The sequence below is a fragment of the Dromiciops gliroides genome, chromosome 2 (genome assembly GCF_019393635.1).
Source record: "Dromiciops gliroides isolate mDroGli1 chromosome 2, mDroGli1.pri, whole genome shotgun sequence".
NCBI lineage: Eukaryota > Metazoa > Chordata > Mammalia > Microbiotheria > Microbiotheriidae > Dromiciops > Dromiciops gliroides.
In genome coordinates this window covers 204091870-204163958 of record NC_057862.1, presented here as the reverse complement: position 1 = coordinate 204163958, position 72089 = coordinate 204091870, and the positions used below count along the sequence as shown (strand labels likewise).

The 72089-nt window shown below is 37.2% G+C and overlaps 2 protein-coding genes across 2 annotated transcripts; both read left to right on the top strand.

Moving 5' to 3' along the window:
* Nucleotides 1-26513: 26513 nt before the first annotated feature.
* Nucleotides 26514-35862, top strand: LOC122738572. The gene is made up of 2 exons (XM_043980574.1): nucleotides 26514-26671; nucleotides 34798-35862. The coding sequence occupies exons 1-2, from the start codon at nucleotides 26514-26516 to the stop codon at nucleotides 35282-35284; spliced, it is 645 nt and encodes a 214-aa protein (XP_043836509.1). The 3' UTR covers nucleotides 35285-35862.
* A 19-nt stretch (nucleotides 35863-35881) lies between these two features.
* Nucleotides 35882-41325, top strand: FOXG1 (forkhead box G1). The gene has a single exon (XM_043986684.1). The coding sequence runs from the start codon at nucleotides 36248-36250 to the stop codon at nucleotides 37757-37759; it is 1512 nt and encodes a 503-aa protein (XP_043842619.1). The 5' UTR covers nucleotides 35882-36247; the 3' UTR covers nucleotides 37760-41325.
* The last annotated feature ends 30764 nt before the right edge of the window (nucleotides 41326-72089 follow it).

Sequence of the window (72089 nt, the reverse complement as noted above, 5' to 3'; positions counted from 1 at the left end):
GCCCCAATTAAAAATTGTTCCCCACAGTTTGAAGCAAGGATGCCCATTATCACCACCATTATTCAATATTGTACTAGAAAAGCTAGTTATTACAATAAGAGAAGAAAAAGAAATTGAAAGAATTAGAATAGTCAATAAGGAAACAAAACTATCACTTCTTGAAGATATTATGATAAAATACTTAGAAAATCCTAAAGAATCAACTAAAAAACTAATTGAAAAAATTAACAACTTTATCAAAGTTACAGGATATAAAATAAACCCACATAAATCATCAACATTTCTATATGGCCAACAAAGTCCAGCAGCAAGAGATAGAAAGAGAAATTTCATTTCAAATAATTGTAGACAATATAAAATACTTGAGAGCCTTGCTAGCCAAGACAAATGCAGGAACTATATGAACATAATTACAAAATACTTTTCATGCAAATAAAAGCAGAATGAAACAACTAGAAAACACATTAATTGCTCATGCATAGGCTGAGCCAATATAATAAAAATGGCAATTCCACCTAAATTAATATGTTTATTAAATACCATAACAATCAAACTACCAAAATTATTTTATAGAGCTAGAAAAAATAATTACTAAATTTATCTGGAAGAACAAAAAGTCAAGAATATAAAGGGAATCAATAGGGAAAAAATGCAAAGGAATCTGGCCTAGACATAACAGATCTCAAATTGGGTTACAAAGCAGTAATTATCAAAACAATTATCTACTAGCTAAGAAATAGAATGGTGGGTGAGTGGAATAGATTAGATATACAATACATTGTAGTAAATGACCATAATATTTTAGTGTTTGATAAATCCAAAGAACCAAGCTTTGGGGACAAGAATTCACCATTTAACAAAAGCTTCTGGGAAAACTGGAAAACAGTATGGCAAAAACTAGGTATAGACCAACATCTTACACCATATATCAAGATAAGGTCAAAATGGCTACATGATTTAGACATAAAGGGTGATACCATAAGCAAATTAGGAGATCAAGGAATAGTCTACCCATCAGATCTATGGATATGGCAAGAATTTGGGACCAGATAAAATATAAAGATTATGAAAAGTAAAATTGATAATTTTAATTACTTTAAATTAAAAGGGTTTTGCATAATAATAGTCAATCTTCTCCAATTAACAAAAGATCAGATTCTCCAAAGCATGAACCTGATACTATTTGTTTGTCACCCACAATTCCAATCATTGAGCCAGTATTGATCATTGAACTTTAAAGTAAAAGGGTTTGCATGAACAAAATCAATGCAACCAAAATTAGAAAGTAAGCAAAAAACTGGGGGAAGTTTTACAGCATGTATCTTTGATAAAGGCCTCATTTCTCAAATATATAGAGAATCAAATCATTTTCCAATTGATAAATGGTCAAATGATTTGAACAGACAGTTTTCAGACAAAGAAATTAAAGCTATATGAAAAAATACTCTGTCACTATTGATTAGAGAAATGCAAATTAAAACAGTTCTGAGATAGTACCTCACACCTATAAAATTGGCTAATATGACAGAAAAGGAAAATGATAAATATTAGAATGGATTTGGGAAAACTGAGACACATGCATTGTTGGTGGAGGTGTGTACTGATCCAACCATTCTGGAGAGCAATCTGAAACTATGCCCAAAGGACTATAAAACTATGCATATCTTTTGATCCAGTACTTACACTACTAGGTCCATATCCTAAAACAATCTCCCTCAAAAGGTAAAAGAATATACTTGAACAAAAATGTTTACAACATCTCTTTTTGTTATGCCTAAGAATTGGATGTTGAGGGGACATCTATCAATTTTGGAATTCCTGAACATGTTGTGGTATATGATTGCTATGAGTTATTACTGTGCTATAAGAAATTACTAGTAGGATGACTTTAGGAAAACCTGGAAGGACTTACAGGAACTGATACAGAGTGAAGTGAGCAGAACCAGGAGAACACTGTACACAATAACAGTAGTATTTTATCATGAATAACTGTGAATAACTTAGCTATTCTCAGCAATACAATGATTCAAGACAATTCAAAAGGACTCATGATGAAAAATGGTATCCAACTCCAGAGAAAGAACTGATGCTATCTTGTTTTGTTTTGTTTTTTAGTGAGGCAATTGGGGTTAAGTGACTTGCCCAGGGTCACACAGCTAGTAAGTGTTAAGTGTCTGAGGCCAGATTTGAACTCAGGTACTCCTGAATCCAGGGCCGGTGCTCTATCCACTGTGCCACCTAGCTTCCCTGAACTGATGCTATCTTAATACAGACCAACTCATACTATTTTTCTCTTCCTTACTTACTTCGCTCCTTCCTTTCTTCCTTCTTTCCTTCCTTTCTCTCTCTTCCCTTTTTTTAGTTCATTTTCTTTCAGAAAATGACAAATATGGAAAAATTTTACATGATTATACATGTATAACCTATATCACATTGCTTAAAGGGGAGGCAAAAGAGGCAGGGAGGGATAGAATTTGGAACTTCCAATCTTTTTTAAAAAAGAATGTTAAAAATCAATAGTACATATAATTGGAAGGGGAAATAGCATATTATTAAAAACTTAAATATTTAAAAGAGTCTAGACAATATACTTCAAGAAGTTATTTTTTTGTTAAATTGCACTGAAGTTTTAGAACAAGAGAGTAAAATAGAAATTTAAAAAATTCCACCCATCAACACCTTAAATAGATCCCACAATAAAAACTCACAAGAACATTGTAGCTAAGTTTTGAAGCTCCCAGGTCAAGGAGAAAATACTACAAGTAAGTAGAAAAAAACAATTTTATTTGCTGTATTTCTGTGCAGCTACAGTCAGGATACCACAAAATTTAGCAGCTTCTGCATGTAAAGACCAAAAGACATGGCCCATGATATTCTGAACAGGAAAGAAGCTGGGGTTTGCAACCAAGAATAACCTGCACAGCAAATATCAATGTAATCCTGCTTGGGAAAAAAGTGGATATTTAATAAACAGAAGTACTGTCAGGTATTTGTAAGGATAAAATCAAAACTGAAGAGAAAATTTGACCTACAAGAATCAGGAAAATATATAAAAATGTAAATATTAAAGATTGATAATAAGGGATTTAATAAAATCAAACAGTTTACTTCTTATATGGGAAAATGTCATCTGTTTTCTTTTTGTTTGTTTGTTTTTGCAGGGCAATGAAGGTTAACTGACTTGCCCAGGGTCACACAGCTAGTAAGTGTCAAGTGACTGAGTCTGGATTTGAATTCAGGTCCTCTTGAATCCAGGGCCAGTACTTTATCCACTTTACCACCTTGCTGCCCCCTGTCATCTTCTATTCTTTAAAATGTTATCTTTACTATGGCCAAAGGGCTATAAAACTATGCATATCCTTTGATCCAGCAATACCACTAGTAAGTCTATATCCCAAAGACATCTGAAAGTAGGGAAAATGACCTATTTGTACAAAAATATTTATTGCAGGTTTTTGTGGTGGCTAAGAATTGGAAACTGATGGGATGGACATCAATTGGGGAATGACTAAACAAGATGCGGTATATGATTGTAATGGAATATTACTGTGCTATAAGACATGACAAGCAGGGTGACTTCAGAAAAACCTGGAAAGACTTACATGAACTGATAAAGAGGGAAGTGAACAGAGCCAAGAGAATGTTGTACACAGTAGCAGCAATATTGGTCAATGAATTGTAAATGACTTAGCTATTCTCAGCAATACAATGATCTAAGACAATCCCAAAGGACTAATGATGAAGCATACTATCTGCCTCCAGAGAAAGAATTAATATTGTATCAATACAGACTGAAGCATACTATTTTTTTACTTTATTTCTTTTTCTTTCTTTTATTTGAGTCTTCTTGTACAAAACCACTAACATGGAAATGGTTTACTTAAGTGCACATGTATAACCTATATCTGATTGCTTGCTTTCTCAGGGAGGGGGGGTAGAGAAGGAGGAGGGGATAAAATTTGGAACTCAAAATTTTAAATAATTTTTTTTCAAAAAAGGAATAAAATGTTGTACATAAAAGTTTTGCCATTCCACGTGCAACTATCTTTTTTATTATACTGTTATGGAAATACTTGTTTTATTCCATAAATTAAAAATGAACATTATCCATACTTGGGCAGTTTGAAAAAGAATACATAGATGGAAGGTTTGGGATTGAGTTGAGTATGATGGGATGATTCTTTAAAAAATAATAAAATTGAGTAGGGAGAGAAAAAATGGAGCAATTCTCTCATAGAAATGAGGCAAGCAAGGAAGAACTATTACAGTGGAGGGAGGAGGGGGTAGAGGGCTGGTGATGCTAGAACTTTACTCCCATCAGAACTGGATTAAAGAGGGAATATAAGGATATAAAAGTGCTCTAAACTTGCAAGGAAATAGGAGGGTGAAGGGACAGAACAAGGGAGGGATTCTTAGAAGGATGTGCAGATCAAGAAATAGGAGGGTAAGGGGAGAGGTGATAGAGGGACACTTAAGAGTGGGTAGATGAAGGAATAGAAGGAAGGAGAACAAGGCAGAGGCTTTTAGAAGGAGTTCAGATTAGGGAGGTAGTGGTTGGAGATAAATTAGATGTTTGAGGAGGGATTGGTTAAGAAAGGGAGGAAAGGATAAACAGTGAGGAAAAATGGGCTTTAGGGAAAAACAAAACTAGTGATGATAACTTTGAATGTGAATAGGATGAACTCCCCAGTAAAACAGAAATGGCAAAATAGATTAAAAACAAGAATCTGAAAAATATTGTTTATGAGAAACATTTTAAAATCAGATATACACATAGAGTAAAATCAAAGGACTGGATTAGAACTTTTTATGTTTCAGTTGATGCAAAAAATCATGAGTAGCAATCCTGATTTCAGACAAAGTTAGAGCTAAAATAGATTTAATTAATAAGAAACAAATAGGGAAACTACATTATGATGAAATGTCCCATAGATAATAAAGCAATACCAATCCAAAAACTATGTGTACCAGATGCTATAGTACCCAAAATTTTAAAGGAAAAGCTAAATGACTTACAGGTAGAAATAGATAATATAACTATAATAGTGGGGAATTTCAACATTTTCCTTTCAGAACTAGATAAATCTAACCAAAAAGAAATAAAGAAGTCAAGGCAATGAATAGAATTTTAGATAAGGTAGATAAGATAGATATCTGGCAATAGTTGAATGGAAATAAAAAAGAATATATGTTTCCTTAACATGCATGTTTTGTTTACAAAAACTGATCACATATTAGAGCATAAAAACTTTATAGTTAAATGTAGAAAAGGAAAAATAATAAATGCATCATTTTCAGATGATAATACAATAAAGATTATATTTAATAAGGTACCACAAAAACATAGAATAAAAATAAATTGGAGACTAAACAACCTAATCTTAAAGTATTAGTTTGTTAAAGAATGTGTTGTAGAAATAAATAATTTTGTTAAAGAGAATGACAATAATGAGACAACATCCCAAAACCAATGGGATGCAGCAAAAGCAGTATTCAGAGGAAATTTATATTTCTAAATGTTTCCATCAATAAAACAGAAAAAGAGCAGACCAATGAATTGGATATGCAATTTTTTAAAAACTAGAAAAAGAAAAAATTAAAATTCCTAATTAAACATGAAATTGGAAGTCCTAAAATTAAAAGTAAGATTAATAATAATTGAATGTAAGGAAAACATTGAATTATTAAATGAAACTAAAAGCTTACTTTATAAAAATAATAAAAGACAAACCATTGGTTAATATGATTTTAAATGAGAGAAAAGAAAATCAAATCACTAATATCAAAAATGAAAAGGGTGAATATGCTATTAATAGAGATGGAATGAAAACAATTATTAGGAACCATTTTGCCCAATTAGATGCCAATAAATTTAACAACTTAAGAGAAATGGAAGAACACTTACAAAAATTTAAACTGCTTAAATTAATGGAAGAGGAAATAGAATATCTAAATAACCCTATTATGGGCAAAGAAATTGAACAGACTATAAATAAGCTTCCTAATGGAAAAAAGCATAAGGATTAGATGTATTTATAAGTGAATTCTGCCAAACATTTAAAGATAAACTAATTTTAATATTAAATAAATTATATGTAATAATAGGTAAAGGAGTCCTATTGAATTCCATTTGTGAATCAAATATGGTGTTGACACCTAAGCCAGAAAGAGCAAAAACAGAGAAAGAAAATTATAGGCCAATTTCACTAATGAATATGTATCCAAAAATCCTAAATAAAATACTAGGTAGGAAACTAAAACAATATCTCTCAAAGATTATACATTGTGACCAAGTGGGATTTAAACCAGAAATGCAGGAAGTGTTTAACAAAAGGGAAACTATTAACATAATTGATTATATCAATAACAAAAGTAACAAAAATCATATGATTATATCGATCAATGCAGGAAAAGCTTTTGACAAAATACAACATTCATTATTATTAAAAATATTTGAAAGCATAGGTATAAATGAATTTTTCCTTAAAATGATAAGAAACATCTACCTAAAACCATTAGCAACCTTATTTTAATAGTGATAAGCTAAAAGCCTTCCTAAGATTAGGAGTTTAAGAAGGATGTCCATTACCATCAATATTATGTTAGAGTGGGGCAGCTAGATGGTACAGTGGATAAAGCACCGGCCCCGGATTCAGGAGGACCTGAGTTCAAATTCGGCCTTAGACACTTGACACTTACTTGCTGTGTGACCCTGGTTAAGTCACTTAACCCTCATTGCCCTGCAATATACACACACACACGCACATATACATATATACATATGTATACATATATACATGTATATATGTATATGTGTATATATGTATATATATAAATGGTAGCAATAGCAATGAGAAGAAAAAAGAAATCGGAGAAATCAGAAGGGGCAATGAAGAAATAAAACTACCTCTTTTGCTGATGATATGATATTCTTGGAAAATCCTAGAGATTCAACTAAAAAGTTAGTTGAAACAGTAATTTTAACAAATTAGCAAGATAAAAATAAAACCAGATCAATCATTAGCATTTCTATATATCACCAACAAAACCTTGCAAGAATAAATAGTAAGAAATACTCCATTTTTTAAAATAAAAGTATTTTATTATTTTCCAGTTACATGTAAAGTTTTCGACATTTGTTTATATGAGATTTCCAATTTTGAATTTTTCTCCCTCCCTCCCCTCCCTTCCCCCCCCAGACAGCAGGCAATCTGATATAGGTTATATATACATAATAATATTAAACATATTTCTTCATTAGTCATGTTATAAGAGAAGAATCAGAGCAAAGAGGAAAAACCTCAAAACAAAAAACCAACAGCACCAAAAACAAAAGAAATAGTTTGGTCGAATCAGTATCCATATTCCACGGTTCCTTTTTTTCTGGATTTGGAGAGCATTTCCTTTTCTTTCCTTTTTCTTTCCTTTTCTTTTCTTTTTTTTTCTTTTGAGTTTGACATTTATTTATTTATTTATTATCCTTTGAATAGAATTTTATTTTCCAAAATATATGTAAAAACAGAATTTTAAGATCAATTTTTTTTAATTTTGTGTTCCAACTTCTCTTCCCCCCTCCATTACCACCTACCACCCACAAGAACTCAAGCAATTCAAAATAAGTTATACATGAGCAGTCATGGAAAAATTCCCATATTAGCTAGTTGTGAGAGAAAACAGTAAAAAAAAAAAACCCAAAACTTCAGATTAAGGAATTGTCAAAGAGGAAAAGAAAAAAACATTTTTAATGTGTTTCCATCTGTTTTCAGATACTATCATTTCTTTCTCTCCAGATGGGCTGCAATCTTTATAATTCCTTCAGGGTTATATTGGATCATTGCCTTGCTGAAAATAACCACATGCTTCCCAGCAGATCATCCCCCACTATTGCTGTTATTTTGTATACAGTACATTTCACTCTGCTTCAGTTCATGTAGGTCTTTCCAGGTTTTTCTGATAGTATCCTGTTCATAATAACCTGTATATAGTACCTTAAGCTTGATAGAGAATTTCCTTCATAAAAGCCCAGCAAGGTAGGTACCATATGTTTTGCCATTATAATCAATCATCATAACTATTTCCCTCCACCTCACTCCCTTCCCATGACATTTTACTCTATCTTCTTTTTACCTATTCCTCCTCAGAAATGTTTTACTTCTGACTATCTTCTCCCTTGCTCTGCAATCCCTTTTTTCACCCTTCCTTCCTTATCCTCTTCTCCTCCTATTTTCCTGCAGGGTTAAATAGATTGCTCCTCCCAATTGGGTATGAAAGCTATTCCCTCCATGAGCCCAATCCAATGAGATCAGGGTCCGTGAGCTAATTCTGTGTTCTAAATTTTTCTTCCTCCCTCCCTCCTCAACCCTCTCTATGAGTTCAAGCAATTCAATATGTCATACATGTGCAATAATGCAGAACATCTTCATCTTCCTTGAAAGTGTTTTGCTTTTTACTGCTCTCTCCCCCAATCTGCCCTTTCCTCCTTCCCTTCTTCCCCCCTCTCCTTTTTCTCCCTCCCCCCTCAGGGCAAAAATATATTATTATACCTACTTGAGTATGTATGTTAGTCCCTCTTTGAGCCAATTCTGATGATATTAAGGTTCACTCACTCCCCAACTTCTTCCCCCTCTTCTACTCTCCTCCATAAGCTTTTTTCTTATTTCCTACATGTGAACTGCCTCTCCCCAGACCATCTCTCCCCTTCTCCCTCCCCCAGTTTATTCCTCCTACACCTCAAGCCTATTTTAATGATGTCATCATGGATTAGTTAGGAGGCACAGTGGACAAAGCACCAGACCTGGACCCGGGTGGCCCCAAGCCCAAATCCAGCCCCAGACATAAGACACCCCACCTTGTCTGCCCCTCAAAAAACAAAACATAAATGCTTTACAGATATCATTGCTTCATATTCAGCTCATACCTGTGTCTTCTGTGAATTACTTACTGAGATAGTTCTTATGAGATACTCCATTTAAAGTAAGTGTAGACAGGGGGCAGCTTGGTGGTGCAGTGGACAAAGCACCAGCCCTGGATTCAGGAGGACCTGAGTTCAAATCCAGCCTCAGACACTTGACACTTACTAGCTGTGTGACCCTGGGCAAGTCACTTAATCCTCATTGTCCCACTAAAAAAAAAAGGTAGACAGCATAAAATACCTGGGAATATACTTGCGAAGCAAACCAAAGAACTATATGAACATAATTTTTATAAAACATTTTTATACAAAAAGTCATTTAAATAACTGGAGAAATATTAATTATTCAAGGATGGGCACAGCCAATATAACTAAAATGACAATTTTACCTAAACTAACATATTTATTCAAATTCATATTAATTGAATTACCAAAATACATATTTTATTAAGGTAGAAAAAAATAATAAAAAAATTCACTTGAAAGACTAAAAGGTCAAGAATATCAATGAAATTAATGGGAAAAAGAAAAGGAAGGAGGTTTAGCAATCCCCAATCATACACTATATTATAAGTATTTGTGTTGCCAAAGAAAGCACTACACTATATTATAAGGCAAATCAAAACTATCTGCTACTGGCTGAGAAATAGCTTTCTATTTCACTGGTTCAATGAAACAGAGCAGACATACAATTCACAATAGTAAATGATTACAGTTACCTTGTGTTTACAATTGTAAAAATTTAAGCTTTTGGAATGAGAATTCACTATTTCATAAAAATTGTTGGGAAAACTAGAAAGCTATCTGGCAGAAATTGAGTATAGACCAATATCTTACACCATTTGCCAAGATAAGGTCAAGATGAATACATGACCCAGATAATAAAGGAGATGTCATAAGAAAATTAGAAGAACATGGAATATATTACCTATCAGATTTATGGATAGGAGAAGATTTTATAAATAAGCGAGAGATAGAGAGCATTATGAGATATAAAATAGTTAATTTTGATTACATTAAATTAAAAAGGGTTTATACAAATAAAACCAATGTAATCAAGATTAGAAGGAAAACAGAAAATTGGGAAAACAGAAATAGTTTTTTAGATAAATGTTTCATATCTCAAATATGTAGAGAACTTTGACAAGTCTATAAGAATATGAGTCATTCATCAATTGATAAATGGTCAAAGTATATGAAGAGGCAGTTTTTTATGAAGAAAGCAGAACTATATATAGTCATATGAAAACATGCTCTGATTAGAGAAATGCAAAGTAAAACAACTTTGAGATACCACCTCAGACCTAACAGATTGGCCAAAATGATAGAAGGGGGAGATGACAAATCTTGGAGGGGATTTGGAAAAATTGGGACACTAATAGAATATTGTGGAAATGTGAACTGATTCAACCATTCTGAAGAACAATCTGGAATTATGCCCCCCAAATTAGAAAGCTATGTATATTCTCTGACCCAGCAATACCACTATTAGGTCTGTTTCCCAGAGGGTAAGAGAAAAAATAAAAATAAACTCTATATGTTCTAAAATATTTATAACAGCTCTCTTTGTGGTGGCCAAGAACTGGAAATTGAAGGAATGCTCATCAATCAGGGAATGGCTGAACAAGTTGTGGTATATGATTATGATGGAATACTTCTTTGCCATATGAAATGATGAGCTGGTTGATTTTAGAAAAACATGGGAAGATTTGCATGAAATAATGAAGAGTGAAATGGGCAGAACCAAGAGGACATTGTATAAAATAATGCAATATTGTTTAAAGAACAACTGTGAATGACTAAGTTATAGTGAGTATTATAAATACTCAAAAGAAGATGCTGCTATCCACCGCCAGAGAAAGAATTGATAAATAGAAGTATGGTTGGCATGCTTTTATATATACATGTATATATTTGTATGTACATACATATATAGGTATGCATTTATTGTGTATATATATTTAAATTCATGTATATATTTATATGTGTGTATAGATATAGATATAGATATAGATATATAGATATAGGTATAGGTATAGATATAGAGATAGATAGAGATAGAGATAGAGATAGAGATAGAGATAGAGATAGAGATAGAGATAGAGATAGAGATAGAGATAGAGATATATAGATATATAGATATATGTGCGTGTGTTCAGTGGTGGCTTTCTCTGGTGTGGGGTGGGGAGGAAGAGAGAAAGTAGTTCAGAGCCTAAAATGTTAAAAAAAATGAATAAAATTAAAATTTTAAAATATAGATAGATTTTTATAAAGGATTTAGTACTACAGGTAAAGCTAGAGATGGAATGGCAACTGAGAGAGAGGCTCACAGAAAGGTGTTTTTTATTTGTTTTAAGATTGTGATATATGAATATATATGTAGACAGATAAAAATTAGCCTGAGGTGAAGAAAATATATAAGATGAAGACTACTAAGTTACTGCTATACCACAGCTTGAAAGCTGTATGAAAGAATAGAATCAAAGCACACATAAAGGAATTATATTGGGAAATAGTGTTATCTCTTATGACCAGAATAAAGGAGAAAGAAGAGGAGATAATGACTGCTGAGAAGTTTTAACAAAATGGAGAAGTTAAGCTGAGGTAGCTCATCCCAAAAGACCTTAGTCTTCTCAGCAAAATAAGCTGTTTTCATCTGTTATAATGGATAGGTCTGGGTGTTAGTGGTGTGGAGATGTGCTTGAAGACACAGGAAGATGAAGGATACAGCTCTTTTCATTCATGAACAATTTATGTGAAACAGATGTTTGCATACAAACTGGCAGGGAACAGACTGGTTAATTGTGATAGTGATAACATAAATGCTGACAACTATGAAGACAATGATGATGGTGGTGGAGTTGACAACGATAGCTCACATATATAAAGCCCTTCATAACTATAGAACACTTGGTATGATCATTGCATCTAGATTCAGGAAATCTGGGTTCATAATCTTTGAAAATAACTGCCTAAGGGGCAGCTAGGTGGCACATGGATAAAGTACCAGCCCTGGATTCAGGAGGACCTGAGTTCAAATCCAGTCTCAAACACTTGACACTTAATAGCTGTGTGACCCTGGGCAAGTCGCTTAACCCTCATTGTCCCGGAAAAGAAAAAGAAAAAGAAAAAAGAAAATGAAATAAAATAACTGCCTGCTGAGTGATAATCAAGATAGAGAACTAGATATGTTCTCTTATCTCTGTGACCTCTCAGACCTCTCCCAAAAAGAAATTAGGCACCCAAGATAAAGCAATGTCAGGCCACCTGCAATCCAAAAGAAGATTTTAAAACACAACAAACACGACCATGAACTAATGTCTACAATGAACTCATGCAGCACCCCTCCCCTCCCCTCCCATCCATACTACCAGAATTAAAGGTTGTACTAGATGACCCACACAGGCTCACAAGAAAAGCACTCCCCCCACCCTGCACACACACACATTCCAGTCTCCCTTCCCTCTTTCCAGTGCCATGAAATCCTATATCCAGATTACCAAAGTTCACTGATGCCCCATAACTAGTATCACAGCAAGAAACATTCTGGGCTGCAATAGATCTCTGCAGGAAGAGAGGGGAAGGAACAGGACATGTGTCTGGCCTTGAAACACACCTCAATATCTTATCCCACTGACCTCTCCTTCAGAGCCTGAGACATCCAAAATACAAAAACCAAACCTGTAGTGCCTGAAAGAATTTCTCTGAACTGCCAGAGCTGGGACAGAGAGCTGAGGAACAGTGAGAATCAGGATGGGATGCTGAAATAGGATACTGTTTATGGAGAAGCTGTTTTATACTCTACTAAGACTGAGGAAAAGTGCTGGGGCCAGTTCTGTCCACCCAAAATCACTTTGGGCAGAGGCCTTGCCTAGTGTACCATGAATTGCTCAAAGTGGAAGGAAACTGAGATTCAGCAGACCCCAAGAAAACCACCAACATTAAGGAGAGATTTAGAGAGTCAGAAAGTGAGTAATAGTGGAAAGAAAAGGGGAGGGGGGAAATTAAAATTACCAAAGATTTCAGGAAGAAAAAAACCCTCAAAGACTGTATGTAAGCATATTGTTCAACAGGGAAAATATTAACAACAGAAGTAAATATAGCCTGCAGATCTATTGAGAATAAATACTGAAAAACAAAGGAAAATAATTCAATACTTGATGAGACAGAAGGCCTTGTGGAATTTGAGGAGAATATGGAACTACAGCATGCTTGTCCTGAGTGGTTTAAAAGAGAAATGAGAATTACCAGAGCAGAATTTATCACCTACACAGCAAAAATAATGGGAAAAATAGAAAGACTGAAATCTGTTATGACAAATCTCTCCCAAGAAACAAAAAAGAGAACAATAGATTGAAAATGAAAATACCTAGAAACGAAAGACAATCTAGAAAAAGAGAAGCAAAAAAAATGCTCTCTCTCTCTCTCTCTCTCTCTCTCTCTCTAAAAATATATATACAGATACATATATGCTCACTGAGCAAGGAAAACATACTGATCTCTAACATATGATGTGTAGATACAATCTAAAAATCATAGGTTTCCCAGAAGAACATGACAGGGCAAAAAACCTTAACGCTGGAATGCAGGAAATAATAGACAAGAACTGCCCAATACTCCTGAACACAGAAAAGGAAATTCCAATGGAAAGAATTCATAGATAATCTCTGTAGTGGCGGGAGCAGGAGAACCACATGGTTGCAAACTCCAAGATGCATAGTATAATTCACTGCAGAAATAACAGGGTCTGTAAGCAATCAGGAGAAAGACCTTTAAATACAAAGGAAAGAAAATTTGAACAACACAAGACTATTCTGAAGTTACCAAAAAATGTAGGATGGAATGGAATACTGTGTTCTGAAGAGCAATGGAGCTCATAATGTAGCCCACAGTTAAATACCGTACAAATCTGACCTTAATCATATATGAAAAACAGAAGGATATACAGTAATAAAGAGGCTTGTGAAACACTCTTAGAAAGAAAACCAGACCTGAAAAGATTATTTGTTTTTTATATACCTCAGACAACAGAAATATAGGAAGGGCGAATGACCGCAACAGTCAAAGAAAGCAACAGGAACAGTGACAGCAACAGTGACAACAAAGAGACCAGTAATTACACAGAGAGATAGAGGTAGAAGTAGAAGTCAAGTGGAGGTAGCAGTGAAGATATGGGCCTGGTGGATTATCAGCAAAACTTGGCATCACTACCTATGGCTGAATGTGTGTGTGTGTGTGTGTGTGAGACAGAGACAGAGACAGAGAGACAGAGACAGAGACAGACAGAGAGACAGAGACAGAGACAGACAGAGAGACAGAGACAGAAACAGACAGAGAGAGAGACAGAGAAATACAGACAGACAGACAGACAGACAGACAGACAGACAGACAGACAGAGAAACTACATTACAGAATGAGAGGGCAAATAAAAGGGAAGGAGGGGACCAGGGGAATAGAGAGGAAGGTGTGATGTGCATGGATCAAATCCATGATCATGAATGGGGGAGATGTGATCTCTGGAAGAGATGAATTTGAATGGAAGTGAAAAGAAAAGAGAAGCATTAAAAAGGGAAAGAAAAATAAGGGAGGCCTTTCTTTAGTAGTAGGAGAAGGTTTCACTGATGCAGACTTCTATGGGAGAAGAGAGGTGTTTTGTGAAGGGAAATGGGGCCTTGTGCTAGTTGTGGCCTCAGGAATTTGGCATTTGAAAAGGTCACTTGTCTTACCTCAGGAGGTAGGAAGTTGGATTTCTTGGGAGCAACTGGTACTTGGGAGAATGGGAGAGCATGGATTCCAGAAGGAGATTTTGAGGCAAATGGAGAAAATGTAACTATGTGGAGGATATCAGTGGTGGGCTGCATAATCAAGAAGATAGTAAGAGGGAGTCTGCCCATGGGGCACTATCTTCTCTGTCAACCACATGAATTGGCTTTGTTCTGAAAGCAAAACACAATGGAAAAGAGGAATCCTGGAAGAAAGCAGTACAAGGCAGTAGGAGAAACCTCCAAGAGGGGCGAGCCCAGAATAGATAATTTGGAAATTATGATTTCATGAGGAATACATAGAATAGAGACTAGATAATTAGAGGGGCCAGGAACCAGGGAATAGGGGTGTTGAATAAATAGATAATGAAGAGAGTAAGAGAATTAAATAGGTAGATTAAATCTGGAAAGAAAAAAAAACGAATAGGCAGAACTCCAAAGGGAAAAAGAGTAACTAATGGGAGGAGGAGTTCAGAGGTGGGAGGAAGAAAGTCATTGGGAAAAGGACGACCTTAAAAAAGAATAATCGAAAGGAACTTAAGGAACATAGCGCTGTGTTTACAGCAGAAGAGAGGGAAAATCATAACTTGAAAAATAGAGCTATAAATAATTCTCAGCATTATTAGGAATTTTACCAAAACTGGCCATATATTAGGACACAGAGATATTGCAAATAAATGTAAAGACAGAAATAGTTAATGAACCCTTTACAGACCACAAAACAATAAAAAGAATCATTGGCTCAGGGATCCCAAACAAAAGACACAGACCCATATGGAGACATAATGATGAAATTCTTAATAATGAGTGAATCAAAGAACATGTAATAAAACAATTCATAATTATATGAAATAAAATGATAATGATGAAACAACATACCAAAATGTCTAAAGCAGCTAAAGTATTTGCCACTAGCTGCTCTGCTTTATTTCCACGTCACTATCCATATTATTATATCTTCCTCCCTACATTCCCCCCTCCCCCTAGGATAAGCTTATCACCAAGAAACATGATTATGGAGATTATTTTAGCTGTGGAACTTAGATTTCATCAGTACCCTCAGTTGCTTCTGTCCCTCAAATTTGAGGTCAGGAGGGTGGAGCAAAATCTACCCCCTTCTACCCCATAGCCTTCCTTTATAGAGGTCTTGGAATCCTAGCCATCTCTTCATTTGTCATGAGCTATTCTATCTGGTTTTCAATCCACCACCATCCTCATGCAGGTATATGCTGGGACCAGGGAGCTACAATTATCTCAGTTATGTGACGGGACCTAGACCAGGATAGTTCAGACATCAGATGAACCTCACTCTTATCTCAAATGGACAAAATAGTTCAAAAACACAAGCACAGTTTGACATAGAAAAAGCCAAACTCAAGTCTAGGGATCTAAGGTTCCTTTCAGTCTGTTCTCAAATGGCATAAATGGTCTAGAAGATCCATCACTTTAAACATCAAAAATCAGAGAAGATATAACCCCTGAAGATGCAGGTTAGCCCAGGGACCAAGGAGACCCAGATAATGACCACAGAGCACCAAGCATCTCACCCTAAAATATACCTGGAAACAACTAACCTGGAAAACAAGTCAAAGGAAAATAATTTTAAAACATTAGATTTCCTAGAAACCATGATTTTTTTAAAAAAATGAATAATATATTTCAAGAAATCATAAATAAAAACTGTCAGATAACCCTGTCTTTAAGGGAAAAATAAATTATATTCAATTTACTTTGTTTAAGAATCTGGGGGAGTTGTATGATAAATTTGTAAAATTTTAAAGTTTTTGTACCACAAAGACAAACGATTAATTTTCTAGGGAAACTCAATTGTAAAAAAAAAACCCAACTCATTTTCCTGAGAGATTTTGATAACTAGAGTCACACTCAATTGTACTTCTCTGTGAAAATGGAAACTATATTGTTAATTCAAGTTCCTAAAACAACAATTTCAAATCTCTTGACTGAGTGGCATCATGGTATATTGGATAGAGAGATAGAGAGCTTCCCTCAGAGTCAAAAAGACCTGAATTCAAGTGTTACCTCTGATACATCCTGGTTATATGACCCTGGGAAAATCAGGTATGTATATTGTAAAGAAGGTGCCAACCTATATTAGTAGTAGAAGTTTTTTCATCCTTTAGTTCTTTATACCAGTGTAGTCAGAGGTCTAGCTCCTAACCCTTTCTCTACTTCTCAAATATGTCTATTGAGTCTCCACTTAACTACAGGATGAAATCGAAACTATTGGTCCTGGAATTCAAATCATTCTGTTCATTCTTTCTGTTATTCATTCAAAAAATATTTGTTGATCTCTAGTTCTGTGCAAAGCAAATTGCAGGTGCTGTGATGGATGCAAAGACCTGGTCCCTGATCATGAGAAACTAATTTCATAAGAGCACAGATTTAGAGGTAAGAGGGACTTCATTAGTCATGTGGTCCTACTATCTCATTTAACACAAGGAAATTGAAACCAAAAGAATCTAAGTGACTTGGACAAATTAATATAAATAAGCTAATTCCTCTGTTTTCAATATTTTGGCACTCTTCCCAGTATCCCATACTAGCTCTTGGTTACAGTGTGACTGGCTCCATTTTGCCTGTTTAAACTTCCTATCACAGCAGACAATGCGAGGTATTTAATAGTCAGAAAGACAAGTCCCACCTGAGGCATTTACTAGCTTGATCTAGGAAACATGGTCTTCTTTCTAAGGCAAGAGACTTAGGCACTGGATCATATGCATCTAGCTTTTATTGTGCACCAGGGCTGATGTGAAAGGAAATGTATACCCTTTCTCAGAAAGCATTATCTGTCATTAGTGGACCAAATTCTCTGTGATTTTAATAGTCTGCAAGGAAGAATCTTTCTTGGCCCCATGATATGTTGTGTATACACACACATATACATACATATATAAGTGTGTGTGTGTGTATATATACTTCCTACATACTACATAATACATACTTCTTACACTTCCTCTTATATATGTATACACACATACATATGTATACATTCATATATACATACATATGTAAGAAGAAGTATAGGAAGTATGATGGAAAACAAAGAACTAAGTCACAGACAACAGACCTCAGGATCTCCTATAATTCCACAGAGATCTCATAGTAGTTGATGAATGACTGGATGAAGTATCTATCATTATTTCTATATTAGGATGCAGAATATCTGGCTTCAAAACACTGTTCTATCACTAAATTAGCCCTGTGTGACCATTGGAAAATCATTTAATATCTATGGTCTTCTGGTACCTCGTATAAATGCACTTTTTGAATGCAAATGATAAGATCAAATAATCTCTAAGCTTGTTTCGAAATTTAAGATCTTTGAGGGATTCTATGATGATTATCAAACATTTGTTACTGTCTAATTCTCACCATATCATAATAGAAAGAGCACTGAATTAGATTCTGGAGACCAACTTGATTTCTAGTCGTGACTCTGCTACTAAGACTATGACTTTGGGCCTCAATTTCTTTATAAAGTGAAGGGATTTGATTAGAAAATCTTGTGCTCCTTCCAAAACTGAGGTTCTGTGGTTTTAGTCCAAACTTAAGTTTATCTAGAAATATGATTACCAGCACTGCCAAGGAGTCCATGGATACATTTCAAGGGGTCTGTGAACTTAAATGGTGAAGAAAATATATCTTTATTTCAATAATTGGTTTCCTTTATATTTTTATGGGTTCAAATTTCCAATATTATGCATTCAAAACAAATATTCTGAAGAGCTTTCTATTGGCTTTATGTGACTGCCAAAATGATCCATGATCCACACAAACAAAGGTTGAGAATTCCTGTTCTACAGCATCCTAACGAGTTGTCCTTCAGTCTGTACTTGAAGACCTCCATTAATTGGGTGCTCAGTATAAACTGGTGCAATTCATTGAATTTTGAGATACTTCTAAGTATGAGGAAGTTGGTCTTTGTATTGAGACAAAAATTGCTTTCCTGAAGCTTCTACCTCTTGTTTTCCCTCTTGTGAGAGGCATTGGGGAAAGGAATAAAGAAAAGAAAAAAATAATCTGTACAAATTTGCTGGACCAAGGGCAAGATGAAGCACTACATGCTGGATGATTGATGGTGTTTTTAACATATGAAATGGAATTGAATCTGAATGCTATTGTCAAGCATTTCTCTGGGTCAAGTGTCAAGAAATAAATATCAGCTTTAGCTGTAGCTGGTTCATGTGATATTGACTGGTGGCTATACAAGGAAGATATAAGGGGTGGTGGAGAAGGAATCAGGGTATCTAGGGGAATAAAGCTTTCTACAGACAGAATAATAGTTTGGTTCTGCCCTTTAAGGGGGTTCCAATGCTTCTGTCATTTGGGGGGGTTTGTTGTCTAAGGATAGGGTTTTTCCCCTTCTCATTACTGTGCCATTAGCCTTCTTAGAAGTCCTTGTGAAGAAATAAATATGCCTTTGTTTTATGTAGAGGAAATTGCATGTAATAGCACTCTTATGGATCACAAATCCATGAGATGGCTTTTCTAAAGCTATTTCTTTTGAGTAGGTTGAGCTAGGCAAATATGACAATCGTAGCTACCAAAGTCTTTCCTACAAGTTAGTTGTGGAGAAGGGGAGAGGGGATAGGATAAGCGTGAGGGTGACATGGGGGAAGGGCTCAGAGTGTTAAGAAGAACAATGGATTAAAATGGGAGAAAGGAATACTCTTATACATATGTCGGTGAGACAAGATGACCTTTTTATGTGGACCCAAAGCTTTTGAGATGGCAATGTAGGTTTAACTATTAAATTGACAGATAAATATGTATACATAGATTAAAGGGCCTTACAATGCACTCTTAGTACATTTTAATCCATATATGGTAACCATACAACTAATATCTGTCATAATTAAGAATCAAATTCAGATCTCTCTCACTGAAGTTGAAATGTTAATAGTTTAATTAATATTTGAATGGAAAGGGTTTGGATGTGTGGCAGCATGACATAGTCAGGGGCATAGCTCTGAGTTAAGTCATTTAACTTCCCTGTGTCTCATTTTCCTCACCTATAAAATGGGGATGGGGGCAGCTAGGTGGTGCAGTGGATAAAGCACCAGCCCTGGAGTCAGGAGGACCTGAGTTCAAATCGGGCCTCAGACACTTGACCCTTACTAGCTGTGTGACCCTGGGCAAGTCACTTAACCCCAATTGCCTCACTAAAAATAATTAATAAATAAAAGTGAGCTGACATTCCAGCTTCATCTCATCTCCCCCAAAATGAGGATGATAGTAATATTTTCATTTTAGGGCTGTTGTGAAAATTAAATAAGATTATATACCTAAAGTACTTTAAAAACTTATTTAGCCCTTAGCCACTATGATGGGTTGGTGGAAGCAAATGTTAAATTATGGATGTGGATGCGGGTGTGCTTGTGGGCATTTACCAATAACTTGTTAGTTTTTTATTAGTATTCATCAAGATGACAGAGTAAAATGTCCGCCAACTGACTCCAGGTCGGATTTAGAATTTTGGTCCAGTCTTCTTTTCTGCCCAAAGCAGGTAGACCAGTATATTCTATATTGAATACATTTGCATCCTTCACTGAATTTTATTCTCTTCAAACAAATATAAATAAGCAACTGTATTAGCTCAGAGACACAGAACTTGAAGGTTCTTTCTCAACTTCTTCCTGAAGGAAATTATTTCTAGGGAAACTGAAGTAGAGAGAGAATTTGGGCTGTTTACAGCCAAAATACCCCTGGCTCTGTTTCCACAGAAGACTACGTTCACAGTGCTTGTGAAAATAATAATAACAAATAATCATCATCATGAGGAGACGGGAACATGTTGGAGAAACTCAAATACAGCTGCTTCAGCTTTGTATTCAGTTTATTCCCTTCCCCACACTATGATTTTCCTGGATGGACAGCAAGATAGAGCTGAGTGCTTGCCAATGAGTTGGTAAATAGTAAAGAGTCTGAGTTTTCATTTGCACTGAAACCAGATACAGGGAAAGAGGGACAAAACATAGAAACGAATAAGGGCTCATCATTTCTGTATTCTTTTAGGACACCTTGAAAATTGTCTATGACACATTGATGAGATATTAATCATGAAAATGCACCAAAAGAAGACTACAGTGGAGGGACATGAGGTTGGGAGGGGGCCTTTGGAGTGAAGATAATAGAATGGAAGTTCCTTGAGGGCAAGTATTTAATTACTTTTTGCAACCCCAGTGGCTGATTCATGGTAGGTACTTTATCAATTGATACTGCTTTAATGAATGTTAAATAATAAATGCAAGCTAACCCTTATTCTTCAATAGGAAGAAAGACATTTCAATAGTAGTGAATGAGTTAATACTCAAAAATAAAACAATAAAAAATTGGTTTATTCTTACCAAACCTACTTCCCTACCTTTTCCTATGTAGCAGTTCTCTCTCTCTCTCTCTCTCTCTCTCTCTCTCTCTCTCTCTCTCTCTCTCTCTCTCTCTCTCTGTATATGTGTTGTGTACCCTTTTGGCAATCTAGTAAAATCTATGGATCCCTTCTCAGAATAATGATTTTAAATTCATGAAAATATATACACATAACCAAAGAAATCAAGTACATACAATTATATACAATGAAATACGATTATAAAAAAAATTAAGTTTATGAACCTTAGGTTAAGAATCCCTGAAGTCATGGCTCCTGGTTCTTTATCTTTCTTCTTCATGTGTTTATTCATTGGAACTTGGTCACACAAAAAAGGAAATAGACCACAGCCCATTTAATGCCCATTTGTTCCATCTTCTTGTGGCACTACTGCCACTGAGAAAGTCTTGAGTTCTTGCCTTGAAAGAAAGTGTATTTTGACCTCTGCCTTTATGGAACCCAGTTTCCTCATTTTTAAGATGGGGAAAAGAATAGATTATAATAAAATATGATGATAAAATTGTCATTAAAATTAAATGAAATCTGTAAAATGGATAAACATATTCTGCATAAATGTCACCTATAATTACATACTTGTAACATATACATATTTATATGTTATATATAACTATTATTATATGAACTAGGTTTATAATAGAAAACTAGGCTATATTGAATTAGGGAAATTGCCCAGTGTTTTGGATGACACCAATTTTCTCACAGTGTTACTATATGGCTGCTAATAGTGGAACACCAATCTCTAAAAAACTAAATCTATAGATGATCCAAAGGACACAATTGGTAATTAAACCAAAATATATTACCACACATGAGAAGTTACGTAAAGGATTTTACAAAGGAGATGTTGGACCATAAAAGGAGGTCAATTCATCATTTGTGGAAACCGAGCAAGAATTGATGGACAGTCAACATGTTCCAACATGTGGTGTCCCCATAATGTCAAAAGTTCCAGAAGAAGAACCTTTCATTGGAACTCCCTTTGGATGATTTATTGAAGGACATAAAGAGTCAACTAAGATGAGAAGGAATGGGTGAGGTTTGATCTTCATTGCTCAAAGGAACAAACACTTTGATAGGATTACAGATTTATTAAATTATAAAAGCATCTTACCAGAATCAAAAACTCCCCCCTCATCCTCCCTCCCAGAGCCTATATATGGAAATGCTCTGGAATGGGTAAAAATTAGTCCATCTAATGGCAGCTATATCCATCTCCCTTGGTTCTTCTAGATACCTAGGTTTGGGGATATAAAACATTTTAAAGAATATATATTAACAGAGTTGCTGTGACCCTTTATCTTTAGGCTTCTTCTATTTTATGTTGTGAATAATAATATCCCTCATACATTTACCCAAGGATGGGTCTCTGTTTGGGAGGGCTAGATTCATTGGGAAACTAAGGAAAATTCAGCATCAACAAGCTATCTTCCTAAACCTTTTGGTTCCTCTTTATATATTGTCTTCCTCATGTTTTCTCCCATTAGAATAGAAGGTAAGGATTATCTTTTTTTGCACATATCTCTAGTGCTTAGGAAAAAATTGGGACATGTTAAGTGCTTAATAAATATCTTTATCCATCATCACTAGCTCTATATCTATTTATATCTTCTACTTTTTATTATCTCATCATGAATACATTTGAAGATTCACTAGCAAAACTATTTTGTGAAAATACAATTACAAAATATATGATACCAAAATTCTCTCTCTTAAAATAATGAAACCAGCATTGTTTTCAGATTGCCTCTATGAAAATGCCTATTCAGAGAAGCCACTATGATGCTTTTCATCATCTTATTTATTCATATTACCTACACTTCTGGCCTACCTGATCCCTATCTACGGTTTGGGAAAAGAATGAAATTACTTAGGGTAGTGGAAGGGTAGAATGTCAACTTTCATGCAAGTGATGATCCAACTTCCTTAGAAAACAAGGTCAGGTCTCTGGTCAAGTGCCTTTCGGCAACAGAAAATCAACCGTCTCCACCGCTGCTATTGAAAAGAATGAACACTAGATGGCACTGCTGCCGTTCGAATGAAATATTCTGAACCCACCAAACCAGCACTGAGGATTTTATTCAGAGTTAACAATAAAACTATAAAAGTATTTTGTGGACAACTTTCATGTTTCTGAAGATATTCATCTATCTAACTATCTATCATCCATCCATCCATCCATCTATCTATCTATCTATCTATCTATCTATCTATCTATCTATCTACCTATCAACTATATATCATCTCATATTCACACATGCTTAGAAATACAATATATACATATATAAATATATGCACATGTTGAACATTTATATGCATATTTGTGTCTAATATATGTTATATGCAGAAGTAATTAGCAATATGTACATGCATATGTATTATTTTAATTACTAGGGTGAAAATTATTTTTTCTCCTTTTTTTTCTCTTTTTCTTCTAAATAAGATTTACTCTTAAGTTTAATGGGTCTTTATAATTTATCTGGGTTTGATAGGGAAATATAAGAATCTTGGCAAAGGTCACTACCCATGTTTAAATATCCTTGTTTGACTGCTCAGGGAATTGTTAGCAAAAATTAATGGCTGTTTACCCCAAAAATATTTCCTCAAAATATAAAATAAGCCTTACCCCCACAAAATCAGCCCAAATAGCCAATTCCCCAACAAAAAGGAATACAAGTGTGTTCTCCTTCAGAAACACTGAGGTGTTTCCAAAGCTGCCTCTACAGGCTCAAGTTAAGGCCTGCATATAGTTGATGGAAAGAAATGGAAAAAGTAAAGAGCAAGCAATAGAGGAATCTATCTTCCAAGAACATCTGCATCTGAACCAAAAGCTATAATTCGAGTTAGGGCTGCACAGTACATGACAAAGGAAGGGAAGTTATTCCCACCACAACCACCCTATACATTCTCTGTGCTCCTAGACTCCTCTCCCACTCTCCACCTCAAGAAAAGTGGGGTGAAGTACCCTGAAAAGAAAGAAAAATGATGCCTGAATCCATGGCTGGCCTTGGGAAAAACTCCAAAGATGAGCATTTTTGTTGTGTTAAGTGGTTTGCATTAGCAGCCTAAACACGTAGAAAAGGGCTAACATCTGCCGTTTAATATAATGCGGGAGGGAAATGATAGACCTGTTAGTTACAATTGGAAACACTCATTTTTGCATATAACAAAATGAAACATTGAAGAGAGAGGTTTTAGTTGCTGGGGGTTGGATTGCATGGGTTAGAGAGGAGGTAGTGTTGATATAAGAGTGATGGGGAATGGAACATCATTCTTGGAGATTTTGTCAATGCCGCCAAAATTATTTCCTCCCTTTCAAAAAATAAACAGGGGTTGGAATAACCTATGTAGTATGTGATTTTAAAAAAAAGAGGGGGGAATTCACTTATATGAATCTTCCCATTAGCGTAATTTTAAATTAGCCCTAAGCTTCAGGAAACTGAACACTTTGAAACTCATCTAGAAAATAAGTTTCCTCCTGCCTTCCCAACACACTTTTTTTTATCTTCTACAGAGAGAGAGGGGTGGGAAGTTGGGTGGAGAACTTAGTTGAATTCTAACAACATTCAGGGTTATATACACATATTCAAACTTTTTTCACTCCTCACATTTTCAGTGCACATCAACCGTAAATAAGATTATGTGTATATAAAAGGGGACATTAAGCAAATCATAGACACATGGGGACTTGGTGATATGAGTACTTGCTGGAGGATATATTTGTAAACACTGTCAGCAGATTGCCTGCTGTTGATGAAGGCATTAGCTATCATTGTTATTAATATTATTTATCTTTTGAAATTCCACTGGAGACCCCACCTATTCAACATTTCCAACTGCCAAAAAATCTACTTTAAGCAAAAAACAAGTATCCTTCCTTTAGGGAGAGAGTCTTCTGCAGACTGGAAGATTGGCCTGAATACCCAAGAAGCTAAAAATGGGTAAGTTAACTTGCAAAACCTTCCCGGTGGCAGGTTAGAGATATAAGATGGTGAAAACCCAGGAAGAGTCACCCCTGTACTCTTATTAAAAAAAAAAAAAGGCAAATGTTGCTAATCCGAAGAACTAACAATGAGTTAACCATCACCAGCCAGACAGGTCACTTTTCTACTGCCAGGATTGCATATTACTCAGGAGTCCATTCCATCCATTTTAGAAAATTAAAGGAATCATTTGTCTCCTAGGGAGGACAGAGTTGTGGGGAAGGGGGGGGGTCACTTATAATTTAAATCTCTCTCTCTCTCTCTCTCTCTCTCTCTCTCTCTCTCTCTCTCTCTCTCTCTCTCTCTCTCTCTCTCTCTCTCTCTCTCTCTCTCTCTCTCTCTCTCTCTCTCTCTCTTCCCAACCCCATTCTGGGGAAGGAGGGGTCCAAAAGTCCAAATAATTATCTAGCAAAGCCCTGGAATGGGCTGCTACTAAAAACAATAATCGCTTCCCTAAACCAGGTCCTGTAGCGGGGCAGCCGTGCTGGAGGTGGAGGGATCATGTTGTCTAGGGTGAATGGTCTTTAAATCTAAGTTTTCCTCTCCTACTCTCCTTTTTCCAGCTTCCTGGTGAGTGCTTGCAGACGCACGGAGCTGATGAGAGATGCTGATGTTTTCTCAATTGCCAACGAGATGGAATCGCGCAAAGCAATTACCAAGAAAATATTGTGACGACGGTTGGAGGACAGTGGGGGCGGGTGGGAGTGGGGATCTTAGTAGGAAAGCAATTTGCAAAGGAATATTAACTTTGATTTCCGAGGTCACCTCCCGGCATTGCAGTTGGCAAGAAGATGCTTAGATTACCCTCTAGGTGGCGCACCTTGGGTTCAGAATTAAGCGAGAGTCGGGAAGCTGACTCCAGAGACTTTATTAAGCTTCTTGCTGGTTAAAAATAATAATAGTAATAATATCGAGGTGTGGGGTTATTTTTTTCCCCTTTTGGATATTTATTTATTGCAGGGAAAAGTCATTGATTTTCCTCAGCAAACTGTGTTTCTCCTTCACTTAGTGGAAAATAAAAACTGTTTGAATAAATAAGTTATTTCTGAACATTTTGTTGTCAAAGTGTTAAATGTTCCCGTCATTTTTATTCAAACACTAACATGATTACAGCCAATTATATATTCACCAGTGTTCTTTATTTTAGAGTAATTGTACTTGTCACTAATAAAACACAGGCATAATGGATCGCTACTGTTCTGGATTTTCAAGCAATTTTGTATAATTTGATTGAATTATACATCTTATCTGCTACTTTTTATTTTTATATTGGGGATCCTATTTTCTTGAAAATTGCAGCTCTATGCCTGTTTTGTTGTTTCTCCAGTAACGTACACTTCGGTAACATTGATAAATAGAGTCCCTTTGAAATGTCGAAAATCAGCTGCTTCCCACTGTCTCCCCCTACACATGCACACACACAAACATACACATACATATACACACCCGTGCACATGCACACATGGCACCGTACCACACCCAGTGAAGACAGCAATGCGAAGAGGCTAGGACCTGAACTACGAGATGAGGTGAACTGCGGAAGAGCTTCAGGGTGTGCGCGTGTGTGCACACCCGGGCACGCCTGTGCTTTGCAAAATAGGAAGCCAGAAAGGTAACAAACACCCCAGACGCACCAACCTTCTTGAGTTGAGTGGTAGGACTTTATCATTTTCCTATAATGATTTTGTTGTCCGTCTTGGGCGTCCAACATGTTGGGACTAGTTGACCACAGATTTACGGGAGGGGAGGGGAGCTCGGGAGGGAGGAAGAAGAGGAGTGAAGTGTAATATTTACCAAGGGAAAAAAGGGGAATAGACAATATGGTGCAACTAAAATTGGATTGTGTGTGTACCTATGTATATATGCACATAATTACATAACTTCTAACACCCTAACCCTTCCTTCATATAGACACACGCAATTAGAACAATTATCTGTATACTATTGTTATATTGGTTTTGGTGTGAGTTATACATAGAAAAGCATTCCCCAAAAGTATCTAGAAATCTTCAGCAAAGCCAGGAAAGTAGGTATAAACACACCCTTAAGTAACACCAAAACAAATCAGCAAACTAAAGATTACAACGGGCACGAATCGATTTATTAAGGAATGCCTCCTTCCTTCACCAAGGACTCAAAGCAAAGTAGGAAGCTTGCTCCGAACAGTAACCCCCAGGTTCCTGCGATGTGACTTAACCCACATCGCTGGCAGTTGTAGCTGCAAGAGAAGTGATCTGAGTGTGGAACAAAATCTATCAATAACAACTACAAAATCCATGTAGACCTGGACCGAGCACTGACGATTCTAAACTTACAGCTGAAGCTCTGACTTAAGAGATGCAAGTGGGTGAGATGAGTCGAGGAATTGGCTTCATTTTTGTGTTAATTGCTACCAACCTGCACTCCAACAACTGAGGTGTTTTTTGTTTTTGTTTTTGTTTTTGTTTTTGTTTTTGTTTTTGTTTTTAATGGGAGAAAGATAACGAAAATCTATCTAGACTGTGAGCCTTTCCAGCCAAATCGATGTGGCTTTTGTGTGCATATAAACGAAGAGTTAGAGAAATATTTATCTACTGATTAATTTTTTTTTAAATCCCTAGTTCTTACTCTCTATGATTTTTTTTTTTACTACCTAACCTGTAGTTGATAGGTTAGCTTTATCTAGCCTGGGCACCGTACCTTACTTCCTCTAAGAAAAGCCAGCAGCCGAGTGGACCATACTTTGTACTGGGACTCGGGTAGCAGACATCAGATATCCAGGCTAAGCAGTTCCCTGCTTATCCCGATGTTTAGCTAAGAGGTAAAGGGTTCAGGTCTTGTTCATTGACTCTCCAGTGATGGGGCAAGGACCTCAGCATTTGGAAGAAGTCAACTAGGTGCTGTGCTAGAGCCCAAGAAATCTGGGCATCAGACCGCTTACTGAGACAGGAGGTTTTAACTCTAAAGACAGGAGGAGAGAAGACAAGAGGGACTGTCTTCCTCACTCTTCTGTTTTGTAGTTGAAAAACAGGTTAAGATTCAAGAAGAAAAGTAGTAATTTATAAGATTCTGATATCAGGGATCAAATTGGGGAGGGAGTAAATTCGCTCTCTCCCACCTTTCAATTACGGCAGATCCAGAAAAGAAAAAGTCATTTAGGCTTTTTTTTTAAAGAAAAATTAAGTCATTCTTGTAAAATTAAGGAATCGTGTTCTTTTGTTTTAAAAGGATAACAGAAAAAAGTTACTAGTGCCCTTTTCCACCTAGTGTCCAACCCACTAGATCACCAAAGCCCCTTTTCCCAAAGGCAGAAAGCTATAGAGAAAGCACAAGCAAGGTTGGGATGATTTTGACACCTTGGGAGGCAAAGCAGTCTCAAACATAATTGTGCCTACCAGTTAAAATCGTTTTTCAACTAGAATTTTCAACTACTTTTCCTTTAAAAACAAGAAAAACTATCTCCCCATCACCTTCCAATACACTGAGACTGCTGACCTTTTAGGTAAAAAGAAACAAAATAGTATTTCACTTTTTCTTTGATGTAAGATGTCTAGAGTGAAGAGTTTTAAGTGGGGGGAGGGGGAAAGCTAGGAAAAGAGCCTGAAACAGGGCCCTCTGTTTCTCTGTTCAGTGGGCTATCTGAGACAAAGAGAGAGAGAGAAGAACCCAGCTCCATCTCCACTTTTCCGGAGGGAGCTGGAAAGGAGTAAGGCTTTACGGCGCTTTAAGGGATTCAGGCCAACAAATTTAGGCACAGGGAAGGTATAGTTTTCAGGTGGGTATAGGAGAAGTGATGACTCTGGAAACTCTGCCCCCCACATGATTCAAATTGTTCAGCATGTAAGGATAAGGGAGTAAGGGAGAGAAGGGAAAGGGGGAAAAGAGAAAGGAAAGGAGAGGAGAGGAAAGAAGAGAATGATGAGAGAAAGATAAAGGGGAAGGAATAATTTTCCTTTTTATCTTCACTAAATACCTCACCCAAGTAACTTTTTTTTTAAAAATCCATCTGGAAATTATTTAATTTCTCCCATATTAACGACTCCTAAAAGATAATATTAATATTATTTCACAAGCAGCTAAATATGCATCCTGCCCCACACCCATAGCCTATGTATTTTTCTCTGAGCTCTATTTTTTCTCACATAGAACCTGAAGATGAAGGCAGAGAACTCTTTGTACTGAAAAAGAACTGGCTTTCAATGTACATTAATCAAATCTGGTAGCTATGATGGAGTTTGTATGGAAGCATAGGGTGGATAGAAGTTGAACCACATTTTAACAAAAATCTAACCAAGCCTGGAGATTCACTATAACCCATTTATATTGGGTTTACCCTTCTTCCTAACACCTGCATGAGTTTCTTGAATGTTTTGGAAAGTTGTAAAGAACTGGAGACTGGAGAGGAACCATTTTTGTCTGTCTCTCTGTCTCTGTCTCTGTCTCTCTCCTCAAATATCTTTCCAAAATGAGAGTTCATAGCACCAACTAGAAATTAAATGGAAGTTCCAGGTCATTAAAAACGAATGCAAGGAAAATAGCTCTGAATCTGACCACCTTAGGTCCAGGATGTTTTGCTTTCAGTCTCCTTTATTTAGGATTATTTTTTTCTCAGCACTCCTGCAGAGGAAAATTTATAGTAGCACTTTCCTAACTTGTTTTTGTTTATTTGTTTGTTTTTGCCAATCCTCATTTTCCCTTATATCTGGTTTACAATTACAGAAAAAATCTCCCATAGCTTTGTCTGTCACCTAAAACCACATTTTTTTTTTCTGTCTGTCTTTCTCTTGGGCTCTTATTCTGACCTTTCTGAAGGACAAGGTGGAAGCCAATCTTTAACTAGTAAGATGAGGGATCAGAATCTTTGAAATGTATTGGTTTATTTCATGGCCTCTAGAAGGCCTGGAAAGAGACTCTTTGCCACCTAGAGGGCAATTTCTTTCATGAAAATCTAGCAGAAAGCTAGAATGCATCTAGCTGCTACCGAGCTGGAGAAAGGGCAGAGGGAGAAGAGAGGAAGAAAACGGGGAGGAGGAGGAGGAGGAAGAGAAGGAGGAGGAGATGGTGTGGTGGTGGTGGTAAAAGTAGAGAAGAAAGAGAATTTCAGTGGTCTTATATAAAAGGAATTTTAAAACTTATAAAGAGTAGGGGTTATATGATCAGGGGTTTTATTAAGAAGAGTCTTAAAAGGACGAACAACCTTCCAAATCAAGGCACATTCATTCATTAGTCACTGGGTTGGAGTCATGTTGAGAATTTCTCAGTAACTGGTGTTTGCCTCCTATTTCTTCTCCCACGGTACCTGCTTTCCAAGGTCTTCGAGTGGACTCTGTTTCATGCCTACATACCTGCCTTCTGGAAGTGCAGAGATTCAAGTCAGCGGGAGAGAGGGGAGAGAGACCTGCCAGGGAAGCCCCATTGGTCATTGACGTGCCCGTTTTCTTTTCTTTTTAATCTTTGCCTCTTTTGGCTCCAAAATGTTTTCCCAGCCTACAGAAGTTAAACATTTCTCCTATCTCAAATAGGAGGCTCTCCCATAGATTTTTTTTTTTTCCCAAGCAAATTTGCCGGTGCCACAATGTTATGATGGAAGGATGCTGAAATGACAGGCCTCGTAGACGCTTGTCTTAATCATCGGCTTCTTAATTTAGTTTTAGTGCGGTGGGTTTGTGTGTGTGAGTGTGTGCGTGTGTGCGCGCGCTGAGAGCAGCCGCTGACAACCTGCAGCTCCCTAATGAGTGACGAGGCAGGGCTGCTGCAGCAAAGTAACACTCCCCTGGTGTGAAGACCTCTTACTGGGAAGTTTAGTTCACTACTGTTCTCGCAAACCTAATCGTATAACCTGTAACCAAAACCCACAGAAGAAGGATACAACACGCTAAAGAGTAACTTCTAATCACTAATGTTAGCACTGTTCCCAGCTGTTAGGGATTAGAGAGGAGTTGGCTGGAGAGAGGAGAGATCTCTTTTCAATGATCTATCTGGAGCGGGAAAAAAAACCGACCCTGGATACCTATGCAGGTCTACCTCCCACCCCGTGGAGATAGCATCTCGAGCTACGTCTTTGCAGACTACAGGGGGACAGCCTGCTCTCTAAGGATGGAGTCTAGCGAAATAGAAAGGCTTCTCCCTGAATTCTGCAGGTAACAGGAACCAAACAAGGGAAGCCCAGAACTAACGAGATAAATAGCAGCCCCTAAGGTATTTAATATGTCATCACTGAATGGTAAAATGAAATCTGCAGGCTCCTTACATGGACGCATAATGCTATCAAAACGTGGTTATTAAATACCAGTTACTCAAGGCTGATGAAACATAAATTTCTGAAGCGTTTCTTAGATTAGAACAGCTTTGCGAGGCCTGTAGAATATTCTGGGGGAAGGGAGATCGAAGGGAAGGGGAGGAGGGGAGAGAGTAAGGAAGGGAGAAATTTGCTGCTGCCCTTGTTTTTTATTCAATATAAGAGAACTTCATTATTCCTGAAAAAGGGGTGGGGGAAGGAAGGGGCGGGATTAAGGTAAGAATTTTTTTTTTAAATCAAATCAAAAGGAATTTTGTTCAGAGTAAGGTGGACTGAGTTAACTGGACAACGATGCTCTCTGTTTTCACCGGCTAATCACCACAGAGACGCAATGCCACCACTGCCGGTTAAAGAGTTCGGCCTAATATAAACAGTGAAGGGAGCAGAACGTTTCCCCGGTTTTTGTCCTATCTCTGAATCTTGTTTCAGGTGGAAGATGGATTCTGAGACCCAAAGTGTTCTGCTCCAGCACTTTCTATTTGGACAGTGCCTCTGTTTCAGGGTCCTTTTCATGGGTCTGCCAGAAGTAGTTTGAGCAAAAAGCCCTTTCTGAAATGTGGATCTTCTACTGAAAAACACCTACATGCATAAATATAAATAACATCAATATCCTCTCTTATTATATCGAAGAATAAATTGTAGTTTAAAATAATTAGGATTCAACTAGATATATTCGCAGAAACAACTAGCCTTTATTAGTTTGGCATGAGGTTTCATAAGGTGAATTAAAATGCCTATTATGTAAGTCAAAACATAATACTTAACTGACATGGATATATATTGTCACAACTAAAAATAAAGCTTCATTCTTAATGGAAGTCCAAGATTTTATTTTTAGTCAATAAGGCAGAGAGGAGACTAAAAGAAAATTATTGCATGTTGTCAATAATGCTTTTCTATCATTTTGTTACCAGTTTCCCCAATTCCAAAATGGAAAAAAAAATTAAATACTCATTTCCTCAAACTCACCCCCTTCAATTTCATCCAACACTGAAAAGTAATGTAAATGCTGCTTTGACCCCAGAAACACCTTAAAGCATTAAAAATTCAGTAGGCAGTGCTATAGCTACATTCAAGAAGTCTCCCTGTTTGCTGCTGAGCTTGGATTTGAATAAAATGTCCAATGTTAACAAACAATACCCACGTTTGGCACTTTGTGTATTAAATTGATCAAACAGATTTTAGGAGGCACAATGCACAATTTGTACAGACCTGATTGAGTTAATATAATATCAGCAAATTTTACATCGAAATGATTCTGTTTCTTTTCTTTGTGTTTAAAACCAGCACAGATTACAAATTTTAATGATCTGAAAATGTTTGGTATACAAAATCATGCTTATTTCAGTATTAGCAAAAACACAAGAAATTTTTCAACACAAACACCCAGCTGTGTCTATTTTAAAAGCAGTTCAATGACAGCTTGCACTTATGAGCATGCAATCAGCTAATTTCGCTTTTTTTTCTTCTGTGTTAATCAACACTTTCCTTCCTGCATATCAGAGTACAAATAGTATAGTTACTCCACATCAGTAAATGTTTACGTAACCTGTCCTTTCCCAAGAATCCGGTTACACCGAATCATTTCACGCTAGACCGACTACGAAAACGTACCGGGCCTGTCCACCTCAGAGGGAGCCCTGTGTACCATTATAAGTGATGATGAGAAGGGGGCATGGGGGAGGGGTGAAAGGGAGAGAAATAGGGAGGAGTAGAAGGAGGAATTGGGGGGGAGAGAAGGAAAGGGGAAGAAGGGAGGAGAAAGGGATAGGGAGGGATAAGAGTGGGGGAAGGGAGGGGTAGAGAAACGAGGTAGGAATCTGGGAGGAGTGGGGGAGAGAGTACTTAGTAAGTAGGGAGGAAGTAAATAGTGAAAAGGAAGCACACTGATCTTACCAGTCTGGGCCACTATATTAGTACTTCTGAAGAACTTCACCACTTTAGAGTCAATATATACTGTCATGCTAGTGCCAACCTTGACTTAAATAAACTACATGACATGTTTTATTAAGTGGAAACTTGACTTTAAACATTTTATAATTACTAATTTTCTTACGTTTAAAGTAGGGGGCACATAGGAGAAATAGGATAATTATATTAAAATGGTGTGAGGTCATTTAAGGTTAGCCCAATGTTTAGAGCTAGCTCATTGTATTCTGGATGGCAAAAGTTCATCATTGACCTAGTGTAATTGTCCTTATTTTTCGTCCCCTGCGGCTGCTTCTCTCTTACACACACATTCACACATAACATGATTATTTGGTGTTGGGCTGGGGAAAGGAACAATTCTTCAACCCCTAGTGCTGCATTTAGTATTTGTATTAGGGATGAGTTTAAAGTTTAGCCACCATATATACTCACTTATGTTTTTGTTATGGGAGGATTATGGGCCCGTTACCCCAACAGTTGTCTGGGGTCATTTTCTTTTAACATTTTCCTAAATACTAACTCAAATCAAATGCCAGGTTCTTTTCATCGTACCCCATGAGTTGATTAAGGTGAAAAAAATGCTCACATTACATGATTTATTTTTTTTATGTGGCCGGCAAAAAATATCCTTTCCATTCATGACTTTTCCCATACTCTCCCCCCTCCTTTCCTACTTCTTCTGTGCATCGCGTGTCAGCTCAGGGATGTGTGTGTGTGTGTGTGTGTGTGTGTGTGTGTGTGTGTGTGTGTGTGTGCGCGCGCGCGCGCGCGCGTGTTCGCGCGGGGGGGGGGTCAGTTAAAGCATCTTCTGGTCTGGATAATTAACACTAAATTCTAGAGCCTGGGAAGTGTTGGGCCCTAATCTTGAGTTTTATCTTTGGGTCAGAGTAAAGTCACTCTAGGAATTTCCACAATTCCTCCGTCCTCCAAAGGGACCTTCGGGGAATTTAAAATGCAAGTAACTGGATCTGAAGGGCCAAGATTTCCATATCCCGGATGAAACCTCCAACATGAATTGATTGTAGATGGGGATTATACTTAGGCGGGTAAATTAGGTTTTGAGACCAGTGGAAAATGAAAAATAGGGAAAGGAGGAAGGGAAGACAGAGGGAGAACTTATTAGGAAACATATATTCGTCCTTTTGGTACAATTTAAGGGAAACAAAGAGGGGAAAATCGAAAACACCTCCTGGGTAAATAGTTCCCGGACAACAGGGTCCCGACCCGATTACAAACTGAACCTTAATGAAGCCATAAAGAGGAAAAAGAACCAAGACAACCCCCGCGGTAATAAGAAGCCTGCGGGTTGGGGGTAGGCGGACTACACGCGCGCGCGCGCACACACACACACACACACACACACACACACACACACACACACACACACACACACACACACCATGTTTTTGGTTTTGGTTTTGGTTTTTTTACCTGGTTTATTTTGAGATTGTTTGTTTTGCTTTCTTTCTCTGAACCCCTCATTTCGGAAGACCCATGAAAGACGCTTAACACTGAGCTCCCCAACCCTCCAGTGCCCCAGAGGACGTCTTCCCCGGAAAAGAGGCTGCGTGCCGGACCCGAAGGCCCCGCAGAACTGCTCTGGGCTTCCCCGGCTGCCTGGCAAGACGCAAGGACCAAAGGCGCAGGAGCCGAGGAAGTAACCTTTCCTTTGCCCCTGTCTGTCCCTCCTCACTTCCTCCTCCTCTCTCCCTCGGAAAACTTCACTCAGACCCCCAGCCATACACAGGCGATAGGTCTATCCCTCTCCTAAATCACCCATGGTCTCTTTATACTGTTACCTACGGGGAGGGGGAGGAGGGGGGGGAGAATGCTAGGGTCTCAGAAATACATGACACCGTCAGGCAGGGCTGGCTCTGGAAAGTAGTGCCTCGCCTCTTCCTCCTCCATTTCCTGCTTTCCTCTTGTATCCGCTCCCTCCACTCTCACTCTCCACTCCCCTCCCTTTTTTTAAATGTTAAAAAAAAGGTACAAACTTTAATCAAGAAGAGAAAATATTGACGTACAAAACGAACAAGATCCAATACAGTGCGAAGGGGACCGGAAATGTGATATATTTGCTTTAAGAGGGGAATTTGGGATAAAAAGAGCTGGTAGGTTGGGAGGGGGCGTGAGAGGTGGGAGAAAGGATAAGGTGCCGTGGTGATGCGTCCTCCTGCCTGTATCCCTGCGCCGGCTGTGGCACTGGGTGGAGTGGGGGAGGAGAAGGGAGCAAGAAGGGGGAGGAAAGGAGGAGAGAAGGGAGGGTGAGAGGTGTGGGTGAAGAGAGAGGGGAAGGAATCTCGGGATTGGACGACCGAGAGAGAGACGCTCCCGCACGCCGCCGGCTCTGATTGGCCGACTGGTAGGAAAGGTTAAACCAAAAATTTTTTTACAGCCCTAGTGTGCGCCTGTAGCTCGGAAAATTAATTGTGGCTATAGCCGCCTCGATCGCTGTCTCCCCAGCCTCGCTGCCGTCGTTCCGGGACGCGCCCGCCTGGTCTCCCCCCCTTTGGGCTGCTGCTGCTGCTGCTGCTGTTACTGCTGCTGCTGCTGCAGCAGGAGGAGGAGGAGAAGGAGGAGGAGGAAGAGGAGGAGGAGGAAGCAAAAGGGGGGGCGGGGTGGGGGGAAGACCATGAAGTAGAGTTGGGAGCGAGAGAGCTTCACCCCCGGGGCGGTGGTTGTTTCTCTTTTCTTTCTTTCTTTCCTTTTTTTTTTTTTTTAAATTTCCTGAGGGGTGGTTGCTGCTTTTGCTACATGACTTGCCAGCGCCCGAGATTGCGGTCCAACTGCGCTGCTGCCGGTGCGCTCAGTGCTACTGCCGCTGCCGCCGCAAGTGCCACCCGCGCCCCGCTCGGCACCCTTCCGTCGCTGCTGCTGCCGCCGCCGTCGGTCCGCTCCCGCGCCCCCGCCGCTGCCGACACCACCATCACCGGTCCCGCGGGCGCAGCCACCGCCGCCGCTTCCCCCCCAGAATAGTGGGTGATGTTGGACATGGGAGATAGGAAAGAGGTGAAAATGATCCCAAAGTCCTCCTTCAGCATTAACAGCCTGGTGCCTGAGGCAGTGCAGAGCGACAACCACCACGCGGGCCACGGCCACCACAACAGCCACCACCCTCCGCCCCACCACCACCACCACCACGGCCACCACCATCACCATCACCCGCCGCCTCCACCTCCTCCCCAGCAGCAACAACCTCCTCAGCAACAGCAACAGCAGCAGCACCCCCCGCCACCCCAACCCCCTCAGGCCCCCCAGGCGCGCAGCGCCCCAGCCGATGACGATGAGGATAAGGGACCCCAGCAGCTTCTGCTTCCTCCACCCCCTCAGGGGGCCGCCTCAGCTGCTACCGCCTCGGCAGCCCTAGATGGGGCCAAAGCTGATGGGCTTGGGGGCAAGGGTGAGCCCGGCGGCGGAGGTGGCGGTGGGGCCGGAGACCTAGCCCCAGTTGGGCAGGAGGAGAAGGAGAAAGGGTCCGGGGGGGAGGAGAAGAAGGGGGCGGGTGAGGGCGGCAAGGACGGGGAGGGGGGCAAGGAAGGGGAGAAAAAGAACGGCAAGTACGAGAAGCCGCCCTTCAGTTATAATGCCCTCATCATGATGGCCATCCGCCAGAGCCCAGAGAAGCGCCTCACCCTCAACGGCATTTACGAGTTCATCATGAAGAACTTTCCTTACTACCGGGAGAACAAACAGGGCTGGCAAAACTCCATCCGCCACAACCTGTCCCTGAACAAGTGCTTCGTCAAGGTACCCCGCCACTATGACGACCCGGGCAAAGGGAACTATTGGATGCTGGACCCTTCAAGCGACGACGTGTTCATCGGGGGCACGACTGGCAAATTGCGCCGGAGATCTACTACATCCCGAGCTAAGCTGGCCTTCAAACGCGGAGCTAGGCTCACCTCCACCGGACTGACCTTCATGGATCGGGCGGGCTCTTTGTACTGGCCTATGTCTCCTTTCCTGTCCTTGCACCACCCCCGGGCTAGCAGCACTTTGAGTTACAATGGAACCACGTCCGCTTACCCCAGCCACCCCATGCCCTACAGCTCCGTGTTGACTCAGAACTCGCTGGGCAACAACCACTCCTTTTCCACTTCCAATGGGTTAAGTGTTGATAGACTCGTCAACGGGGAGATCCCTTATGCCACGCATCACCTTACGGCCGCTGCCCTGGCAGCCTCTGTGCCCTGCGGGCTGTCTGTCCCCTGCTCCGGGACCTATTCCCTAAACCCTTGCTCAGTCAATCTGCTGGCGGGACAGACAAGTTACTTTTTCCCCCATGTCCCTCACCCTTCAATGACTTCTCAAAGCAGCACTTCAATGACCGCCCGAGCCGCTTCCTCCTCCACGTCTCCGCAGGCGCCCTCCACCCTGCCCTGTGAGTCTTTAAGACCCTCTTTGCCAAGTTTTACAACGGGACTCTCTGGAGGACTTTCTGATTATTTCACACATCAAAATCAGGGGTCTTCTTCCAACCCTTTAATACATTAACATCCCTGGGACCAGACTGTAAGTGAACATTTTACACACATTTGCATTGTAAATGATAATTAAAAAATAAGTCCAGGTATTTTTTATTAAGTCCCCCATTTTCTGTACGTTTGTTCAGTCTTTAGGGTTGTTTATTATTCTAACAAGGTGTGGAGTGTCAGCGAGGTGCAATGTGGGGAGAATACATTGTAGACTATGAAGTTTGGAAGTCAAAATTATAGTAGAATGTGTATCTAAATAGTGACTGCTTTGCAATTTTTATTCAGACATGACAAGTCTATCACTACCACCATAATTTCCATGTTTGCAGTATTATAAGTTATCATGGATATACATGGTGGATGGAGACCTTGGAAAAACACTAAATTATGGGAAAAGTGGAAAAAGAGAAGTTTAAACTGTAATTTGTATTTTAAAATAATTAATAGTAAAGATTCCCAAGAAACGACATTTGGGCCATTTATTGTTTTGTCCTTTTCCTTAAGAAACTGGTTTTTTTTTTTTACTTTTAGACCAAAGATTGGGTTTTAGAAAATGCACTCGGTGAACTAAGTATTTCAAAGAGAAGCAAAAACAAAACAAACAAAACAAAAAAACACGTTTCAGTTCGCAGCACTGCCCGTTGAAATGAGTCAGAAGGGGACAAAATTAATGATTGCCTTCAGTTTGTGTTGTGTATATTTTGATGTATGTGGTCACTAACAGGTCACTTTTATTTTTCCTAAATGTAGTGAAATGTTAATACCTATTGTACTTATAGGTAAACCTTGCAAATATGTAACCTGTGTTGCGCCAATGCCGCATAAATTTGAGTGATTGTTAATGTCGTCTTAAAATTTCTTGATTGTGATACTGTGGTCATATGCCCGTGTTTGTCACTTACAAAAATGTTTACTATGAACACACAGAAATAAAAAATAGGCTAAATTCATATATACCTTGATAGTTTTGTCTCTTTTATTAAATAGAGCTAATCTACAAAAGATTAAAGTTATAAATAAATCAAAAGGATGGCTCTACAGGCCAGCCTTGGATTTTAATAGCTCCTTAGATTTAAATGGAAACTTTTTATACAAAAAAAAAACAAAAAAAAAGAAAAATAGTATTTTCCTCTAAATGGAATTAAACAAAAAAAAAGGAGCAGCAGGTTATTTGATTAACTCTAGTTATTTTTACTATAGACTTTTTCAGCGGATCTCTAAATTTCTATGTATACACAATTTATTAATTTATCTAGTGATATGTGTGCATAGATATTTACTCTGTTTATTTTCCATTCAATTGACAGAATGCTTACTTTTCTATTCACCTTGTTTCAGGCTTCAAAAATATTTATAGCCTCTGGCTGATTATATGTATATGTATATGTATATGGCTAGATAGCAATGACTATAATACACACATATTATATATATATGCATATGTAAGTATATGTGTATATATATATGTATGTATGTATGTATACAGAGAGATCCCTACAGTTCAGGGAGTATTTGCGCTTTTGATGCTGCAAACATTTTGTTTAATAATATTTGTATTTATAGTTTCTAAGTCAGCATTTATTTTTGTGGCTGTTTACCCACAATGAGAGTTCTAATAAAGATGTGCTAAAGTTGAAATACAGTTTTGCTGGAAGTGATCGCCTAATGTAATGACTTTACAGATCAATGCTTATATTTTCTTTCCAAATTCTCAGTTTTAATCTCTAGTTGTTCAGGTGCAAAAAGATGCCTCTCTTTTTTATACCCTTGAAATAAATATTTATTAGTTGCCTCTCTACAAATATGTTAGCAATTTTCAAATGGAAGTTTGTCCTATTTGCTTACACTGAGCCATACTTCTGTTTTAATTTGTGATGGAACCAAAAACAAACAAAAAACCAAAAAAGTTTCTTGATGAGTTTTTAGACAGTCTAAGTGTCACACCTGCTGAAAACAATTAGAAAACTTGAGCAAGAGGTTTACTATAACTAATTGGATCCCGTGGTGATTCTGTTGAGGACAAGTTGTTCATTTGTTACAATTGTATAGTCTGAAATGCGTTCTGCAGTAATGCAATAAGCTAGCTACTTCTTACAAAGGGCCCAATGAAAAATAATCTGTTCTGGAGATGTTATCTGGAAACACTTAAAGAGTTGAACTAAAAAAAAAAAAAGCCAAGGGGAGTAGAGGCCTCTAGAAGATTCAAATTTAAAATGCAGAATACTTGAATATTTAATTCTGTTTGTGGGGTGGAGGGAGGGAGGGAGAGAGAGAGAGAGAGAGAGAGAGAGAGAGAGAGAGAGAGAGAGAGAGAGAGAGAGAGAGAGAGAGATTTTTTCTATTGGAAATAACTCCACCCCAACAGATCTAAGAGAAGTATGTGGTTTTTTTGCTTTGCTTTGTTTTGTTTTGTTTTTTAAATGAGGGCTGGAAATAGTAAGGAAGAGATTCAATCAAATAGTCCAGAAAAAAAATTGTTCTTTGCTTTAAATCTAGATACGTCTAAATCGCTACTTTTAGGGATTCTGTTTTTTAATGAGTTGGTTACAGGTGAATACCATTCTTTTCAGTTCCACTACCCCAGAACGTAATGTGATAGGAACACATGTAAATATGTAATACACAAATAGTTTTCTTGATATGTCAACAGTAAAACATTAAATATATTAAAATTCGCAATTTTATTTTAAAGTAGTAATGAAACCCCAAATTCTAGAGCTAGGTAATGAGGGATTCTCATTTGCAGATTTGTGACCCAAACAAACTTAAAGGATTGCTTCTGCTTTTTTTATAGGATTGGAATACTGGGTTATTTAGCACTTTGCAATGGGTTTTATTGTTGAGAACTCTAGATACATATAGGAAATGTGTTTGGGCTGTACAAAGTTTAAACAATGAAGCTGAAGTCTTGTACTTAAGTAAAGGGATCTTAATATTACAAGAAAGGTTTTCTTATCACTGACGGGCCTTTTGATTTTGTTTTCATAAATATTTCCTTATTTGGGACAAAGATGACATTGCTGGAGTTTTGTTTTTGTTTTGTGTTCTTTTTCAAATGCATTTAGTGAATGAGATTTCAATGCCAAACACTGTGCTTTGAGATCAGTAGTAAACTGCTACCTAAGAAATTCAGGTGTTATTGAGTTCTTTATACTGATGGGAATTGAGGGCTGGGTGAGTGTTGATCCATACACATATCCAAGGCACCTTTATGGTGGTTTCATTGGAAGCAATTTATGATTTTCAAGTAGAAACTGGGGGAAATATACACACATATATATGTGCATATATCTGTATCTATGTACATATAAACAATAGAAATAGAAAGATAATTTGACAGGAGGCTCCTGAAGGCCTAAATATGCAAATTTCATTTACCTCAGTCTGCCCCCCTATTTCTTCTTAGAGCTATTGTTCCCTAGAAATCTTTTCACACATAGGCTAGACAGTCTGGTGTGGAATTTAAGACACTTTTACTTCAAAGAATTCACAAAATAATGTTGATCTTTGTTTTCATCAACCTTTATTGGGTAAAATCTCAAAGAAAAATTTTGGAAATTTATATTTAGCTATTTCAAATTAATGTGTTAGAGAAAAAAATTAAAATATTTCTTAATTTTTAATCCTGTTTGTATTTATTTAAACGTTTTAAAGAAATGAATTTATTACAAATATCCCTCAAAATGTGGTCAATGAATTAACTCAGATAGTAATTTCATAAACTTTAATATGACAATATGAAATGGAAAACTTTATATTTGAGTTAAACATTTAATTGGCCTTAATTTAAAGTTGATAAAGGTTAAAAGAGCATAAACCATCAAATTAATATTGTTAGTAAACCCAACCCATTTTTTATTTTTAAAATTGTTTAAAGACTCTGAAGTAGGCTATACCAAATAATCTTTCTTGCGCCACCATAAAATTATAAAAATGAATCTGAAGACTGAGGCCCTCAATGTTTAATGCATTCAGTTGCCTTATGGAGATTTCTTTCCTGTAGTTATGAACATCTATAGAAAATGAAGAATATAACAATGATTTTTTGCAGTTCTTTTTTCTTAAGTCTCGGCATTTTAATATTCTTTATTGTTCATTGATACTACTTCCCTGGGCTGGTTGTCTAACTCTAATATTTCACAAATAAAATCCTGAATATGTGTGTGCGTGTATGTGTGTATATATATACGCACACACATATGTATACACATATGGGTATATGTGTGTATATATGTATATACACGTATATACACAGAACTATGTAAAAAATGGTGTTTCCCCCAGCATAATTAGAGGGAAAATGCATAAATCCAAATGGCTTTGCTTCAGGAGAAAATTATTGCATGGAAGATGAATGGTTCAAGTACTAGGTTCTTGGGACTCAAGAAGAGATGGTGGTGAACTGGACGAGCAAAGGGTGAAGGTGAAGATCATTAGAGGTTCCAGCGCTGGCGGAGACTGTTGGGGTTGTGTTACTGTGCCTGGAGGGCGGGGTTCCCGTACACTTCCACCTCACTGGATAACCTGCGCTCAACTCTGCTCCAGCTTATTTCCAGACAGACTGGACCCTTCACCAAGAAAACGAACCCAGCCGTCTCACCTGGCAGCAGGGTAGGTGAAACATAAAAGAAAACCACCTCTTTTCATTACCCTCTTTCTGATGTAGAAAGAAAAAAAAGACATATCGAGTACACACACATCACTTTCATCTCCCTTCCCCAATAACTGTCATTATAACAAGGGTGTGGATATCTCCACCGCCCTATCTTCCAGTTATTTTCGCTTGTGATAAACGATTTCCCTTCTTCCAATCGTGCCCGTGCCCCTCAACCCTTGGTATATCAATCCAGTGCTTTCCTTTTCCTCCATAAAACCCTAACTTTTCTCTACTACACCGACGGTCAGTTGTAGTTTTTGATCTAGTGGGTGAAGTTTATGGGCTCCCGGGGGCGAAGGGAGTGTTACTCGAATGGTGATGAAGGGTCTGTGTGCATGTGTGTGTATGTGTATATATGTGTGCGGCCCTGTCTTTCCCCATCCTTCCCATTTCTATTTATCTTTCTAAGACGCTGCGAGGCATGGACTGCAAATCACTGGCGTAAAAGTCCCTGGCGCAGAGTGTGTCCCCTACCCACAGAATCGGTAAGTAGAAGGGGTTTCTTTGGGGGGGGGCGCTTTGAAGTTTGCTTGGGTACCCGATGTTTGACTGCAATATAAGCTAAGAGTTTGTGGTCTGGGGTCGATCTGTTGAATAGCAGGAGAAATTCCGGCAGCGGGCTTGAGAAGAAAGATACCTGCAATCTCCCCCTCCCCCCCGCCCCCGTTTTTCCTTTGTGGAAAAAAACAAAACAAAAACCAACTACTACATATTTCTAAGAAATGAGTGTACCCCTAACTTAGTAAGGAGAAGGAAGGAGGTGACTTTTGATCAAGTGGTGCTTGATCTTACTTTATCTTTAAAGAAATGTATTTAGTGGGAAGAACTTGGCTTTCTCGGCTCCCGGTCTCCAATTATCTTTCCACCACACTGGAGTAATCGCTGCTAGCACCAAGTTAACCCAACTCCTTGAAACAACCTCATTAAAAAAAAAAGTACATACAAGTTCTCTATCCCATCCTCTTACCTAACCCATATAATACTAACTAGCGCCAGCTGACCCAAATACATTTACAACCTTCCCTCCCTTCCCAATCCCTCCATTTCATCTGGTGCCTGAGGAAAGTGAATATTCCATTTGAAACCGAGATGGGCTTTACTGGGCTATGGGGCATTGGATACTCTGTGTGTGTGTGTGTGTGTGTGTGTGTGTGTGTGTGTGTGTGTGTGTGTGTGTGCGCGCGCGCGTGTAGGTATATGGATCGGCGATGGTCTCTACGTAGAGACATTTGCTCTTTTTGCCTTCGAAGTACTAGGAAAATGAGCACCAAGAGCCTTTAGTTTGAGTTTGTCCCTGGTGGGAATATCCCTGGTCTCGGCTTTGGGAATCTCAAGGAAATAATTGATTCTTAATGCATTCTTTGGAGGCAGCAGTGCACACTCGAGACCGTGGAGTTAAATAGAAACTGGGATGCAAAGAAATAGAGCCGAAGAAGGCATAACAATAAGGGTGTTTGGGGAGAGACATTGGTGTATTGAAAACTGAGATCGGTTTTTATTTTTGCTTCGCATCTAGTGTATTGAATAAAATAACAGGTGATATAGTGGCAGGGGCTGAGGCCATCCTAATTGTGGACCCCACAGTTTTATTTCTATTTCCCTTGCGTAAGAGTGGAAGGGAGGCCGAGTAGACTGATACTGTTTCTTTAGCTTCAGTCTGATGCTTGGCTGCGCTCTTCCTTTTTAGTCTAAGAATCAGCGGCAGGATTGCCACAGCGAGGCTGCACTGGGAGCAGCAAGGTGAGGGCGCTCTTGCCAAGGAGAAACCAAGTTTTCTGGTTTGGTCATTCGCACAGGCTCGATTTTCAGGTGGCAGGAAAATTGACTCTATAGAGCCGTGTAGGTTGATGGTGGTGGTGGTGGTGGTGGTGGTGGTGGTGTGTGCGTGTGTGTGTGTGTTTTAAGTCGATCCTCATTGTTTACACGGTGCCTATTTCAGATCTCTGCACTTATCTGCCAGTTGATAAAACTGTTTTCTCTGTGATAGACATCTTCTTCTCTCCTCCCCGCTCCCCACCCCCTCTGCCTTTTCGATTTCCACCCCATTTCCCTTTTCTAAGCTAACCTCTAGCAGTTCCAGTCTGGGACCTTATGGAAAAGAGAAGTTTCCCCAGGGTTGCCCTGGGGTAGGTTTCTTGTGTATGACTGGGCGGGGGGTAGGGGTGTGGGTAGGAGGAAACTGGGGGCGCCGTAGTGGGGGCGGGGGCAGTTTGTATTAAGAAGCTCAGTACCCGAAAGTACTGAGACAGGCAAAAGCACTTCAACTCGTTGCGCCCCCACCCACCTCCCCCACCCCGAGTCCCTCCCCCGTCCCTCAGCTTTCCCGCTTTCCTTTCACGGTTTGAGAATCAACCAGTAACTCATATGAGCTAGGAAAGGGTAACTAGAACACAATTAGTAGACCTCCAGAATTCGACTTGTAAACTGGCCTTCCCCCAAGTTACAGCATGGGAGAAAACAGAAACTAGGGATGTTAGCGGTAGAAGGGTATTGAGAAGAGAAACATAACAATGATTATTATTTGAAAAACAAAACACGGTTAATAGAGTTGGGTTTTTTGTTTTGCTTTGGGGGTTTCTTTTGTTGTTATTAATAATAATAATAATTATTATTATTATTGATCCGAGAGCCTTTCTGCTGCCTTTTGTTGAATGCGGGTCAGGGGTACCCATTTTTTCTTGTCTGTGGCCTTGCTCAGTGGTCTTTCCAGGTTAGGGGAAAAGTCATGGACATTGTTGACAGCACGCTGTAAGATTTTTATTTTTATTTTTATTTTTGCGATATTCTGAGTGCTACTGGAGGTTCAGTGACAGGGCCAAATGGAATCTCGATTTTGGCTTAAGTTTAATTTTTAGTTTCATCTAGAAGGAGCTTGTGATATTCATAAGAGGCAAATTTCCTCGGTTCTGTGGGATCGACGCTTCTAGTGCCCTTAATTCTATTTCTTTCATCTTTGAAATCGAGAATACTCTTTCATTGTAAAATACCTTTTCTGGATCTCGAGTCTGGGTGGAGCATATTTTTCATCCTTATGATCGATCAGGATTTTGGGAAGCTTAGCAACATTGGGGAGAGTTTTCTTGGGGTCGTTTCATTTCCCTCACTCTGGGGTTAACTTTAATGATGGGATAGTCGGCATTGAAAGTTAAATTAGCTGTTACATTAACCGCAGACAATGACTAATCATATTCTTCTTTGGGTCTTACTCCTCCCTCCCTCTGCTCGGCTGTTTGGAAAATAGAGGAAACATGGGAACTTTGACTGTTTGGTCCTTCAATATTAGTAGGTATATCCCAATAAGTGAGAAGGTGAGGCAAATGGAAAAGATCGCGTTCAGAAAAGTTTTGCTTGCTTAAATAGCAACTATACTTTTGTTTAGGTTTGGGTTTCTGAGGGACCATGATGTGAAATAGTATTAATATGACACAACATTTTTTATTTGGAGGAAGGTGGCTCAAGTTGGCGCAAAATGTTGTATTGTTTTGGGTTTTTGTTTGTTTGTTTTTTGGTGTTTTTTTTTTGTTGTTGTTGTTGCAGTGATCCGAATTAAACAGGAAGACTCGCACCTTTTTCTCTTGTGCACAACCACACACATTAGTCATGTTGGAATCGGAAAGAATTTTGCACCCAAAGAAACAATCTAACATTTAAATATTTGTTTTTAAAGCCTGGAAATTCAACATCTTCCTTTCTTGTGTCTGACAATTGTTTTTTGTTCAGGGAAGAATGACTTGCAGAATATTTGAGATAACTTAAAAAAATCTTTCTCGATGTAGATTGCCTGCTCACTGCATAGCGTTCACTGGTAAGGAGGAAATTATATTTCCCTCATTTGTTTGAACAAAAGCCCCAAAGAAGCTTTAAATCTGATGATACCACAGTAGTTGCAAATCGTATAAAATACTGAGCACTATTTTTAGAAGGTCAATTATGTGTTTTATTTTTTTCCTACGAAAAGCACACTGAATGAATAATTAGGGGCTTCGGTGAAGGCTGAAAATTTTCTAGGCAAAGAATAAGGTGCTAATTTTATTATTTGATAATTTTATTATTTTTATCATTAATGATGTAGCTTGGCAAGCCTTTCTTGGGGAAAAAAAAGTAGAGCACCCATTTTTGTTCTTTGGAAAAGCTTCAGAATGAATGCTTTATAATCAACTAGAAGTGACGTCTAGGATCTTTTTTTAAGGAATAATATTTAATGGAGTTGGAAATATGTTTTAAAAATTATATAGAGACATCTTTGTAGGCTGGAGTGCTAGTATCGATCATTTCCTCATCAATAATGTTGTCTATCTCTTCATTGATTTGTGTCTTTATTTATGCAGAGCTTTGGGTATTTACTTACATATTTTGGTATCTCTATCTCGATGATTATACCAAGTTGAGTTTTGTAGAAAATATACACTAGGAAGCATCTTTGACAGATCCATTTTGCCTAAACCTGAGAGTGCATTTATGGCAGTCCATTGCCTTTGTCACTGTACTTTAAACCGGCGATCTTTTTTAGACCGATTAATAACCTATTTCTAATTAGAAACTCGCATTACAGATATATTGTATATGCTCAACCAATGCATTGTGATCTTCTCTAAGAATTGGGAAGGCATATACTTTGAGGAAATAAATGCTGTTGTTGGAGGGTAATGGGATGGGTCTGTAGGATGAGCCATGCATTTTTTCCCCATTTCCTTTCCTAAGAATATAGGTATCTCTGAAGTTTACTAGTCCTGGGGGGTTGAATATGGAAGGAAGGCATTAAGGTGCCTTTATACATTTCATAAAGATATGCCTGCACTATTTATTTCAAGCAGGAAGTATCAGTGTCCTTAGATGAAGTGATTTAGTATATGATGCTAATAAAGGAAGACTATATAACTGTGGCTTTTTAAGCATAAATATAAATTTCCTATTGCTCCAGGAATGCTTATTTTTTAAAAAAGTCACCTGGACTATCAAATGCTTCTATCTATCAATACTAGAGAGTAATGGTAATACCATACCGGCCCTTTACAGTTTACAGAGCACTTTCACACGCGTAATCTCATTTGGTCTTCACAACCACCCTGTGAAGTAGGCAAAGGAAGGAATGTGTTTGTGTTGTTTTGCTTTTGTAAAATGACTTGAAAATTAAGTAGAAACCTTTTAATTTACTAGTAGATTTTTTTTTTCATCAGAATATCGGGCTCCTCTTTCATTCCCCAGGGTAGATTCTTCCCTTTCTAATATTTTGGAAGAAATCTACTAAATAAGGTTATCATTCCTACTCATATGCTTATTCATAGCTTCCTCTCTTTTCTCCAAGTAATTTTTCTTCCAGTAGTCCTCTCTGCACCAACTTCTTAGGGATGAAAGAGTACAGGAGGGAAGAAAGTGACTTAAGTCTCTTTCCACCAGGCAGGTTTTCCAGGGTCTACCCTTTATCAACATTTAGGAGCTAAAAGGCTTTGCTAGCCTCCCAGTGGTTGCTGGTGAAAAGGGGGAGAACAGAAGAGCACAAAGTCAAGCTGTTAATAAGGTTGGGAGAAAGAGCTAAAGGAAAAGGCTTGTTTATAAGTCAAAAGCGCTTTCGAGGCCCCGGGAAAGTTCAAATCCGAAGATCTTGCCTGGGCCAAACGTTCCTTTGCAACCTGTAGATGTCAAAATTCCAGAGCATCGAATGAGCAGCTAGCGAAGTTTTCTTTAACCTAACCTCTCCCTCTTCTTTACACACACACACACACACACACACACACACACACACGCACACACACACACACCTTCGCCCTCTGCCTTATGGCTTACGTTCTGTGATAGTGGACTGTCTGAGGTTGAATCACTTTCCCTCCAAGTCTTTCCTGTGAATGAACCCGAAAACACTCGACAGATCGTAAATAATCGTTTTAATGAGTGTGCAAAGCGTGCGACGGGGTGTACCGAGCTGTCGGGTTAAACAAACAACTTGTACCCTGACAAAATCCGATTGTTAAAGTGCAAAGTGATGTCAGTACAATTTTTATCACCATTTGGGAAACCCCAGATCTGACACCCTGGAGTCCAATTTTCCCCTTTAAGAAAAATAACAATATTTTCTGAGCGTGAGTGTGATCTTCTTTAATGTTAGCCATGGCTCAACTGAAACCGGTATTTTCTAGCTTGGAAGGTACTAGTGTTCCTCCCCTCTTCTCCTTTTCTCCTCTTTCCTCCCCTATACAATCCCTTGTAGGAATAAGATTTATGTTTTTTTTTACACCTTACTTGTTATTTTTCAAATCAATATTATAAATATTTTACTGTTATATATTTGTTCATAGATCATGGGAAGTTAACATCATGTTAACTGCATGTGGGCAAGGGTTGGTAATGGCGTACTGTCCTAGATCGAATGTATCAACCTTTACAGTGTTTTGCAATTCAGAAATTACTCCCTTGCTAATATCTTGCTGTTAAAATATTCAGCTGCTGGGAGACAAGATTCAGAAGTAGAGTTGGTGTGACACTGAACATTTATTAACCTAGGTGGGCTGCAAAAGATCATTTTAGCCCCTATGCTGTCAAGGAAGATAATGTTAAGAAACTAATGGGGAAAGAAATCTGATGAGTAAAAATCCTGATTTTTACAGGAAAACATGGTTTAATTCTCCAGTCCTTAAAAAAAATCACCACCTTGTTCTATTTTTGTTTTGTTTTGTTTTCACCCAGTGACACAATCTGTTTGAAATAAGAAATAGGGGCTCCAGACCTCTGTCTCAATCACCCACCCCAAGCTCTAAAACAGGAAGAGGAAATGAACAAAAAATTCTAATTTTTAAAAATCCCTTCACATGGCCTCATTTAACATTTTTTGAAACAGAAAGGTAAAAAATGCTTTTCAGGAATACACAGAACCCATACAAAGACCCATTCAAACAATTATAGATCACTCACAGTTTGGTGAGGACCCTAATAAATAAGTTATTGCCTTGTTAATATCCCCAGCAAAACTGAGTTGGGAGTTCTGAGTGCAAAGTATGTTCTCACCAAGCCACTACTCCTAACAGCTTTGGAGGCTTCAGTTCCTTTTCTAAATATAATTGGGTTGGAAAAATGAAATATGAAATGAAATGAAATATCAGGTATGTGATTGTCCAGGTTATGGAAGTAAATCACTAGTACACTCCACTAGGTCAGGCCATACTTTCCTTCCTTCCTTCCTTCCTTCCTTCCTTCCTTCCTTCCTTCCTTCCTTCCTTCCTTCCTTCCTTCCTTCCTTCCTTCCTTCCTTCCTTCCTTCCTTCCTTCCTTCCTTCCTTCCTTCCTTCCTTCCTTCCTTCCTTCCTCCCTTCCCTCTCTTTTTCTTTCTATGTCTTTGTCCCTTCCCATTCGCTTTACTTACCTATTTGCATACAGAGAAAACACCTGTAGATGTCCTCTTAGTCTAAGTTTGCAACTTCAGAAGGAATTCGAGGGAGATGATCAAGAGTCTAGGAACTACTCTTGTTGATTTAGGCTATAAACTAATAAAAATGTTGCACAATGGAGATAGAGAAAGAGACATTACTTTTTTATTAAATGTAACTCCCCCAAACTGACAGTAGTACATTTGGGATATGGAAATGTAGTAAGAAAAAAAAAAACTTCCCTTCTTACTGACTTAAAATATACTTTTCCATACAGTAAGCTACACAGTTAGGAACTAAATAAATTTGATCCCTTTGTCCTGATTTAGTTGTTTAAAAGTTGTAAAAATCATCGGAAGATCTTCATCCCCTTTCCTTTTAGATGCACAAATATCACTGCTAAGAGGGTGCGCCTGTTTTTATGTGTATATGTACTTAAAGAAATTCGCTATCAAAACATTAATTATATTTGAAAGTGAGAGGAGCGCTTGTTGCTGAGAGAACTGCATTATTGAATTTATATTCCACAGAAATCTGTCGGCAGGAAGGGTTGAAATTGTAGACCTGTCTCCACTGATCTACCCTATGCAGTGAGGTGTATAACATTTTAGAGCAAGAGAGATAGGGGAGGTAAATTTGTCTGAAAGGGATCTCAGATGTTTGGATGTTCATAAGCGGATGGAATACACGTGAAAATGTAAATCACGTGAAGAACATACACGGCACCTTTGTTCTCTGACAACAGAAACAAACAGGTTTTCTTTTTCCTCCTACCAAGCAAATAAATCATAGAATGAATGATCTTAGCGGAATGTTCAGCCTTGTGATTGATTCACTTAAGAACAATTCAATTATGTTTTTTCCCCTTTTGCCCCTCTCCTGTTTATTACACAGCTGCCATGTTTTGAATCCAAAATTTAGATTTTTTCCCCACTCATGCTCAAATTCTACCGCCTGTATGAATCATCACTGATCATTTTTAGTTTTTAGTGTAATTACTGGTTTTCGCCTTTAAATTACCAATAAACTAATTAAGCCGACTTAGTAATCTTCCCAAACTTTTGTTGATGGCGATAATAGCTATAACAGCAATACCAACAAAATAGAAGCAGCAATAATAATATATAAAAAAATCCTAAAACAGTTTCTTGGTAGGTAGTATTTCCTCCAGAATTTCTTTTCCCTCTTAAAATCTCTTTTGAGGCAGTCTCCCATTTTCTCTCTGTGTCCCCCTCCCACTTTTCTGGAGGTTTGGTTGAGTGTCCCCTATGCGATGTAATTTAGACCTTCCCAGAAATAAAGAACAGGGTGCATAAATGCAGCATATAGTAGAAGAATGAAATATATCATCGTTTTGGGAAATTTCTTTTGTCTGGGTATATCAGGTCTCAGAATCCCTCCCCCGCCGCCCTTAAACCCAGATCTTAGCTCTTTCTCCTGTTCATTTAAAAAAAAAAAGACAATAAACCCCCCTGCTGTCCTTTTCCCCAAAGATGGGATGTTAACAGACTCGGAATACGAATAAAAGAGAAGCTGAGGAGGTGAGCAAAGGAGATCTCCAGGTGGGAGATGCTGGTGCTGGTAAATGGAGATCTTGGAGGTATTGAATGCTTGGAGTCCTTATGGCTACAATTTGCTTATGATTAGGTGCCTAGAAGAAAGGGGAAAGTCCAGAGGCTCCTTGCAGCCAAAGAAAAAGTGAGAGAGAGAGAGAGAGAGAGAGAGAACGCGCGCAAGAAGACCCGTTGGATGAATGAACCTGAGTTCTTCCTTACTGCCATTGGTCAAGGCAAGGAGGGTTGGGACAAGAGCACCCAGGAGTTTCGGACTCTGGGGGTAGATGAGCTAGAAAGGAGGTGTTAAAAGAGAGGAGGAGGGAAGTTTTCTGGGGATGGGTGGTGGGGCGTATGTTCTGGGAGAAAGTTGTTGGTGGCAGTCTACATAGTAAATAGGAGTCTATCTCCCCGGGAGAAGGGAGAGATGCTTTTTGTCAATTGTCAAGCTTACCAGGGCTTATTGTTCTAAGTGAGAGAAAAGCAACCAGTTCGCCAAACTAGTCCGAAATGAATTTGCTTGTGAATCTGGACCTGAAAGATTCAAAGGGCTTCTCCTCCATAAGCCCTCCCACTCCCAGGGGAAAAAAAAGAGGGGGGGGGGAGAGAAAGACAGAGAGAGACAGAGAGACAGAGAGAGAGAGTGACAGAGAGAGAGAGAGAGAGAGAGAGAGAGAGAGAGAGAGAGAGAGAGAGAGAGAGACAGAGTGACAGAGAGAGAGAGAATCAGAATTAGACCTAACGTCTTCCAGGCAGATGTCCGGGGTTAAAACAAGTTGTTTGATAATTGCCTTTCTTTTGTGGGAGAAAACCTGTTGGGGGGTGGTAGAGGAAAAAAGAACAGAGTAGAGATGGAAGGAATAGAGGAAGAGGAGGGTGAAAAAGAAGGGAAGGAGAGGAGGAGGAGGTAGAGAAGGAGGAGGAGCAGGAAGAGAATTCCTTTGCTGCTCAGCTGCTTTGAGGCAGAGAGTCAGCTGTCAGTGTGGAAAAGACAGGGGTGGGATAGGGGAAGAGAAAGGAGGTGAAGGTCACCAGTGAAAACAACTATCTTTTCCCCTTTCATCTTTCAGGGGAACACAGAATCATTGCGTGAATATAATATGCATATATTGCTTCATGAAAGTTCCAAACAGGGAAATCTAGATAGGTGGTTTGTTTAATATAAAACCTGATTACAAATAGTTTTTGCTTCCTGAAAACATTGGCTCCAAATGAAGACAGCCAACACCTATTATTTTATTAGTATTGTTATTATTAACAATAACGCTAATAATAAAAAGTAGATTTTTTTCTATTTCCCCACCACCCACCCAAGTAAACAATAAGAAAACAAAAACAAAAAATCTTTTTTCTCTAGTCACTGCAGTCTCTCAGCATCTTGGCATCCCACCGACTGAGGGCTGTGTAACAGTTATTTTTTTTTTAATGCAACTTCTAGTCCTGTCCTTTCATCAAAGGCAAGCAAGGAAAGAACTCTGCAATCTATTGTAGTAAATTCGACAAGGTTGTACACTAAGAATCTTATCTCACCCTATCTTTACCATTCAGCAGCTCCAGAAAATCGCTGCTGAGGCTCCAACTGTATCATTCAGCTATTCAAGGGGTTTTTGTTTTGTTTTGTTTTGAAGTTTCTCAGTGCACTGATATCTTCTAGTTGTTTCTTTTTATCCCTTCTAACTTCTATGGAAAAAAGGTTTACCTCCCTGTGATCGTATAGTGACCCCCCCCCTTCTGATTTTTTTTAAAGGAAAAAAATCATTTTTCTATAATTCTCTGACCTGTTTCAATTTGTTTAAATTAAGCAAAGATAAAGAAATTGGTGATTGTGGCAGAAAAACACAAAACAGACATTTCAGTTTGTTGGCCTTTTCTCATATACATTCAATTTGTTAATTTAAATACTCTTTTCAAACAGCATTTTAGTAGAACTTAACCAAAAAAACTCCAGCCAGAGTTAAATAGGGAAGTAATATTTCTTTTAAAACCTAATTAGAAAACCTGTAATTGGGATGACAAAACATAAATAAGACAACAGTCACATATTTCTAAACATTTATATACCAGAACATTTGTAAATGTTTCATTCCTTTCTCTTTTTCAAACCAGTAGACTTCCAGAGAGGGAAGGATATTGAAGTATAACTTAAGAAATATTTTGCCAAGGAAGCAATACGTACACACATAGATATATGTATGCATATAGGCATATACATATACATGTCAATTTGGCCAAAATATTCACCACATGGTGACTATTGACAGTTTTATATCTATATGCAACTTTGTAAAGCATCAGAACATATGCAGGTTTATATATGGCTGTAATATAAGTAGAAAGGAAGCAAAAACTAAAATACCCCAAATTTATATAAATTCCATGAACTTTTCATGAAAGTTTGCATATCCTTGCAATCTAGATAGAAATCAAGAAAAAAAACCAATTCATAGAAATACCACTTAAATTTCCTTGAAACCTGCTTTTGTCTCCGTTCTATGAATAATGGGTGTGGGAAGGAGCCATACTTGCTTTTGTTTTTGTTTTTTTTAATTGTTTATCTTATTGTGCTTTAGGGTCTCTTCAGGCCCCAATAAACTGAGATTTGATAAATTCATCCCTTCAAATTCAACTCCAAATTACAATAGGAAATGAAATATAATTATACTGGAAACAGCACAATGTGTAATTTTATGCTCCTGTTTCTCCTGATAAAAAACTCAGAGAACTTTTAAAAATAATATTGACTGTCTCTCAATATAGTGTATTGTAAAGTCGAAAAAAATTGTAGTAACCCTATGTTATGACGCTGATGGTAATGGGAAGAGTCTTAGAAGACAGATACCCCAAAGTAAGAGAAGACTGAAAGAAGCAATGTAAAGTTTGAACTGTATTTACTTTTTATCTAGAATGATGCCTTCTTTCAAGAGGATAGTGCTCCTACTCATTCGGTTTGTTTAAGAATTGGAGGGTTTGAGCAAGGTATAACCAAAAAGTGTTGGGAGGAGGAGATGGGACGGTGTGGAGTGGGGAAGAAACATTCCATGTGTGTAAGAGTATATGATATAACTTGAGTCCCAGAGTATTAATGCATAAGTTTAGTTGTCAATTGTCTATTTCAAAAGCAAATGGAACATATCACAATCCAGTAATTGCAGTTGTTTTTACACCTTTCCATACAACTAAACGTACCTTAAGCGACAGTTCCAAGAATTAATCCAGGCTTCCAAAAAAAAATGTGAACATGAGGTAGGAAAAAGGCGGGAGAGCAGTCCTGGTGAGGATCAGTGATATTTCTACTGGGGTCTTCCGCCTGGAGGTCTGTGCGGAGCAGAGCTCTGAAAACAGAAAGGCGGAAAAAGCCATAATCTTTGTTGAGTCATGGCAAATTCGATTCAAATTTAACAAACATCTACTGAGTGCTTACTATGTGCTATGCATGGTCATGGGGAGAGAGGGTTAGATAAAATTCTGCTCAGGGGTTGGGACTAAAGGAGCAGTTTCAAAACAAATCTGCCGGAAATCGAGCTTCCTACGAATGAAAATGAAGGAATTTATGCATATTCTAATCTCTCCTCTTCGACTGCTATTTTGGAAGAAGAGACTTCTTTTGCTGATGGTGGGACTTTTTTGTTCCACACAGGAAACGTGTAAATGAACACAACTGTTTTTTTGTTTGTTTCTTTTCCTACCCCCACCCCCCCAAACCTAGTTCCCTAGACCTAAGCTAGGTTCAGATTTGAACCTTAATATTTTCAGGTTGCTTTTGTGTTTATTATTGTTGTGAATGTAGGTGTTTAAGGGGAGGACTAGGACTTGCGTGGGTGAAGCTATCCTGGATTAAACCCTGGAAAATTGCATTTGAGTCTTTATTCCATTATTAGTCCCTCATAGGGTAATCTGTGTGTGCTTGGGGGGGGGGGGCAGGATTAAACTCGTATATTCCTTTCCTTGATATATAGAGCATCATCTCAGAGACTTCTTGGTGCCACAGCCCAATCTCCACCCCAGCTACGATCAACCAACGATCTGGTTGGGGTAAAGGGAGCTTAAAATGATCACACAAAACATGTTGTCAAGATCTATTTACTGTCAGCACAGAGCCCAAACACTTTCCCTCCCACGCCTTCGGGAGAAAAATCTGAGCAGGAGGGATGTTTTAAAAATTATTTTAAAATCACCAAAAAATTCTGTTTCTTCCATCCCTTATATAAGTAAATCTTATTCCTCACACACACAGCCATTTAAGTAAATAAGCTAGAGTTGAGGATGACTGATGTCTTGGTCGACATTGGGATTCTCTATCAGTTACTGCAGGAATTTGGTAGGGAGGGAAAGGGAGGAGGCAGAGGTAGGCCTGGTAGTGTGTGTATGTGGGGGGGGGGAGACATTGAAGGGATGACTATCTGTTTTTGGAAAGCAGGGTGAGAGAAATGAAGGTATGGGGAGGAAGGAGAGACAGAGAGACAGACAGAGACCTCTTCTTCTGACTACCCTCCCCTTGTCCCACCTAAGATCTGTATCTACTTTTTACACAAATGAATATTGTGGACCTCCCAACCCCCAGCCATCTGAACTCGGATTCCTGCTGCATTCCCCCTCCCATTTTTTTCCCCAGAAGAGTACGCTTGCTTCCTTGAGGTAGTTGATGTGCATGCAGAACCCTGAATGTCTCTGAAAGAACCTGATCCAGACAAGGATTTTTAATTCAGGACCAAATGCTTGGGGCTCCGTACTGTCGGGACAAATGTCTTTCATGCATTCCCGGGCAACAAGGAGACCGACACCGAGGCAGCCTCAGCCCAAAGAGTGGTGCCCACAGAAACACTTGTCTAATGAGAAACAGGCTGTTGTTTTTTTTTTTTTTTAAGTGACTCCCTACACCCACATAACCCCCACAAAGAACAAATAAAGCACTAACAAGAAAAGAATACATTTTAGATTTCAGTAATTCTCAAACTTTTTGATGCTCTGTGCCCTAATTTCTCTTATATCCTCCTGCCTCCTTTAGAGAGTGTGTGTGTGTGTGTGTGTGTGTGTGTGTGTGTGTGTGTGTGTGTTGGGAGAAAGTGGGCAGTGGGGACAAGTGGCCAAAGTAAAATTAATCAAAACAAGAATTTACCTTCAAGATTCCACCACAGAACTCCAGGCCCTGATTTTCTTTGAGGCAAAAGCCTGGGGCTGATTTGGAAGGGTGAAGTGGAGGGAAAGGAAACTAAAAAGTTAAGCTAGGGTTGCTTCATCAGCTGACCTGTTCATTCGGATCACCTCAAAGTCTGTAGCCAATCTCCTTATCCTGGACTGGCAACCCCTCAGATTTCCCTTTATATACTCACTTGAGCAAAGCTTTATAAAATTTGTAGAAAGTAGTTTGCCTGAACAACTCTCAAAGCTGGGAGAGTTTGGACTGCATTTCACAATTTCCCAACATCCTTAGTGCTTCTTTTCCTGGAGAATTGAACTTCTTATTTAATAGATATCTTTGTGAGTAAAGACACCAGTATGTTATAGGATAAGGAATGTGGAGTCTAGTGTCAGGAATTTGGCATGTGCCATTTATATGACCATGGGCAACTCCTTCAATTTCCTCTTCTTAACAATGGGAGTAATAATAGTACCTAGTTCACAGGATAGCTATAAGGATCAAATGGGATAAGGTATAAGAAGTACTTTGTGAACCTTAAAATGCTATAGCAGTATTGGCTGTTGTTATTTTTGCTTTTACATAGCATATTCTGTCTTGGCTGAGCCTATCTATGAGTACTGTTGATGGATAGCTCACTAGCTAGCGACAAGTTTTAATATGGTGTTTTTAACAAACAAACAAACAAAACTGTACTGGGCCTCCAATACTACTCTTTGTTAGTCAAAGGGATGGAGGAATGGAAGAATATTATTTTGAAACTTAATTTCTCTGAGGTTCAGAGAAATATATAGCAATTTGAAAGAAGGACGTCTTCCCTTCTACATCAACAAAAATAGCCTCCTTTAAACCAACTGGACATTGTAGAAGACACTACAGACCAACATCATATAACCTCTTGGTGCCAGGTGCAGGTATCAGCCTGAGACAAATCTGAACTGTTCTGCATATGAGAGGATTTTTGCAGTTGATACTTTGTTTTCCTGCTCTGGGGAATGAAGTGGGGGAAAAAATGAAGACATTTGACATTTTAACGATTTAATCATAGGACTGAGAATTTAGCAACCTTAGAGACCGTCTAGTCCCACCCCCTCATTTTTACTAATAAGAAAGATGAGACTTACCTGAAGGTCACACAGTGCAGGAACTAGGATTCCAATACACATACCCTACCTCCAAATCCCAAACTATTCCAATTATACCTTATGGTAAAATGTTCATAGATTGGAACCTGCAAAATTATCAAGTAGCAGTTCCTGGTTGTCTTTTCATGCTTCCTTCTATTTAAATACCTCGACTCATTATGATATTGACTTGGCATCCTTTAACACCGAAAATAATTTTTCTGAAAAGTCCCCATCCAGAGGCCAAGAAGTCCAAGAAACAGTAGGCCAGCTCTCACTTTCTTCTTTTGTTTCCACCCTCCTTATTCTAAATTAATCTATAGCACTTATTCATTATAATTAAACATTTATATTTTCATTTGAACTTTCTCACAGCTAGAAAATGTCTGGTTTATACACATATGTGTGTGTGTATATATATATATATATATATATATGTATACATGTAAATATATACACACAGATAGATGTCTGTATATATATACATATGTGTGTGTGTGCACTAGATTTAGTGAACCAAGATTATACTGAGTAAGTATGGCACATGTAACTATAGTAAATTACACTTGATCTTTGCCTCAATTTTCTCATTTGTAAAGTGACAATAATAGCAGTCTATATACCTCTTAGGATTGTTGTGTGAAGGCAAAATGAAGTCCTAGATTGATTAATTGCCTAAGAAGTATAAAAGCACTTTGAATTTCACAAAGTCTGTTGAAATGGAAAGTATGTTATTATTATTATTATTATTAATAGTAGTCGTAGTAGTAGTAAGTGATATTAGAGGGAAAAGATAAATGTACAAAGTCTCTTATCTTCCTGGAGCTAGTAGTGATCTAGTAGGTATATATAAAAGTCTTAAATACTTTTGCAAATGGATGTGGAAATGACTAGAAATTAAATGTAATGTAAATAGAATAGTTCTGAGGTGATTTGAAGTATACAATTGATCAAGGAAAAGGGTGAAATTAATCAGGATAGGTTTATGAGAGGTGATTTTGATGTGGGTTTTGAAGGAAAAGAGATTGGCACAAGGAGGCAAGGAGAGCATTCAGAATTGTGAGAACAGTTATTGGTAACATGGGGTCATAGGAGTCTTGAATATCAGCCAGAGGCATTTAGATTTGACATTAGAAATCATAGGAAGTCGTCATCAGTTATTAGAGTGTTGACTTAGAACCATAGATTTAGAACTTGAAGGGACCTCAGAGATTATCTAGCCAAACACCTTCATTTTACAGATGAGGAAACTGAAGTTCAGAAAGTTTAAAGAATTTGCCCAGGATCATATGCCTTTACTAAATAGCAGAACCAAGATTTGAGCCCCAATCTTTAAACTCAAAATCCTTGATCTTTCTATTACATGATAATGCCTATAATGATTCTAATGGTGTTTGATGGTAGCTCTAATAATGGCATATGAGATGAATTGGAGAAGTGACAGGAGCCTGACTGCAATCTCTGACTGGAAAATAGGAAGTTGCATAGTCTAAATATGAGACAGTAAGACTCTGGATTAGAGAACTAGCTACAATCTGAGCCCTCCATAGGAAGTATGGAATATGAGTTAGATCATACTTTGTTTCTCCTCCCCATAATTTTTATATGGATGAATTTAAGTTGAAATGAAAATAAATGGCATATTTTAGCCGTAAAAGAAATTACAAAAAGACAGACTGCAGCATGTGTTTAGAAAGAAGGAGAGGAATTACTTAAAGAATAATGGTGAATGTGATTATGGGGATGAATAAAGGATTTATAGATAGGTTGTATGGTTATGAACCCTGATAGATTTTTATCACTATTTGACACTGACTCCTCATTCTCCCCTTTCCTACTGTTTCCATAAAATGACTATAGTGTTAAGAGGTCAGAGTCCTTCAAAATTTGTGGTCTATAAAGATTTCCTTGATTTACTTCATCCTAGAGAATATGATGACTTAAAGAATTGCAAAAAGAGGGTAAATTTGGAAGAAATTTCTGAGCAATATTGGGTGAAATTTTGGACTGGACATGAGAGACATAGGTAGGGGGAAAAATGGGGGAAAGATTCCAAAAAATATGGCCTAGGAAATTGGCATATGTTAATTATACTGGAGGAATTATAATGGAGGAATGGTGTAGGTGTACATATTGGGTAGACATTGTTCTCAATTTTTTTGACATATTAAATTTCAGACATGTCATATAGATACAGAGAATTATGTGACTAGAAGCTCTAAGAAATGAAGAGATGTTTAGGGGGGGAAGGTGCCATGATTGAGCAAATATTTATGTTATATGAAAATGTTATGTATTTCAGGGGCCCATTTTCTTATTGTAGTTATCTTTAAGAAAGCTTTCTGTGAATAATTCTATAGAAATTGTCACATAGAAGATGGGAGACTGTCCAGTAGAACTCAAGTGTGGCATATTAATGGGTGCTTATTTTCCATGAATAATGTGGGTACATATGGGACAGAAAAATAAGGGTGAAATGTAGCATGAGTGACTGCTAACTATTGTAAACAATACCATAACATTATTTTTTAAATGATGACATTGTTCTATTTGTATTAAGACCTTGGAGTTTAGACAATACAATGGGCTTTTGAAATCATCTAATTTAACACCGTCATTTCACAGATGAAGAAAGTGTGGTCTAGAAAGTTTAAGTAACTTGCTCAAGGTCACACAGGTAGTAACAGATATATTAAAATATGGATTTTCTGATTTCAAAACCAATACTCTTCCAATGTACCATGCTACCTTATACTTGAACAGAGATTATCCAAGTCAATTCTTATCTTTATATGATACAGAGATAATTCACTAAGAAATACTGTTTGTTACAAAAAAGAGGGTTCAGTGGAATTTTTGAGACTTCTTCTTGAGTGCATTGAGCTTTTTAAAAATATATTTAATTTTATCTTTATTACTAGGTTGCAAGTGGTGCAATGAAAAAAAATTTACACGTTCAGTTCATTTATTTTTATTGTTGTATTTTCCAAAATGGTTTGAGATTGTAGACTAATGTCCTATTTTTTTTCCTGCCTCAGCCCTATTCTTTGCTCACTAGTTATTTAGAACCAGGAAGTCAATGACCAAACACAACTCAAAAACTTTTTTGTTTCACTACTGCCCACCCCCACCCCAATGAATCTTTAGTGATAACCATGGGATTCTTAGGTTCCATGGAAGAGGTGAAAAAATACTGGTTCACAGTATTAGGCATTCAGAAATTAGAATTTTTCAACAAGGTGAACAAGAACATTTTTGTTGCTAACAAAACACACTGGGATTTGGGCAAATGGGTTACTCATTATAGAAGGATTAAAAATAGATAATGTGATTATAGCTCTTCAAGTAGTTTGAGACCTAATCATAGTCCTACAGCTCCCAATAATTTTCACCATATCATCCATGCCTAAAGGGCATCTTAGATAAACTTCATAGATCAATATGATTGAAGAATGTCTGAACAAATAGTTGTATAGTACAATAATGGAATACTATTATGCCATGGTTGAGTAAACTATGGGAAGACTGGTATGAACTGATCCAGAGCAAAATAAGCAGAACCAAAAGAGCAATACCCACAATGATTACAATGATGCAAACTAAAACAACAAAGGGAAGTCAAGCTTTGATTAACTGAAGTGATGAATATTAGTATTGGGAGAATTTAAATGAAGCACATCTTCCTCCTTTTAGTAGAGAATTGGAGGACTAGCTGGAAGAAATATTGCCTATGATGTCTGATGAAGTTATTGTTTAGCTGATTTTGCTGAACTGTTTTTCTTCATTATAAGAAAAGGTTCGTTGGTAATACTAAGATGGAGAATATATTTTTAAAATAACTAGTTTAAAAACAAAAGCCAGCTACAAAATGTTGGGTATATAGACATTTCTTTCTTTTCTTTTTTTTTTTAGTGAGGCAATTGGGGTTAAGTGACTTGCCCAGGGTCACACAGCTAGTAAGTGTTAAGTGTCTGAGGCCTGATTTGAACTCAGGTACTCCTGACTCCAGGGCCGGTGAGCTATCCACTGCACTACCTAGCTGCCCCTATATAGACATTTCTAAATATGTGTTTGGTTTTCTGTGGGAAAATGTAGCTATGTGTTCTGTTCACCTATATATTTTTTTCCTTTCTTATATACCAAATTTATTTGTCATACAGTTATGTGACTGAGGGTTTAAGATAGTCCAAACTCTATGGTAGTAAGTATATGGTATACTACTGTGATTGGAACACAATATAGTCAAGATAACTGAAGTCTACAAAGGCAAATTAATTCATTCATCCTCCAAGAGGTCTGAAATAATAACTGGCTCAGTGGAACCAAGGCATACTTGAAAGAGGTACTAACTCTTCTTGGCTTTTAAGATCCCATAAAAATGAAATTTCATATGAGAGGAATACCAACCTCATAATTCATTTAATTTGATAGGTCTGTGTTTCTATTTGGTGGTATATCTAGAAAAGTCCTTATCATCTAAACACAATTTCTTAATGTAATAAAATGTGCCTTCAGAGTTGCTAAGCAACTTATGGAAGGCTTGCTTTTTAGAAGTTCATTTGTTTGTTTAAAATCAGGGTAGGTTGCATATTATTAGCTGTATTACATAAATCAACAAAGAAATGTACACTGAAGATGGAATAAGATGTTTCAACACATTTTCTGCTCTCTGTGTTTGGCAATTAAAACACTCTAATTGTCTGGTGGAATTTCATCAAGTATTCGACAAACGTTATTTATGTATGAAACTTCAACATATTATTGAGTATGTAAGAGAACGAAAGGGGAAAAATTAAGCAGGTTTGTCATATGGTATGTGTTTATCTTAACCTCTCTTCTTCAAAAATCTTATCTACTAAGTACTTTTATCAGACACTAATTATACTCTTTCTGAAAAGAATTTCTCCAACACCCTTCAGTGCCTGCACCCTTTAATCATATCTCATTACATCTACCTAATCCATCTCTTTTTCACATTGCCAGGGCTCATTAACAGTTTTAAAAGCCAGTCCTGGACGTTATCATTCCTTGCAATGGAAATGAAAATAATGCCAATAATATTTTATCTCTGAAATGTAATGGATCATTGGAACTTGTTCTGAAACTATTTCTTCTTTAAATATTAATGAGAAATTAACTTTCAAACAGGCATTAAGCCAGCAGGAATGGTGAGATATATTTGAAAACTGTGTAGCACCTTTTCTAAAGAGAAGTTATTTTTATAAGCTGTTTTAGCAGTGGATCATCAATCACTTTGAAGGGAAATGATCCTTGACTAACAGTTGGCTGATACTGTGCTTCACAGATGTTTTGCAGGCATTACAGGTGCTACCTGGCAAACTGGATGGGTAGTCCATAGGAGCTCCTTGAGTGGAAGCACCAAAGGCAAGACATGGAGGAGCCTTTAATTTTTTATTTAATTCATATCATTGCTCCTGACAAGACAAACCAATGCTCCATTGAAGCAATGAACAGTAGGTATCATATTTTTACATCCCCCTTAAGGTCAGTGGAAAGTGAATAGTACCTTATTCCACTGAGTTTCTCACCATTAAAAATGAGTCTTCCAGATTGTGTTTGTTCTAACTTAAGATTTTTTTCACTCTAATGCAGATGTTCTTAACCCGAAGTTGGTGAACTTCTTTAAACAGTATTTTAATAACTGTTGTTGTTGTTGTTGTTGTTGAGTCATTTTTCAGTTGTGTCTGATTCTTTGTGAACCCATTTGGTGTTTTCTTGGCAAAGATACTGGGAATGGTTTGCCATTTCCTTCTCCAGATCATTTTACAAATGAATAAACTAAGGCAAACAGGGTAAAGTGACTTCCCCAGGGTCACATAGCTAGTAAGTTTTTGAGGCCAGATTTGAACTCAGGATGTCTTTCTGACTCCAGGACCGTCACTCTATTTTGCCACCTATCTGCCTGCCCTTTAAAAACTGCAGGTCCATGTAATTGTTTTCCTTTATAATCCTGTGTATTTTAATGTATCTTAAAATATTATTCTCAGAATGGGTCCATAGGTATCACCAGACTACCCTGACACACACAAGTTAAGAACCCCTGTTTTAAATGTAGAATGAGTTGAATGCTTCATGCTGATACCTATGTATTACTGTGGGTGAAGTTCTGACTTCTAAACCTCATCAATATAAAGTGAAAAAGTCATAAGCTGGAAACCTATGATGGTTCCCTCCTAATATCAATATAATAAGAAATGTTGAAAGTCTTAACCTTCATTGCCCTACCCCCCTCCCCAAAAAAAGGACAAGCATAGTTTTCTAAGCCACATTATTGTTCTTATTCCATGGGGACAGGGACAAAGTGAAAAGTGGTTTTTGTTCTTTTTTTTTCTCCCTTCCTTGATTCCTCCAGATATTTCTTTCTAACTTTTCCTGGATCATTATCATTATCATCATTGCCGTCATCATTATCATTTCTCTTTGCATTGATTCTCCTATCAGTCAGTTATTGATAGAAAGGAACTTAATAATTATCACTATCAGTTTCCTTCATTGAAATGCAAATCATTGACCAATCTCTGATCATACAAAAATAACCTTTTCACTATGTTCAGTGTTATTTTTGCTTCATTATATTATTCTTATCCACTATATTGTTTTTCTTCTTGAAGTAATCTGCCCTGATGCTGAGAAAGTAGGGAAGAGCCAACTAAATCAATCATGACACAATTAACCAATTTGGTTTGCTGTGGCATGTCCATTTTAATTGACTCAGATAGTTTATTTAGAAACCCAAATGGAAGATTTTTTTTCAGCTTTAAAAGATCTCCCCAATGACATTTTCTTTCCTCTTTCCTTCTAATTCTTTTTTTTTTTTTTGTGAGGCAGTTGAGGTTAAGTGACTTGCCCAGGGTCACACAGCTAGTAAGTGTCAAGTGTCTGAGGCCGGATTTAAACTCAGGTCCTCCTTAATCCAGGGCTGGTGCTTTATCCACTGCACCACCCTTCTAATTCTAGCTATTTCTATCAGGCAAGTCTTTGTGACTTTCAATATTTTGGTGGGGCAGTTTTTATATGGCCAATTTCACATATGTTTACTTTAAAATATTACAGATTTCCAAATATTATTGCTTTTCAGTAGTCACTAACTCAGTTCTTATTGTAATGATATTTTCTTTCATATTATTTATTCTTATTTCATATAATTATAGTTATGCCCATAAAGCAAAAGATTAATTACTGTTCTAATTAGTATTTGTTATTACTACTGTGATTATTTATAATATGTATCCCTTTGTTCTGATTTCTCTTTTTTGCCTAATTTTGATAAATTATTTCCATTTTAGAGATGTTTAAAAAATCTGTATATTGATTTATGCTGTCTTTTTTCCCCTTGTTATTCTCAGAGATCTTCATTGGTCAGAACTGTGAGGGTTGATGCTATGATTATTCACTTCCCATCAAATGATACCTGCTCTTCACATTTGTTCTCCTCATATGAGCCAGAGGTATCTACAGAGAGGAACTCCAAACACAGAGGAAATTACTTGGACCCAGCCAGAAAGTCCAATCAGGGAATAAAAGATACTTCCCTCATTCCTGGTGCATGTGTTACCTGAGAAAATTTATTCAACATTCTTTTACCAGGCTTTTACAAGTCTGAATGTTTTTTTCTTCCTTGCTCATCCTTCAGAGTCATGATTCTCTTCATTAAATTATGTAGTCAGGTATTATCATCATGTGAATGTGTTGTATGTCACAAATTCATTGTACATTCCTCACTGTTTTAAAAAATAATGAGATAATTAAAAAAGAGTAAAAGGTATTTGTTTTTGTCTCTCCAAATCATTCTGGATTTTGGAACACCTTTCAAAGTTATTATAGTTATGGGGTCTTTTCTCTCTAGCTTTACTTCACACTCATTGTTGCATTTAGTACTTACCATGCGGCATGTAGCTGGTTTTCTTGACTTTGTCAAAAAGAAAGAAATTACATTTGAGTTCTTGCACTGAACCTTATCCTGACTTCATAATAGTGTATGGATAATGAAAAATCATGAGAGCCTATATCCATTTTGAAATGAGCTTAAATGTTTCTTTTGGTGGAGATATCCAGAAGTGGCAATGTCCTCCTCCAATATCTTATCTCTACTGCGGCTATGCCTTGGGGCACACATCCTTTGTTGAACTACATGCTACTACTAAACATCATGTTTGACCATTTTGTGCAGAGACATTGGACCTCTGTGAGCATTTGAGACCACCACACTCTGTTAAAGGACAGGATGATATATTTTATTTGATAACATGGATATCCTATTCCTACTTCATATTTACTTCAAGAAATCATTATTTTACTTGTGCAGGTATTTGCTTCAATGATATATATCATGGTTCTTCCACACATCAGTATGCAATTCTTTTTCAGTTACATAGGTCAGAAAAGTGCATCACTTTTAGTGGTCTATTTTCTAAGAATGAGTCCTCTCAGAATTAAACTAGGTTGGATAACAGATACACAGTCTTTCTCTGCATGGGTCCACCTTTCCAGCTTGCTAGAACCTTTCAGAGTGTGCACTCTGATTGTATAATCTTGGAAAATCCAGGGTCACCTAAATTTAATGTGAGGCATCAAAGTAAAGTTTAATCTTCCCTATGTCATTTGCTTCCCTTCCTCCCTTTCATATGAAGAAATAATAGTATGCATAATTTTGTTTCACACCAGCCATTTCTGGGAAGTAATATTGGAGCAACAACATGTAAGGAAAATGGTCAGCTTAATATGTTACATAGCCAATAATAGAGTATGTTATATAACTCAGTTTCCAGAATCCAATCCACCATGCCATTTTAGTAACTGGAATACTGTATGTAAACTTCTTCCTATGGAGAAAACTGCTTGCCTTCTATAAAAGCAGGAATTCCGTATTCAACCATTACATTATGTTGAATTCGTTAAGAGTAGATTACCCAGACTTTGTTTCAGCTTCCCTTCAATTCTCCTTTTTTGAATAATATTTTGTTTTTAAAAAGGAGTTTTCAAAAATATAAACTTGAAGAGAATACTTGACTGGGTTAAATGAAATGTAAATTCACCTGACTCTTGTAGAGTTGTGGGTTGGGCCAAACAACATTTTTAAAGACTGGTCGTGATTTCCTACATTTTCATCAGTTAGGCATCTCATTAAAGCTAATTGACCCTCAGCTTTCTTATATATTAGATCCATAATATTGTAGTACCTACTTCACAGGGTTGTTTTGAGGAATGTGTTTTCTAAACCATATAAATATATAATCACATGAAACTACAAAATACATATGTATAGGAAAGAGAAGATTTGCAAATATTTGGAGACATCCAGATTTGGCATAGGAGTTCCCTTCAGGGAATCCTGTCTAGGGAGGAATATATATATGTATGGTTGTATGTGTGTGTGTGTGTGTGTGTATAAATGTGTGTATATAAATGTAAATAAAATCTTTTTAACAACACTTCACTTGATTGTTTCTTTCTGTAAGCCATGAGATGGAGTTGTGCTGATGGCTATTTAAAATCATACTCTATTTCTCCTCAAATTTAGTACCTGAGATTTATCCTTAAATGGTGTGTGTGTATTAATATACATTATATATATAAACATACATATATATATGCCCATACCATGTATGTGTATATATATACATATGTATATATAAGAAATAGAGATTAATCATAAACTTAATGGTATAATGATTTATTAGAAATTATTTACATATATTCTTTGAGTAAATGTGGCACCCTTAAAATCAGGTGACATAAATGTAGGACATAAAAATAATTTCTATGAAGAATTGCAAAGACAGACTAACTCCCTCCATACTCTAAGCATCAATCTTAGCCTCAAGCATGACTTTTTCAAATAATTCCTTCTGTAAGAAAAATAATAATTAATTTTTTGGTTTCTGATTGAATATACAACAAAGTATATTAATGAGGAACTAGATTCAAAATTTACACGTAAGTCACAACTTAAAACTGTTAGTCTTCCAAATAGTAATGGCTTTTGGACTTAACTGAATGGAAAAAAGTCAGATCAACAACTTAGTAGGAAAAAAATGTGATCCCTATCATTATCTATTCTCTTCTAAGATAAGTCTGAACTGCACTATTTAGGTGGGTGCTAACATTTTAATAATATCCCATAATTAATTCACTTATGTGAAATTAGCATCATTGGTTTTTTATATCTCCTATTAAAATAAAAACATTGCACTTAAATAAATTTATGTTGGAGAGAGAATTGTAATTGGTATATGACACTCATTAAAATGCATTTTAAATGACCATTTCAGTGCACAGATGACATTAAATGCTGACATTCTGGGGATAATATATTCAAACACTTTCTCATTTTAGCTGTTATAAAACTAATTAATAATCTTAACAAAAACATTTAATGTTTTTGCTCTACTTCCTTAATACATGGCTGCACCTTTTGTTTATATAATGACCTCACTGCAAATTAGAAGACATTAAAAAGTTCAAAATAATGCACATTTGAATAATTTTGTTTTCTGTGATTAGACAAATAAAGTTTTCTATTTAATAAGGAAATAAACAAGGCAAATAAAAGAAAGATTAAGGATAAATGATTGCAAATATTTTCTTTTTTAAAAAAATAAGTTTTGGGGCAGCTAGATGGCACAGTGAATAAACACCGGCCCTGGATTCAGGAGTACCTGAGTTCAAATCCAGCCTCAGACACTTACTAGCTGTGTGACCCTGGGCAAGTCACTTAACCCCAATTGCCTCACCAAAAAAATAAAATAAAAAAAAAATAAGTTTTGTTGATATTTTTTGTTTCTTACAACTCCGTGATATTCCATGTATTACTCCACCTCCTCCTCTTCAAGGGCTATCCCATGTGACAGTATATTTTTGGAGAGGGGGAAAAAAGTCAGCACAATTGATTAATATATTGAAAAAACTCTGAAAATGTGCAATGTATAATACCTCTGTACTTCCCACCTTCACAAAGAGGTTAGTTGGGAGAGTCTTCTGATATCTCTTCATTTGAGTCCCACTTGGTCTTTAAAATTTTGTCACATTTACTTTTGATTTTTTGGGGGTGTGCCATTATAAATATTTTCACAAATAATTGTTCTATTGTATAAGATGAAGTTGAATATAAAGTAAAATAATGCACAGGACATAACTTATCTCTAACACTTTTTCAAATTAGAAAGAGCAGATAATATATTAACACCTGAACTGTAATGAAGTGTCCTAATGATGATGGATCGAAACGGACTGTGTTTTATGCATTGTATACATATTTAGGAATTTATACATAGTTATTATCATTGTCTTTTCCTTTCTTCACCTTTTTGATATGACATCTTGGTCAGTGCCATGTATCCCATGAAAATTTATTAAATATTTATTGATGATGATGAATTTTGATGCAATTGTATTTTTTTATTTTGTATTTACTTTCAAGGGTTAAATAGTAGAATGATTGCACTGGTCGACTTAAAAAAAATCTAGCCTTTTTGAAATGAAATTTCAGTGAAGTTGACTATTAGATAACTGTTCTAAAGCATCCCATGAAAATAAATCTTTATAAGAATTTCCAAGTTTCAATCTATTTGGTCATGTGAGTTCTTAATCATTATACAGGGAATAACTAGGTAAAGTGTGGCTTTCTTTCATATAAGAATTTCAAATACAGGATTAATTATTCAAAAGCCTAAGTCTTTGAGACATTCTTAAATGACCATTTTTGTTTCTGCTGTTTAATAATATTAATGGGTACATAAATCCCATGTTTCTTTCCCTAAAGTTTTTTTCCAAATAAGATGAACAACATACCTATATATTAGAATAAGGTTTTAAATGCGAATGCCAAAATAACTTGTTTTATCCTTGGTCATATAGCAGCTAAAATTGAAAACTTTTTCCAAAGCATTTGGAGTCAGGTAATAGTGCAACTAACATACTAATTAACATTCATTGGCAAGTCATTGAAGATTTTGTGTAGGTTGACATTAAGATATTTGCTTCCAAAACAGTTGTATTTCCCCATGTTTGCTGAATGGTGGATTTTGTGCTTAGCATCTGACATGTTTTCTCAACTACTGGTTTATAATGAAAACATGAAGGTACTCAGGGGAATGTGATAAAAGCAAAAATCCTATGATCCTTGCAAGATAAATGACAGCACTGAAATTGTCACATCTGGATCAGAAGTGTTTCATCTGTTTACCTAAATAAACAAATATAAACACTGATTAATTGGAATCATAACAATTAGGGTTTCTTAAAATAACTCCTTGTTCTGGTTAGGTCAGAAACTCATTTTAAGGTATGTGTTGTTCTCAGAAATGATTAAACATGAATTGGTGTTATAGAACTCAAATTATTTGTGGTGAACACAGCAAAATGATGCCCTTATATATAAAACTTTGCAAACTGAACTTTGATCTTTATTTCTTAGTTGACTAATGAGTTTTAAGATATCACAGAACTTTCTTTTCATTTAATTTTAACAGTAATTCTACCATGCAAGAATAACATTGTTAGTAATTCTACTATGCTTAATATTTTATCTAGTGAATTTGCTTCAACATATTGTCTTATTTCAGAGAATAGGACTAATACAGTATTTCAGATCTGCTAACCTGTAGTTATGAAAAGCAGTCAATGAAATATGCAAGATGGATGCTTTGACAAGATTACAATTGTTTCTTTGAAATAAATTTCCAACATCATAGTAAACTGTTAAATGACTTTTAAATTTTGCTTTGCTTGTCAATTAGTAATTTGAAGAAGATATTTTAATGTGAAGTAATATTCTGTATATAATATTAATTTTAAATCTTATAAGAAAATTTATTTTTATATTTGTGAAGATAGGGACTTAAAATATTTTGTTTAAATTCTGATCACATGTCTTGCTTTTAAATTAATATAATCATACCTTCTTGTTGAGTTGAAAATGTTTTCTTTAAAACCTGGTCACATGTCTTACTATTAAATTAATATAATCATACCCTCTTGTTCAGTTGGGAATAAAGTAGTTGTTTAATTAAACATGCCAGTTGTTTATAATATAGTGTTTCAGAAATACTTGTTTGAAACAAAGGATAAAGATTTATATCAAACATTTCAATCTGACAAGTAAATTACATTTCCTCTACCATAAAGAGGTAAGCAGAGGGAAAAAAAATGGCTACAATATAAGTTTAACTTCAGAAGGAGCAGTGAGGAAAACACTCTTGTTCTCATTACTCAGAGATATGATATGCATCAGTCTACAAAAGGTGACCTTTTCCACTTTGGAGATTAAGACAGACTGTTTTGCCGCCTTTAAAACAAGGATTTGCTGGAGAAAATTTCAATTGTTAATGCTAAACTGTAATTGCCACTGTTTTTCTACTAATCAGTTTAGAATTGGAAACAATAGAAGGATTTTTTTTCTAAGAAAGTGTGAATAGAATGAAATGTACATGCTTATGTACATGAAATCAGGACTTACAAAGAAGACTATATTAGTTTCAGTAAAACAAAGCTAGAAGAAACTCCTACTAAACCTTACAAACTAGAATTAGCAGTGTAGCCTACATCCTTTCTTGGATATTCTCAGCTGAATTAGCATTTGGTGTAATTCTGCCCTTAAATCATCTTCTTATTTGGTAAAATAATACTGGGGCTACAGAAAGAGTTGGGTACCTTAACCTTGCACTTAAATCTAGGAGGTGGAATAAATGATTTGATAAAATTGACATTTTTTAATGGAGCTCCTTACACATGGCATTAAGTTTATAAGAAAGTTTTGCAATCTCCTACTGCTCATTTTTGTCTATCAGACAGGTTAATGCATCTAAAGATTTTACTGAAGTTTTAAAAAACACTCAATTGTGTTTTTTCTGGGCTAAAATATTTTTATTTCTCCCTTTGGAATTTAAAACATTTTTTTTCAAAGAAAGAAAGGTGTTTTAAAGTGAGGTACATGATTGCAGTTTACAGGAACATGGCAGTTTGATGACACAAACTTCAACTACCAGTCTTTCTGTCATTTATTAAATATAAAGCTGATTTATGGGATAGCCTAGCATTATATCAGCTATACATTTATAAAGTCTCATAAATACTGCTTTTCTATCTTCTGGTACATGATGGATCTACATGTATTAAATATTATATGTACATATGTATACATTTACATGTTTGTACTCAATCCATTTTCTTCCCTACCATTTGAGAGATAAATTTGTAAGTGTGCTAGATGTAACTTTACACATCCATATAGATATATATATATACATTTAGTGTACGTGGAAATACAAAGACACTTGCACCCTTATGCACATACATACCATTTCTCTAGTCTATTGAATGAATTTAAAAACCAGATTTGGTGACTGCACTACCATAATTAATCTATTAAACCAAGAAGATTGAAGTCTGATGCCATATTCTTTGCATAATCAGTTATTTTATGTTGGCATTTATACATTTTCCCCCCCAGTGAGCCACAAAGAATGAAGATGGGTATGATTTTTGCAGGGGTGAAATAGG

Coding starts and splice junctions, on each gene's coding strand:
- LOC122738572 (XM_043980574.1), top strand. CDS start 26,514: ATGCACACATGGCACCGTACCACACCCAGTGAAGACAGCAATGCGAAG. Junction 26,672..34,797: donor CAAAATAGGAAGCCAGAAAG/GTAACAAACACC, acceptor CCAACCCTCCAG/TGCCCCAGAGGACGTCTTCC.
- FOXG1 (XM_043986684.1), top strand. CDS start 36,248: ATGTTGGACATGGGAGATAGGAAAGAGGTGAAAATGATCCCAAAGTCC.